General features: G+C 40.1%; 1 protein-coding gene and 2 long non-coding RNA genes across 8 annotated transcripts; 2 read left to right on the forward strand and 1 right to left on the reverse strand.

Annotated features, from left to right (window-relative positions):
- Positions 1-18,025: 18,025 nt before the first annotated feature.
- DAZL (deleted in azoospermia like) lies at positions 18,026-31,384 on the reverse strand. Of its 6 annotated transcripts, none has more exons than XR_001878158.1 (12): positions 30,964-31,384; positions 28,565-28,699; positions 28,153-28,244; positions 26,801-26,852; positions 25,594-25,660; positions 25,130-25,269; positions 23,747-23,827; positions 22,894-22,950; positions 21,710-21,811; positions 20,868-20,966; positions 19,037-20,285; positions 18,026-18,131 (listed from the first exon to the last, which is right to left on the reverse strand). XR_001878158.1 is itself a non-coding variant. In XM_017835479.1 (11 exons), the coding sequence occupies exons 1-11, from the start codon at positions 31,060-31,062 to the stop codon at positions 20,232-20,234; spliced, it is 978 nt and encodes a 325-aa protein (XP_017690968.1). In that variant the 5' UTR covers positions 31,063-31,384; the 3' UTR covers positions 18,809-20,231. The 6 variants fall into 6 exon arrangements, 1 of the variants encoding a protein (XP_017690968.1); XR_001878159.1 differs by lacking the exon at positions 30,964-31,384 and adding an exon at positions 30,775-30,945; XR_001878161.1 differs by lacking the exon at positions 30,964-31,384 and adding an exon at positions 29,930-30,054.
- Positions 31,385-38,081: 6,697 nt separating this feature from the next.
- On the forward strand, positions 38,082-46,130 carry LOC108507483. The gene is made up of 4 exons (XR_001878163.1): positions 38,082-38,308; positions 39,514-39,662; positions 40,318-40,453; positions 42,067-46,130. It is a non-coding gene; the product is annotated as an uncharacterized LOC108507483 (long non-coding RNA).
- A 1,795-nt stretch (positions 46,131-47,925) lies between these two features.
- Positions 47,926-55,097, forward strand: LOC108507484. The gene is made up of 3 exons (XR_001878164.1): positions 47,926-48,207; positions 48,393-48,512; positions 54,878-55,097. It is a non-coding gene; the product is annotated as an uncharacterized LOC108507484 (long non-coding RNA).
- Positions 55,098-66,242: the final 11,145 nt, after the last annotated feature.

A 66,242-nucleotide genomic window follows, 5' to 3' on the forward strand; every position in this document is an offset into this window, starting at 1 on the left:
AAGCTACAAAGCTGGTCAAAGATCTGGAGAATCTCTCTTACAATGAAAGGCTGAGGGAGCTGGGACTGTTCAGTCTCGAGAAGAGGTGACTGAGAGGGGGCCTCGTTAATGTGTATAAATATCTAAAAGCTGGGTGTGAAGAGGATGGAGCCAGGCTCTTCTCGGTGGTACTAACCCCTAGGACAAGAGGCAATGGGCAGAAACTGATGCACAAAAGTTTCTTTATTGTGCAAGTGGCTGCATGCTGGAACAGACTGCTCAGAGTTTGTGGAGTCTCCCTCACTGAAGATATTCAAGAACTGTCTTGATGCAATCCTGTGCCATGAGCTCTAGGATGACCCTGCTTGAGCAGGGAGGTTGGACCAGATGACCCACTGTGGTGCCTTCCAACCTGGCACAGAGTTGGTACTCTGTGACTCTGTACTACAGCTGTGCTCCTTCCCCTCTGCCCCCAGCCAGCATAGGTTTAGTGCTTTCAGCTTCCACACTGTCGAGCCAGAGCTGGGGTCACCACAGTGGAACAGGTCTTCTTATGCCCAGAGCCTTGCATATCTCTTTTCAACATGCCTGTTCTCTCAGATGGTGGCAAGCCCTCCCAGCTCCAGGTCAAATGAGTTCAGCTCACTCAGCCTCTCCTTGCAGGACACATGCTCCAGCTCCAGCCCTAGCCTTGGTGGCCCTCCACTGAACTTATCCCAGCTTGTCAGCAGGATTCTGAGAGGGGAATGACACATCTGGACACAGCATATGGTCTAGAAGGGCCCTAATGAGTGCCAAATAGGATCATCACTTTTTCCAAGCTACTGGCATGCTGTTACCTTTGTTGGTTATGGTCACAGCTTACTGCCTACTAACAGAGCTGCCACTCAAACAGGCAGTTCCCAGTCTGGATCTGTGCAAGGTATCCTCCCTTTCCAGAGGCTGAATGTTTGTCCTTGTTAAACTTCAAAAAGTTCATGCTGGCCTGTTCTTGAGATTGCCCAGGTCCTTTTGGACAGCAGCCCAGCCCTGAAGCTTGTCAACAGCACCCCCAGTATGCAGTCACGTGCAAACAGTGGATCCTGTCATCTCCTCCAGGTCCTTGAAAAAGATGTAAAAATACAACAGGCCTCCCCTTGGTATTGCCCTCCAGGCAAAGTGCAACCCATTAAACTGCAACTGTCTGACCCCAGCCATGCAACAAGGTTTTTACCCACCTAGCTGTCCACCCATCCAGACTGCAGAATCCTAAGCACATTCAAAAATAGCATGGGAACCAGTGCCAAGCACCTCACTAAAGTTGCCATGGCATCCACTACTATCCCCATGTCTGCAAATGCCTACATTTTATCAAAGAAGGCAAGCAGTTGGCTTACCAACTGCATGATGGCACCCTTTCTAGACACGACGTATACAAAAGCAGGTCTGTTCCAAGGGGACTCAATGATTTTAGCAGGGACTGATTTCCTCACGGTTCCCCAAAGTTGTCCTTCTTGCCTTTTCTGGAAATGGCCTTGCTTTAGTTAATTGTGGACTATCCTCACCCCATTCTCCTTCACTCATACACACCACAAAATACAGCCACTCTCGAGGCATCAATCAGCTCTTCTCAGCACCCTCAGATGCAGCCCAGAAAGCCATCCCAGCCCATGCAGATTTGTACAGGTCAAGTTCTCAGAAGAATCCCTCTCTTGATCCTCATCCATTGCTGGCAGCTTTTTGCTTGCTTGAATCTTCCCTCTAAGCACATGGGTCAGGTCACTGAGGCAAAAGCAGCTCTGAGTACATCAGCCTTACCTGTATCCAGATTCAACGGGCCTACATGTTCCTTGTTCAGCCTCTTACTGTTCACAGAGGTTTTTTGAGAGCAACATGAGATTCCACAAGCCCTTTTGTGTGTCAACACCGTCCCTATGTGCTTTGACAACATTTCTGTAACTCCTTCACTATAACCTGTTCTTGCTTCCACCATGATAGTTTTGCAAGGAAGTCCAATCAGGTGTTCCCTGCTTGGCCTAGCTGGTATCCCAATTCATCAAGATGGCTTCCTATTTGGACGTGTCACTCTTGCATCGGAAAAAGGCTCCCATTAAAAATCTGCCTGCTTTCCTATGCTCCCTTCACTTTTCAAAGCTGCCTCCCATTTACCAGTTCTCCAAATAAGCCGAAGTTTGCTCTCTGAAGTCCAAGGACTTGCCATCCTCGCTCCCTTCAGGATCTTGAGCTCCACTGTAAGACCATGACTACAGCCAGAGTTTCTATTACTGCATTTCTAAACAATTTTTCCTTGTTAATGGACATCCATGGCCCTGGCTGGCTCATTCAGTGTATTTACCACAATGGTTTCCTGAAATCTGCAAGGTTGTTTCCATCCCATCCAGCTGTCAGGAAGACTAACCCCTCTCCAAGAATCAGGATTTGTGACCCAGAGATGTCATTGAGTTGCTATTTTAATCAACCTTCATCATGAGTAGCTGATCTGTAATCCACCGTCACCCTCAGTAGTCACTCCCTTGAGCCTTAGTGTTCCGGACCAGCCTGTTGTCCACCCAAGAGCTCCATACACTTCAGCTACTCTTTTTACAGAGTGAGCAACCCTCCATCCTCATCTTTCCAGTAGCTCCAGAAAAACATGTATCCATCCCAAATGTTGTGCTCGTGGACCAAGTCTGGAACTTTGCGTACCACTGTCATTGTACTTTCCCTTATTAGGACAAAAGCCTGTTCAGCAACTCCTAAAACACCCCTGATAAACACAGAAACTGCTTGAAGTCCTCCTGCTCAGCAGGCACGACTACATTTGCTATAGTGGTCCACTTAAGAATCTCTCTCCCTACTGTGCAGGTGCATAAACAAAATTAATTTATGTAAAAATATATAAGCAAACGCTATACTGGCACCTCAATTCCTTCCTAACTGCAGAACATTTCTGTATTAAGTGCTGCTATTGTGATGGATGAAATCTATTTGAAAGCACTGCCCCCACTTTTCCCTCAAGTGCTATCAGGGAACAAAAAGATCTCTCCAGTGGCCTTAAGTCCTCCTAAAGCACAACTATCACCATTAGCGAGCAGTCAGTAGCCAAAAGCATAACATCAAAACATTTGGAAATGAGGAAATCAAGTTACTTCACCGGCACTGAACTAGGAAGCAAACACCACCAATGCATTTTGTCTGGGAACTTTACCCATCTCCTTTTTCTATTTCCTTCTGTGTACTTTGGTTTTATCCTCTCCATTTCTTTTAATTATACACGCAGTTTTTCCTCTTTCCTTGTCCCTTGTCATTTTTCCTCCACTCATTAGTTTCTCTGTCTTTCTGACCATGTGAGAAAGCAGCATGCAGTCCCATCAGGGTGCCATGTAATTGAGCTGTTTTTCTAATACTACTGTTAAAGCATATGGGGAAGGATTGCTAAGCGTATAGGAAGATGTGAAAGTGCAGCCTTCCCTGTACTGTAAACACATCAGGTCATAGATGGCTCCAGAAGGAGCATCCTAGGCATCAGAGCTTGCTGACACCATGGGAAATGCAGATCTACACCTTGGGGGTTGAACTGAAAGGATGTCTGACAACATTGAAGACTCTTACTGGTGCAGTCTTCTCACATAAAGGAACATCAACACTAGAAAAACAACATTCCTAGATGTCTGTAGATTGTTATGAAGTAGCAGTCCTGTACACATGAAAAGTGTTTCAAATTAGTGTTTACAGCGGGTCACATAGCACAAACCCAGGCACTACAAAACATCTTTCCATTGCCCACTTCAAAGTCATGCATCAGACATGTCTGCAAACTTAACAGGGATCAGATACGAGGTGTTTTGATGCACCAGTTTCAACTTGGAACTCTTCTATTCCAGCATTAAATACATAACCCATTATGTCATTCCTGCACTTTTTATTAGAGGCAAATTTGAATTAAAAGTTGGTTCCGTAGGATTTTTGTCATTAAGACATTTTCCTTTGACTACAAGAGTATATTTGAGAAGCAGCAGATTGATTACCAGGATAGACACATCTACTATCACCTATTTCGGTGTGCCAACACTGAAATTCAACAAAACAAAGATGGTTCAAGTACCTGGTATCAAGGCATATAAGTTGAAGCATAGCACAAAATCTAAACTGATGCTGTACATCTAAACTATTGTTTCTAGACTACCACTGTAAGAACTTCAGAATTCAATTCTGGCTCACTAGTATTCATATATTCTTTTTAATATGCACTTTTGCCATATTTTGAAATTGTTTGCCTCTTTCAGACCATGTTGGTACAGATTTGATAAGATATGATCTAGAATTTATTTTATCAGTAATAGCTATTTCACATGGTACTCCAAGAACAGGCAACACTATTTCCATAAGAAATCTGATCAACTTGAAAAAAACCTAAACAAGCATCCTAGACATGTCAGAGTTGTGGTATGTATATCTATACATATATATATATACACACAGTCACACACAAATACCTATCTGCAGAACAACAAACTACTGCAAAGCACAAGTGACTTGGTAATTAAATAGTAAAATACTGCTCTAACAACTATTTAACTATAAACAACTGAAGTACCTGCTTTAATCAACTGTAAGATGTTGCCCCGAGACATTCCATTAGGGAATATTAGTTTACGTTAGGAGTTAAAAAGGGCTTTGATACATTTTATATCTGTGTCTAGCCAGCGTAATCTCTTTTGTAAATCCCCACATTTAGCAGTGCAGAGCTCCACAACCTCCTGTATCACAAGCAGGAGTGATCATGTTTTCCATTTGCACTTTGTAGTCTTAGGTGCAGGTGGGTAAGGCAAGTTCAATGTAGGTGTAAATTGCTACTGGTAGGGCACTGAATAATTCAGCTTGACCAAATATCTGTACTTACTTTGGCCTAGGCAGAGATTATTACATATTGTGAAAAGCAGCATGAAATCACATCACAGCATTTCTCTCTTGTGCAAGGTGTTTCTAGTTATGCAACTAAATAACCCCTTGCTTGGCTATTCCAAGCATTATTTGAGCAGCTAATTGGAAAGATACACACAGGTGCAAAGCAAAGACATTCATTTATTGTTTTGCATGACACTCAGTGCAATGCCAGTTGCTGTTATTTTCACTACAAAGTTAGACTCCAGCGTCCAAGTTAACCACATCCCATTTTTCTGGTTTTTGCAGCTGTGTGAAAAATATTTAAAGATCATTGAGAATAAAATTTGTTTCCTCTGTCAAAAAGCAAGAGATACCTGCAACATCACACTGAACAGGATTTGGCAAAACCTAAGTTACTTCTGACTAACTCCTGTTAATCAATAACAGATACCAAAATATCAGTAAAGAAAATCAGTTTTGTTACTTACCTACCATTCTGCAAAAGCATGTTTAGGATCTAATGATTTTTTTATTAACAAGACAAAATAAGAAAGAAAATACAAAATGAGAAAAACTAGGCTCCATTTGAGGTAGACAACTCATTTAGCATATTTTCCTCATTTACTGTTAGTTAGTTTCAGATCACCAGTGCAAACTGCTGTGAAACATCTTAATTACCCAAGGATCAGACCTTTTTCTTACTTGTTGAGATACCTCATTTTTGATGTCTAGTTTTTATTTTGGGCTCTGTAGTAGAAAGTACCTCTGTCTTACCAATGTCAAACACATCATCCCCCCTGTACTCATTTCCATTTCCACCTCAGTTGGTACAAAATGGTATGACTGCTAGGGAAAACAATTCCTTTAGTTTTGCACAATTCCTTAGTGCCAAGCAACCTGCTGCTGTGGCAGCTCCAAGAAAGAATCTGCAATTGTCTGACCCATGTCTGGTTCCGATTTGTTTTTCCAAGACTCTTGCACTCTCAAGGTCTTGTATGTCTTGTAGTTTTCAACATTTGAGTCTTCAACAGGCTGAAGGACTCAAGACACAGAGGTGATGATAAGCTTGAGTGGAAATAAAAAGTTTCAATTTTTGATGAACTCTTATTGCAAAGTAATTACGTCATCAGGTGTTATTCAGAACTAAGCCATAGCTTCTCCGTAATACCAGGAAAACTGCCTCCAAATCTGAAGGAACTCAGACAGACTAGAAAGCTCTGGAAAAGTTGGATCTATATTGCTGCTAAAGAGAGAATCAGACCAGTCTCTGGCTGCTAATGGTGATGGTGATATAACCCTTTCTGCCCAAGCAGCAGCAGCAGCAGCACACAACCCAACCTTTGCTCAGAAGCTACTTATGCCTTTCCAGGGTTCCAGAAGATGGAGGCAGCCTGTGCCTCTGACTAGCTCAAAATTTTAGCCCAATTAGATATTTAAAATAGCTCATATTTTATTTCCCAAGAAGAGTGACTTCAACAGGAGTTCTACCACTAGAGCATTTTAATGGCACAGGACAATATCTTTAAATTTCTTATTATTAAAGTGCTTCTATTGCTCATTTGTCGGCAACTACTAGGGAGCTGCAGAGGCTGGGTATAATTACGGACCAGTTTCCTGTTTGGAAGCTCTTTCTGAAAGGTGCTTTCTGTAGTCTTGAAACTTAAAATACACTTATGGCCATAAATTTCTGAAGACTACACATAGTTATATAACAATATGTGGATGTAATTTTGATGTGATCAGTATCTGACAAGATATGCCTCTGTAGAGCAAGAGGAAAGCTGTGGCTACATTTAAGAATTACTGACAGTATATTTAATTCATCCCTATTTATTTCACCTTTCTTGAATGTTTCAGTACACACCTGACAGATAACACAGATTTCACATTCTCATCTCATTAATAATTTTGGTTAAATCCAAGCTGTAGAAGAACCTTCAGAAACAAGAGAGATATGCCCCCAAATGGCTGCATATAGAAGACCATTGTCCAGAGACTGAGATTTACTGCTGTATCAAGTTGGCACTAAAGCTGCTCTTGCTCTATGTCATGAGAACAGTGGCCAGATTTTCCTTGTCATAAGGGCCGGTCTAGCAAGCATTAGAGAAGCTATGACCTGTTTCAGATTACATTCCATGACCTGTTTCTCTTGCACAGGTGCTTCAAAAACCTGCAAGTGAAAGCTCTATAAAAGGTCAGCTAGTTATAAGCCAGTGCAGAAGGCAAAGACTTCATGTTAACAAGAAACACTAAATTACTGAAGGAGCTGGAATATATGCCTTTCCCTACATTAAGATATCCAGACTAAGCACTGCTTAGCACCATCAGTAAGGAATTAGATATGTACTCATATATATTTCTGTTTCTTGAACGTTCCGGACTATAAACCAATCAATGCATCTTTCCATTTCTCCATTGCATTAAGCTAAATCACATATAAAGGAAAGTAATTCCTGGAACTTTTGAAGTTTTAGATTTCCACCTACCAGATACTTGGTGCCCAAATGTGTTAGTGAGGTCAGCTGAGATTCTCATTTGAACAGATTTCACTAATATAAAAAAGGACTAGACAACCAGGCTTTAAATAATGCAAAAATCAATGAAATTTTTACAAAGTGTTAAACAGTCTATTATCTTTGTAGTAGATGGATAGGTAAAATACACCCCAGAAAAATACTATTCCACAAATTTCACAGAATCATAGAATATCCTGAGTTGGAAGGAAACCACAAGGATCATCAAAATCCAACTCCTGGCCCTGCACAGGACAGCCCAAAGAGTCACATCATGTGCCACAGAGCACTGTCCAAACGTTTCTTGAACTCTGACAGGTTTAGTGCTGTGACCACTTCCCTGGGAAGCCTGTTCCAGTGCCCAACCACCCTTTGGGTAAAAAACCTTTTCCTAACATCCAACCTAAACCTCCCATGACACAGCTTCATGCCATTCCCTTGGGTCATGTCAATGATCACCACAGAGAAGAGATCACTGTGTGTCCTTCCACTTCCCCTCCTGAGGAAGTTATAGACTGCTATGTTCCAATGGCAAAACAGGGACTAGATTAGACAAAAGACTAATGGGTCACTATCTTAAAGTTATGAACACCTGAGTCTAGCCTTGTTTGTAATAACTTGTGGAAAGAGTTTGCTCATTACCATCTGAATAGATACAGTCCTAGGAATTTCAGTACTTAATGCAAAGATCTGAAAATCAATGAAAAAGTAAGTTGTAATGAATTCATCCTTTCTGCAAACTTAGGATCTCACACAAGTTGCACATGAACTGTGTATTCCAAGTGCGTTGTTTTATACACCAGAAGTATCACTGTGGCCTGAACTACCCTACTCTAAGTTTTCTTTAAACTTCTCAGACCTAGAAGTATTCAAACAGTGCTTCACCCTCCCCAGTAAAAAGTGTAAGGCCCTTTTCAGATATCTTTGTTGTGTAACTGGATCAAGTATAGCTAATAAGATGAAGTTTGACAAAAGAGAAAGTGAACAAGAACCACAATCTAACCCAGACTCCTAAGAAGCAGTATAAAGAATGAGTATCAAAGAGCACTTTCTACTCTAGATCCAACTAGAAGTAACAGGGCAGGACAAGAATAGCGTGCTCTGAAGAGACTCAGTTATCAAGAGAAACACATGAGTGGAGTAGCTACAGAATAGTTTCAGATTTTGAAAGCTGTAAAACCATACCGTTCTAGGTAGTTCCGTTATAGAAGTGATTTTGAAAGTGATTTCAGCATTCAGAACCTTGGGACACCAGAGACAGAAAGCCAATGGTGTTGAAGAGAAGGTGCTTGAGCACATGATGAATTAACAAATCAAGCAGCATTCGAACAAGATAAATGTGGACTCTATACTCATCAGCGTTTCCATATGGACACAAAACATGAACTTGTCTGATGTTATCTGTGCACTTGTACTAATAAATAAATATTTTAAGTTGACCAACCTTCTGTAACTGCAAAGGTTGGTATTTTCTGCACTATTTTACTTTTCTGGGATGGTAAGGTGAAAAACCTGCTACAAGTCTTTAGAAACCTCACTCTGCCATGCAAAGCACCTGGGAAACAGTATTTGAAAAATAAAACCATTAAGTTTCATCCTTGACCTTACAATTAAGTATGTGTATTTAAAGTATACCCTTGTCAAAAGCAACAAATAGAGTAAGAAAACTAATGGCATTTGTAACTAATTACAGCATTTCATTTTCCCCACTAGCTCCACCTCTTTGTTACTACATATGAAGTGCAACAAACAGGTTAAAAGAGCAGATAACAAGACTCCTAAAATTTAGTATCATAAAAATGTAGTTTGCAAACTTCAGTTTACTAACATGTTAAAGAGTCTGAAGTTTAAATCTCCATGTTATTTAATTCAGGTGAAAGTAAATCAAACTTTGTTCTCGAGTAAGGCAAGACAGAGATTCTCTGTTTCCCACAGAGCCTTGCCAGGGGCACTTAATGGGCATCTCGGCCAATCCCCTTAACTGCTCCTGTCCTTAAACTAAGACAGAATTCTGTTTCTAATTAGGTTTGAGACATTTGCTTTCCAAGTTGAAAAGCATTCTTTTCAAAATAACTAACAGTACTATAATACAATTCTGTGTCATCCTTAGCTTGTACATATGTGAGGGAACAGACACAGAAACATGAATTTCATAGTTTCTGAAGCTGCATGTTACAAGTCAAGCAGGCTGGTTTGAGATAATACGTCATCTGCTGCCAAAACACAGACCCCTGCCACTTGGATTAAGAGACCATTCTAGTAGCTTGTAACAGACCTGTTGCCAAAACTCAAAGCTTCAAGATGGCGTCAGGAATCATCACTGGCTACGTATGTCCCCTACATTTTTTATAACAATCTTATTCAGACGATATCTCATCATATACATGAGAAGTTTCTGACTTAGGGTTGTCCTGTGGCCTCAGGAGCTGCTTCTAGTTCTGCATACAGGAATATTTTTGGCTGCTTAGGCAGCATGTACACTGCACTTGAAACTACTATATTCACAACAGACAGTGAGTACTTATGGAAAACTCTAGGTATAAATACATAGTACTATCTATTACTGCTTTCTTTTTAGGCAGTTCCATCCCCAACCCAGGGCTGGGTTTTTTATACAGAATTTAAATTCTTTTCAGAACATTGAGTATGGCAAAAAATCCGTTAAAGAATCCCAATCATCCATGAAAGAATTTTGCTTTATAATTTCATTTTTAATTGTTTTTTTTTTTTTTAAGTAACAGCTTTGTTGCAAGTTAATGGATTGCTATTTAGGTTAAAGCATTACTAAGTCTGTAAAGCAAGGATCAAAACATATTGGAGTCATACAACAAATGTTGTGCATTTTATGACATTGTGGCAAAATACTCTAGTACAGCCTGCCTTTGTATTCTCTTCAATGTATACCAAAAGGAAGAATAAAAGATCAAAACCTGAGCAAAACAACCTACTAGAAGCTGAGTGTGTTCTCAAGGATCTATTTTCTTGCCCTTTTACTCTTCCATTTAGAGACAGGTTTCCAATAATGATGTACAATAATGAATTAGACAAAATTAAATTTGATCTGGGCATGTACAGAAGCTCTTAACTAAGATTGTTCATTTTTAATATGTTTATATGTTTATTAACTAAGATTGTTAAATGTAGAAACTCAGCAAAAATACTACTTTTTTTTTTTACTTCTTTAGTGGTGTTTCTACAATAACAAGATAAGTGAATATGTAAGTGAACCTTTTTTTTTTAGTCTTTTCACTGTTGGCTTCATAATACTGTCATAAAATGTCATTTATATTGGAAAATGTCACCCAAGAAAGCAAACATTTCATAGAGATCACAATTCCCTAGGGAAAGCAGACACAGCAACAGAAAATTAAATTATCTACAATTTCTGCTGGATAACCAACTCCCCTCCTCCAACCAACCTAGAGGGATCTGGTCCTAGGAAACACTGAAAACAGTAGGTAACACTGACCACTGGTAGCACTGAGTTCCCATCCATTGCCAGTGACTGTGTTCCATTTACAAGAACAGAGAGACCAGGAATGAGTACCCAGTTTAAAGAAGTGGTCCATGTTCTTACTCATTTCAACCCCACCTCTGTAAAAAAGGGAACAAAGAAGGTAGCTAAATGAGTACCTTCTGAATATACTGAGTTTTGAATATCTCTTAACGGGCTTTTTTTAACTGTTGTGTATTTATCAAATTCTTGGGATTGCAGAATAAACTAGACTTACCTGAAAGCAGAACAGGGGACCAAAGCCTTTTCTGACTCATATCCTTTTGAAATACTGTCAAGTTCATTTAAGGATTTATTTGTAAGCACTGTACAAATAAAGAGAGGAACTGAAAAGAGTTACGAATAAGCTGACAAAAATTTTTCAGCTATGGAATACATCAGTGGTTTAAACTTTCCAGTCCTGTTTCCCTATGAGTGCCCAGTTCTATCCTGTTGACACACTCGGAACCAGTGTCAAAACTGCTCACAAACCCTGCCTTTTTGCCAAACCCACTACAACTCATAACACAACCTTTGGCAATCTTACTAAGTGTTCTCATTGCATTTCTTACAGCTGTACTTTTTAACCCAGAAAATAACTAGTTTACAATAAGAACTGCTATATTCTGCGATGGACAGCTTTTATTGTAAAAAGGCAGACCGTAGTGTTGCCCAAGAGAAAGGTTTTTTTAAATTAACAGTATTTGGCTTCTGTTAGCTTCATGCCCCACCTGCTGGCTCACGACTAAATGACAGTGTGACACTTTCTAAAGAAGTCACATGCCTATTATTCTGTCACCAGTAGGTAGCTCTCTGCTGTCATGGCAACTGGTACCATTCTGCTAGAAGATGGACTGCACAGCTGGGTCCACCACAGCATGAAGATTAACATGCAGAAATAGAACCGAGACGGTTATAAACCAGATACTAGCCAGACTTATCTCACTGAAGTATTACAAAGCATAATGTGAATAAGAAATGCTACAAAAACAATGAACTCCTCATGTATCTTTAGCCTGTAAGAATTCCTACACCTTCATCTGCACCCAGCTCAGTCACCATACTGTGTTATGTTCAGGTATGGTTTCTCAAAAACGCATCAAATAGTCTAGAAGAGACAGAAGTCAAGGCTTATAATGCAAAAATATTTCAGTCTCGTTTATCTGAAAATGCTCTTCGGAAGAATAGTTTTAAAGCTTATTTTAAAGAATAAGTAACCAAACCTCATTCGGATGAAGGAGCTCTGCTTGCAGTTAGTGCTGACGTGACTGACGTTAGGACCTGCTTAATAATTTGAAAAAACATGAATAAGGGCCATTTTAGAAGCAGATGTGCTTCATCATGTTCATACCTCCAAAGCTGAGGGAAACGGAATCAGTAGACAACTGCTCAGTAGTGCTGAGACATAAAATGTTTCTGTAGTGGCCCTGAGTTTACACAGGAGCCTAGAAAATGTTCTTTCCCTGGACATAGAAGAATTCGCTGAAGTGTCAGTTCCAGGATTATCTTTTATTTCAATCTACTGACTCAACAGCTCAAGACTTCTGAACCTCTTGCAGATATTCCTGCATGGAATTAACTGCCTAAAACGCTGTTTTTAAAAGCTGAACAATCAAGTCACATGTAGTAGGAGAAGTAAAAAATCCCTTTTCAAGCTTTCTTCACCCCAGTAGCAATGTTTGGTACTGTGTCAGTGTAAGAAAGCAGGCTTTGGTGTGAGCTATCACACAGCACAGCAGCTCCCCATCTTCTAGCAGACTGGTGTTCAGAAGTGCTGTGCATCTTACTAAGTTCCCCAGAAACCACAGGAGAAGAAAGCTCATCAGCCCAGACTTCACAGTCTACTAACAGGCAACATAGCACTAAAATATAATTTCTGAAACTCCACTACTATTGATTCTATCTTACTTTGAAAAATCTGCTTTTAAAACCTGTTAACTTTGCGCTTTTAATTAATTAAACTACTCAAGACCACCTAAGAAAACAAGTAATTTCAGAGTCTGTCCGTCTTCTAAGTCAGGGGATATCTAATGCAACAGTGAGATAAGCACAACTGACAATTCAGGTTTTATAAATACTGTAACATTCAAAGAAAAAGACCAGACAGACTTATTTCACTGTCAAAAACAGATGAAGTCTAGCACTTACAAGAAGCGTCTTATCAATAAAGATCTGTGTCCTGGTGTGGGCTGAGGTAGTTGTTTTCTTTGCAGTGGCTACCATGGGGATATGTTTTGGATTTGTGCTGAACACGATGTTGATAATATAGAGATGTTTTTGTTATTGCTGAGCAGGGCTTACACAGAGCCAAGGCCTTTTATGCTTCTCATACTGCCACGCTAGGAAAGAGACTGAGGGTGCATGTGAGGTTGGAAGGAGACACAGCTGTGACCCCAACTGACCAAGGGCATATTCCATACCATTTGACATCATGCTCAGTATAAAAAGTGGAGAGGGAAGGAGAAGGAAGGGGGGAACATTTGGAGTGATGGTGTTTGCCTGCCCAAATAACCATTATGCACTGGAGATGGCTGAACACCTGCCTGCCCATGGGGAGCAGTGAATTCCTTCCTTGTTCTGCTTTGCCTGTGTGCATGGCTTTTGCTTTTCTTTATCTCAACCCATGAGTTTTCTAGCTGAAACCCTAATCCTCTCCCCAATCTTGCTGGTGGGACAGCAAGTGGCTGCGTGGTACTTGATTGTTGGCTGGGGTTAAACCCAAATGTCCTATTGTTGCAACCCATTTCCTTAGAAGAAATTCAGTAAACGAGCTGCTTAACTATGTATAAAGATATCTATTCTAGTGCAAGTAGAATCAGGAGTACCAAACAAGCAATCTCATTTAGCTGGGTAAAAATCGTCAAGATGGCTGAGCCCAGAAAATGTTGGTGAATGGAGTTACGTCCAGTTGGTCAGCTAGTGGGGCTCCCGAGAGCTCAGTATTGAGGCCAGTCCTGTCTAATATCTTTACCAATGATCTAGATGAGATCAGTGCACCCTCAGTGGGTTGCAAAAGACATGAAGTAGGGCAGAAGCGCTGACCTGCTGGAGGGCAGGAAGACCCTGCAGACGGATCTGGAAAGGCTGATGTCCAGTTTTAGGAGGTTCAACAAGGCCAAGTGCTGGATCCTGCAACTGGGTCACAAGAAACTGCATGAAACACTACAGGCTTAAGGAAGAGTGGATGGAAAGCTGCATGGCAGAAAAGGACCATCTGGGCCATCCATCATGCTGGGCACCTCAGCCCCAAGCCATCATTAGGGTTCAGAGAGCCCATGGAGCCTATAGTTGCAGGGACACTGGGGCTGCAAAGGACATGCCAACGGGGAAGTTCGTCCACAGCTAGAAGTGAGAGCCTCCTTCAGGACTCAACCCCCTCCGGGCTCACACCCCCACTCCACCCCAAAGGTAAGTGAAACATAGTAACAATAGTGGTAATTCACCAATAGCCATGACTCCAGAGGGCCAGTCACCCCACATTGCCAAACACATGCCTGGCGTCTCACTTATTCAACATCTCTTGTCTTTCTTTACAGTGCCAGACTAGAGTCAAGCTCAACAGGCTCCTTTCCCCACTGATTCCAAGCCCGTTCCTTTGGCTGTGGTTTTCCTGGATAGCAGATAGGTACAGTGCATGCATGTCACCAATTAATGACGAAGCACTTGGCTAGGTATCAAACATACTTGTGTGTGCCCCTTTTCCAGGTTAAGGTAGCCCATCCACCCTGGTCAAAATTGGTAAAATCTTGTCCAAAACTGATGGTATGTGTTATGTGACATGTCATGATACAACCCCAAACTGACATTATGTGACAATGCCTGCAATTCACCTAGATAGTACTGACATCATCACAATGGTCACTGGCATGGTTCCCACTGTGCAGCAGGTTATAGCTGGCAGTTTGCCATCTATGAAATTCACTGTGGACGGGGCTACGGCCAACCAGCACCTGCATCAGGGTCTGGTATTGACATGTCTGACCTGGCTCTACACCCCCTGGGTTGCAACCAGCGTGGAGCCTGATGGCAGCAGCTCACAGAGGTCAACTCTGGCTTGCCTGACCAGCAAGAAGGCGTAAGCCCATCCTGTGGGGGTCTCATCAGTTTTAGCAGCACTATCCTCCAAGCTGCTCACTCTACCCAGCTTTTCCATCCCATGGGTCAGGGCGTGGTGGCTTGTGACATGATCACCATTTGTTTCACCTGAGATACTATCTAGTGAGCAGCGAATGCCAAATGCCCCTGATAGGGAAGGAGCAGCTGTAATTCCCACACAGCAAAGATCAACTCAGTTACCCCTAAGGGCATCTACTGTAACCACAGGAAGATACAACCTCTGTACCTCAGCCCAGTTAGCAATCATAGTCCCTTCTTAACAGAGTAGTAGATTACTCCTACCCTTTTCCTGTGCTTTATTGAATTTCTTTGCCTTGACACTTAGAGCACTGGGCAGAAATCACATTGCATCAGCACCTGCCCCAGGCCTTTGTGATGCTTTAACAGTTGGATTCCCCTGCTCCGCATCAGTTCTTAGCTGGCTGCTAGGCTGCAGCTGAGGCAGGGCTGAACATGAGCCAGCAGTGTTCTCAGGTGGGAAGAGCATCCTGGTTTGTATCACAAAGATAAGGGAAGCAACTGTGTCCCTGTACTGGGCTCTGGTGAGGCCACATATTGATAGTGTTGTTTTGGATTCCTCACGACAAGAGAAACAATGAGTCACCACAGCATGTCTAGAGAAGGGCAAGGAAGCAGGTGAGGGTCTGAGCAGGTGAGAGCACAAGTGTGATGAGGAGCAGCTGAGAAAGCTGGAGTTCTTTAGCCTGGAGAAAAGGAGGCTCAGGGGAGATCTTATTGCTCTCTACAACCACCTGAAACGAGGCTGGGGGTCAGTCTCTTCTCCAAGGTAACAAGCAACAGGACAACAAGAAATGGCCTCAGGTTGTGCCAGGGGAGATTTAGTTTTGACATTCGCAAAAATTTCTTCACACACAAGAGTTTTCAAGCATTGGAACAGGAGGCCCAGAAAAGTGATGGAGTCACTCTCCCTGGAGCTATTTAGAAGATATGTAGATATGGCACTTAAGAGATTGTTTATGGTAGATGTGGCAGTGTTAGGTTAATGCTGGTTGGACTCAATGATCTTAAAGGTCTTTTCCAACCAAAATGATCTTAAAGGTCTTTTCCAACCAAAATGATTCAGATTTAGGTAATGTCCTCTGACCAATGCATATTTCTATTACCTACCTCACTGTTCCCTTGAAAGAAAAAGACTGAAGTGTGTGCTCATAACACATTTCTAAATGATTACTCCACCATGTGTATAGAGGCTCCCCTTGGCATATTTTAAAAAAGGCATAATTTATCTTATTATGACATACAGAAGCCATTAATCCCATTTTAGTAATTTAACTGCTGCGTACATCCAGTTTAAAGTCAGCTGACATGGCAAGAACTGGATGGCTGCACAGTTGTTCTACAGGCCAAAACACTGGGTTGTTTGCCCCCTTCCCTCCCAAGGGAAGCAATTCTGCCTCTCTGGTGAGACCCCACCTGGAGTACTGCATTCACCTGGAATACCAACCACAGGAAAGACATAGACCTGCTGGGCCCTCCAAAGGAGGGCCATGAGGGCTGGAGCACCTCTCCCATGAAGACAGCCTGAGAGCACTGCAATTGTTCAGCCTGGAGAAGACAAGACTCCAGGGAGACCTTACTGTGGCCTTCCAACACTAAAGGGAACCTGTAAGAAAGATTGAGACATTTTAATAGGCCCTGTTTCAGTAGGACAAGTAATGGTTTTAAACTAAGAAGGTAGATGTATATTGGACAGAAGAAAGAAATGTTCTTCCATGAGGTCAGCGAGACACCTGAATAAGTTGCCCAGGAGTGGTGGATGCCCCATCCCTAGACACATTTATGGTCAGGCTGGACAGAGTTCTGAACAACCTGATCTAGTAATATATCCGTGCTCATTACAGAGGGGTTCACTAGATGGCCTTTAGAGGTCCCTTCCAACCTAAGCCATTCTATGAAATGAACTATGTATGAATCTGCAGTTTTAAGCACAAATTCTTCCCCAGGGAAAGAAGACTTCTATTGAAATTGGTGGGTTTAATTGTTTTAATTGTTCTAGGAAGACCTTAAAAGAAGCTTAAGCATTTGTTGAACACTCACTCATAGTGTAATAAAGGAACAAGTACAAATTAAGGGGGGAGAAAGAACTTGGTTAGGTTTGTTCTGGCCAAAAAAAGAAAGCAGACTCCCCTTAAGACAATCATAGAGCAGCTGGGGTTGGAAAGGACCTTTAAAGGTCATCTAGTCCAAACACCAAATAGTTCAAATACAATGAAATTTGAACACCTGACCTAAAGAACTACCTACAAGAACAGGTTAAGTTAAAAGCTTAGAGGGCATGATTACACACACCCCAAACACAGCAGGTTTACTGCAGACACATAGGCACTGTCTTACAAGCAGCACCTCTAATACCCCCACTACATGAGAAATATATTAACTACAGCATGCATCTTTATTTGACTACATATTCAGAAGCTCTGAGATTCCATACGGTAATTGTTTTAGGACTAGCAGCATGAATAGCCTTATTTTCAGCTCTGACACTGTATTTTACAGCAGTATGTTTTTAAATATAAATCCTGCCCTCATTACTGTACTTGCTACAGTCTCCCAACCTTAAGGTAAATGAGCAGAAAACTCCCTTTCATGTTTGTCTTGAGCACCAAGTACATATAAGTTCATATTACTGGAAAAAAACCTCCCTTTGAATTTATTCACAGAAGTTAAAGCCAGAAGAATCACTGGGGCAATACAAAGGCCTAGTTTGTATAAACTCAGCTGGGGCCTTCTTTTTTAAAACAAGTTACAGGTAAAGTATGTGTACTTGTGTCCCCTGGAGAAGCCTGAATTTTAGGAGTAGGAATAAAAAAGTACAAAGCAAATATCCATCTGGTTGTAAAGCTACTTTAGGATTTTCTTGAGATGCCATATTTCATCTGAAGAAACCCCATTGTCTTGATAGCCTGGATCACTTTTTTAAAAAAGTTTACTTTGTTAGCAACATTGAAAGTGGCAGACACTAAAGCTCTTAAAATATTCATCTATCCTGAAACACTGGTCTACCAAGTCATTCCTGCAAGGAATACAGACCGTATACCTGTTAGAGGACTTTTAGGAAAAACCATTTTGTTTCTTTGTAGCAATCGAGGATCAGATCACCTTCATGTTAAGACACGATTCATCTTGGTTTAGCACACAAATACCTAGAAGGAAAAAAATATTTCCATTTCCGACAGGGAATTAGTGTCTGTGCCAGACAACCATTCTAATGGAGATCCAAGAATGCAAACAACCATTCTAATGGAGATCCAAGAATGCCATCTGTCTGGCTGTCTCATTCCAAGAATAATTCTGTCAGTGGGCAAAGCTTGTAAAGAAAGTATGAAAAGGCCAACAAGCAGCAAACTGGAGCACTTCAGCCAAGAACCGTAATACAAACCAAGTGTCATAGCTCTAGAACAGAAAAATACAATGCTTGCATTTACTTGGTATCTTGTCTAAACAACTGCTTCTTTTGACAAAGAGTTATCTTAATATTTAAAGGAGACTCAATGCTTTTGAGTCTCACAGAGAACATACATACTGTGCACAAGCCAAGGCAGATCCACCAAGCCTCACTACTGCCTGCTGGCTCACAATTAAAACAGTCCACTTGATTTGAGAATACAAGAGGTACAAATTTGCAAGAAGCTTCAACCATGCACCCGTTTTAGAAATGCCTTCAGCCACACACAAATTAAATAGATGTTTCAACTTTCAGAATGCAACACAAAAGAGACTTACCTACTGTTTTTGTGCTATGTTTACAGGGTACTTCAAAACAACATTATAAATGCATGTTCTCAGTTATAGCTTGTTAGTTTTACTGGCATATGCTCCAAAAGATACAACTCCAAGACGGGAATTTAAAAAAAATAAAAAAAATTCAATTCCCTAAGGATGTGGCTAACAAAACCAGCACAACATGACGTAATGGAAGAGAAAATAAATGGCACTTGTAAGGCCTTGGCTATGTATTTCCCTGCAATAAACCTTCTCAGCATTCCTGTAAGAATAGTTCCTATCTAGCACCACCATTTCACACACACCGAACCATCAACTCACTCACCAGATGGTCCTGGGAGTAAAACTTGGTCAAATAAACAGAAAATGGGCACTCTGTGTAGGTATCTTGAGGTTTATGTCTTCTTTTGGTGTTGAGATTCTTCAATGAGAGCTACACATACGCATTTCTGTGTTTTCTTATAGCTCCACAATAAGGCTTTAAACACAGCCCAGGGCAACCAAATCAACTAGAACATCAAGTCAAAATGACATCTGCATTTGCAAAGAAACAATTATCTTTACCAGTAAACTGACATTGTCCCCCATCTCCCCTTAATTAAATTTATCCAGAACACTCCTGAGAAGCAGTCCTTGGACATTCGTAGTAACTGGAATTCTTGTACAGGGTATTAAGGTTTTAATAGTTTTACCAAATTATTAGTTAGATTTGTCACTAGAAATTTAAGTAGCCAAGGCAAAATAAAAATTTATTTCATTGTTTCAAAATACACAACTAAAATATACATGATTATTAAAATAGTCTTACAGCTAGTCTTTGATTAACAGTTTCCATCACACAACAAAAGCATATTTTAAATGCAGTATTTTCTCAGAATTTTAACATACAGATATTTTTAGGATTTTTTAATTAAAAAAATCATACTCTACTGAGTAGCCAATACAGATAATTACGTTCTTGCATTTTAAGTTACATACAGAAATGTCAGGATTCTCTTCATTACTTACCCAAAACCAATAGTGATGCTCAAGACTGCAGGTACATAAAGTGTCAGTAATGAACATAATCACATTGACTATGTTGTCTAAAGGCAACTAGGACTTAAGAAGGGCTTCAGCTCAGTTACATCTTCTTTTGCCCTGATTTAAGAACTCAGTTTTAAAATACAATCTCTTGGGTAAATAACTATTTCCATTTTTAAACTGCAAAAATTAACTGGTCAGGGTGAGTCAAATTGTGGTTAAAGCAAACCTGTGTAATATGCAAAGTGTACGTTAAAACTCAGAAGAAAATCCACATGCAGCAAACAAACTGGGGAAGCATGCAAACAATGTAACTGAAGTTTGTCAACTCTTACAACTTTAAACTTCAAATTACCCAAACAGGAACTATATCAAAACAGGCTGAACATGAACACAAACTTAACTTGAAGCAACTTTGAGAAATGTTATGCTGAATGTATTGCTGAACTGTAGTAACATCGACTTAATTAATTTAGATACTCCAAAGTCTTCATTCATCAAACACTTTTGAATCCTGTCCTTCCTTTTCGGAAGTGATATACTTTGCTCTCCTGGGATCACATAGAAGACAGGACAGGGGGAAAAAAAAAAAAATCAGATAATCAGAATAAGGTAACTGAGGTTTCATGAAAACTATATTGAGATACTCTGTAGTTTATTCCCCCTCTACAAAACTGATAAATACAGCCTCTGTATTCCCGTTTCAGAAGACCAGCTACCAACCTGAACTACAATTTATTCCTTAAAGCAGAGACAAAGCACAACTAGCCACCACCTACAGTGGGCAGGTAACTAACAAGACTATCAAGGCTTGTAACGCAACATCCTCTGTCCAAACTACATAGTAACCCACTGCTTTCAGCCACTTCTCACTGAGAAATTACTACCCAGACTTATGCTCTTAATTATCCATTAGCAATGTTCAGCAATTCATGCCATCTTGATTAAAGCCATTGAATCCAATTTCAGCACTTCTTTCCAGCATTAAGCAATTGAGAGCCAAACACGTACAAGGAAGGAAAAAAATTCAAACGGCATTCCGGATATAAATCCCTTCATCTTTATTGTATCCTGTAGGCAAACAATCGAAGGTCAGCTGTATTTTAAGATTTCTTTTTGCTTTCACTACATACCTTTATGTTGTCGTCTTGTGACAGAGAGTCATTCCTCAGCTGGTTCTCAGGATTAGACAGACAGGACACTACTGTTTGCATGCCCCTGTCCACAGACTTCTGAAATACAGTTACAGGTGCATCAATACTGATTTTCTTAGTTAGGGCACTACTACCTAGCAATGTGCTGGCGTGTCATAGGGTTCACCTGGCATTCAGGATTGTTCTCAAATGCCTTATGTTCCCTGAAGTATTTGTCATTTTTTCCTCCTCCCTAACTTTTCATACTGGTAACTCATTATCCCCCCCTTAGTGTTACATTATCTCCCCTCAGTGGAATAGGCTGGCTGGCAGCTGAAAAACAAAGTCTGTTTTAGAAAACTGAATTCAGAGCCAACTATTGGCTATACTGGGGTCAACTTCCACAAAACAGTGAAAAAGGGAGTAACCACTACCAACAGATGCTTGAAGCTTAAAATAAATCTAAAACAGCAGGTAGTGCTACCTAATATGCTTTTTTAGTACCTGTAATTTTCCCTAAAATTATTACAGATTAAAGTAAAGGTGACAGGTAAAGTTCTGNTTAAAAACATTAGTATACTTAATCAAGTAGATCACACATTTTATACAGCCCTCAGCATTGCAGACAAGCACTAATAGTTTAAAGGAAACATAAGACTTCTGAAGTTGTACACATCAATCAGATACACAGGACTGAGCAACTGGCTAAAAGTGGCAGCTATAACCTAAATTCCTAGGATACCTGTCAGAGGCCCTTGACCCAAGCCACGTAATCTTAACGTGCAAATTTCTGGGAATAGGATTTATGGTAACGAACATCCAAGTTTTGAGAAAGACCTTACCTTTTGTGGGCTGTTAGCAGGCAAGTGCATGGGCTCAGGAACAGCACATTCCGTCTGTATAAATCCTGGATCCTCAGAGTGATGGTTTACAGATGCATAAACCTGTATAGTTTTGTAAGTATTGTAATACTTCAGTAACACTGCATGCACAGTTATATTCTCACTGACCCTCATCTATCTATCTGTAAAGCCGTGCCAACTATATCTTCAAACTTTTACCAGAAGTGTCCTGAGTGGGGAAAATGCTGTATCCTGATCTGTTTTATTAAGGCAGTTACTAACGGTACTTTCAGTTGCGTAACAGAGACAGTTCAAGAAGAGTTGTCGCTCATATAATCAAGCTTAAAAAATCTAATAATGAAAGCCTTACGCAGTCCTACTCTAAAGACTCTTTGACCTGCTACCATTTAATTGTTAAGTGACATACTGTGGCTGTATCATACTCATGGATGTTATTGAACAAAAATTACTTCAAGCCAACAGGGTAATCAGTATTTCAGCGACTTCTGAAAACTTTCAGAAAAAGAGAGTATCATTCAGAACAAAATTATGTATTACAGTTTTTAAACACTTAATTGAAACTGCACTCAATAACCACAAGATTATACCTAAAGAACATAAAAATGCCCCAAGAAGCAACTTTAAGTTCCAACACTGCTAAAGAAAAATACACAGTATTTTTCCTCTCTCCATAGATGTCACTTGTATAAAGTCATAGAGCACAAGTCATTTCTTAGAAGCCAGCAGCACCATCTACAGTTTTGTAGCAGCCTGGGAAACTAGTTTTAAAAGCTGTTGAAAGGAGCCAAAAATAAATCAGTATTTGCAAAGAACACTGAAACTTTTTAAATTTAAAAAAACATTGTCCATCAGGTCATCACTTCTTTTTCCTCTGACTTTTCCTGAAAAGACCAATTCCATTCATGTTAAAATTCCAGAGTTCTGTGACCAGAATGTATAGAGTAATGCCATAAAACAGGTAGGTCTGTTCCATCTGGTAACTCAAAAAGGCACCACTTCAGTAGAAATCTTAAACAATTACATGCTCTTGTCAGCAAGATTTTTATAGATCTGATTACATACAGATCCAGACAACAAATACTTTGATTTTTTTAAGTATCAAACAGTAAAAACCACGTGCTAATTGAGAAGACGGTTTCAGAAGTTTAACTTTGTAGACTCACCAGACCAGGAGGCATAACATAACTTCTTTGCTCCCCAGCAACCCACTGTGGTTGACCCTTAAACAAATATTGGACAAGAACCAGCTTTAATCCATTAATTTCCAACACAGACAAGTAACTGCTCTGCAAGAGCCACCATTTATACCATTTCATGTTTGGATTTTTCACTAAACAACAGTCTATACCTTTACGTCCAACAAAATTGCTTATGTTATTCAACTGTCTCCTTCCTCTTCTCATTCCAAATTAAAAAAAAAGAAATAGGACTTCTAAATATTAGGGAAAAATAAGGGAAATCACAGCAGCCACACTGAAAACAATCTCAAACCTCTAGCTGCTTCCAGTTACTAAACTTCTAGTTTAATTTTAGTAACAGGACTTACCCACGTCTCACTTCTGAGTTCAAAACCCACTATCAGTAAGTGCCTTCTCTGATGTTTTTAGAGTGCCAGAGTGCATCCCCCCTATATACACCCCACATTTGTATAGTCTGCTAAGACTCTTATGTAATCTAACACCAGCTACCCTTGCTACACCATGTACTAACACAAAGCTCCTTCCCACAAGAAAAAGTACTGCTAATCCATGTACTTTTTTCCTAATTTGGAAATTGTTTTATCACTGTATATTTAAGGAAACAAAAACTATATTCTATTAAAAAAAACCAAAGCATATACTAAGGTATTCAACAGTTTCCACCTCATTAAAATAAAAATATCACTAGGTTTTAATATCTGCAAAGGAAGAGCTGAAGGAAAACAGAATTCACAGTAAGATCAGACTTTGGTTAACATTTCCTTACTGTTTTGTCAGGTATCAAATAGCCTTCTGCTGCTACTAAAGCTTTACATACCTGATAGTTATAAGCCGGTTGATATCCTATGGGAACTTGCTGCTTTAGCAGTACAGTTGGTGATGAACTGTATGGATATGGCTGCAAATAAAGCTTTGTGTTTAAAACTGCAAGTCTGAAGCAAGATAAAAGTACTTTTATTTGTAGAGGTATTAGCTAGAAGCACGTTTTCAGAAGTATGTGGCTATACTGTTACTTCAGTTCCTGTTCAGACTAGGCTCACTACTTAAAAGAGACCCTTGCAGATTTCCCATGGGGCTTGGCTTCAGCACTTCAGGCACTAATAATCTCTAGTAAGTGGGATTCTAAAGTGTCTTATACGTCTAAAAATCCCATTATCTGCTTGTAGCTGATCTTTTAAGTCATTTCAGAAGAATAAGTTATGCCATAAACTTTCTGTAGTAGACCTGAAGCAGACTAACTACTATACAGCCTGAAGATCAGTTTCTAGGAGCCAAAGGAAAGCTAAATACTCCAGTTAAGACATTTTACAGTATTTCTTCCCTGTAACTACTCTGACACAACATTAACCTGGAACCTTTCTTCAGAAAATAGTTAAAGGCACATTCCAGCATTTAAGTGAGTATTTTTCTTCCTACGCTATTCTACTTTCCCAATAAACTTAGGAGGATCAGCAAGAATACTGTTATCAAGCTCTCTGCCTTATTTCTGTGAGTCACTGCAGTTTGCTCTTCTTCACTTGCTTCAAATATAGAAAGCAGAATCAGTTGGTAATTAATACTCTCCTGTTGCATTGCCACAACACGCAGGCTAATGCAGCAAGAGTGTAATCTGGTCTGTTCACAGTACAGGACTCATTCTACCTACACCTTATCCGAAGTATCAATACAGTGATGCCCTGCAGGCAATACTGTACTGGCCACGGCTATGAGCAGCAGATGCAGTAAAACAGCATCTGCTGTTCTTAAGACACAACAGCAGTTTAAAACCAAGAATCTGCTTGGCTAGGAGGAGAGAAGAGTACCAGAGACAACTTCTGGCTCCATACTTGTTTACAAACATACATTTTGAAGCTTGTAGTTTATTCTGAGGCAGGACAGCAATACATTAAAAATCTGGACAGATTTGATTTGTTAAGTACATCAACAAGAAACAAGATCACTTAAGAACTGTTAAATAATTCAATCTTAGCTCCACCTTCAACAGTTCTCATTCTTAGAAGGTATTTTCCTCTTTATAAAGAGATCGCAACACAAGCAATTTTTCAAGGTTGCTGGCATTCTTTCGAAGTGGTTTGAAGTTGTGTGCTTCTTACTCGGGAAGATAATATGAAAACAAGGAGGCAAATCAGATTGGAATCTGATCTGATTGCACCTTCAAAAATATTTAATGATTCAAAATCAGTGACATGAACAGCCTTACCTGAACATACGGTGTTACTGGGCTCATTATAGGTGGAGGCTGAAAATACGTCTCTGTATTCTGACTACTCCATACATTAGAGAACTGTGGCGGAGAAGGACCAAGGACAAACGGTCTGGGATGTATGGAAGAAGCTTGTTCTGAAGCAAAGAAAAAATAGTATTAAGGCCTTTTCACATGTATTTCATTAAGAATCTGAAAGTAAGCTGAAAAAAATCTTGACTTTTGACTTTTAAATTTAACTCAACATTAACTGTATTATATTGTGCTACCAACACAAGTTTTATTATCACAGCTGTACATCATTTATACAAGTGAGGTCATAGAAGTCAGAACCAAGGCTTAATTGTAACATACATACTGCATCAGATAAAGAGTATCTGCAAGAATATTGATGTATAATTAAGAAAAAAACCTGTTAATACATATTTGTTATATGAACAGTTTTATTTAGATATACTCACTCAGGTTTTGTTGCTTCCTAATCGCTGGTCCCAGTTTCAGCTTTTTGCCGTGGAAGTTGATTTGTGTCTGAAAGACAGTTAATCCTCTGTAAGGAATCAATGAGGTGACTGGTCTGTGGGATTTTAAGGAGACTGGACTCTGCTTCTATACCACAGTACCATCAACTGACAAACGGGTGCAATTCTCCTCTCCTTCTTAACACTGTATGTCTTATCTTTAATTTCCTGCAGTGCCCTCAGCACTCTCATTTGCCTACTCACTGTCTCCACACTTGTTTCTTATCACTTGCCTTAATAGCAACATGCGCTACTAGTAGCTTGCAACCACATATTAGTGACTGCCAGCCCTGTGGTTTTATACATACAAGTTTTAACTATTCTTGCCTCAGTGAGAATATTAATACAGAGTGACCACAGCTTAGGTTCCCTTGAAACTCTATTTACATTTGCACTTCCCTTCATTCCCACCAACTTCCTGACAGGCTTCACGTAACATATTACAAACTGTGCACCTACACTAAAGGAAACGACTGCTTCAGAGAGGGAAGTATTTCAATACATTTATTTTCACAGTTACTGTACTCAGTTTGGGAAGAAAGAGGGAAAACAAAAAGCTCTGTCCATGGTTTGAGACCTACTGAAGTCCATCAGAACCAAGCAGCTGATTTGGCTGTAAACACTGAGATTTAAAATTTCCCTGATAATGAACTGTAAGAGCAGAAGGGCTATAACAGTTCTAACCCTCATCTCCTGTGTTAACTACGGGAAATTTATAACACGTGAACAGCTGCAGCACCGTCCAAGAAGCTTAAAAAATACTTGCACTCCAAGAAGCACAAAAATGCACAAATACTGCAAGAGAAACATACTGCATCTGCTGAGATGTCAAGTAAAAAACTGTCTTCCATGATAATGTTATCTCCAATAATAAAAGGTCTGTGTATCTGACATAAGGACAAGGATTCTATGACAATCATCCACTACAAAAAGCAAGCATCCAAACACACCAAGGCTAACACTAATTTTGTTTCTTACTTAAGTAAATACATAAAGATCCTACCACTGGCAGATAGTTTATCAAGTTTACTTTTTCGGCTGCCCTAGACTTTCCTAGTTCTAACTTACTCTACGTTAGGAAGTTGGCTTCCCTTGAACCTGTCTCTAGCCTTCATAAATCAACTTCGAATAATTTAGCAAAAGAGCTTACTTCTACTATTTTTTGAACATCCACATTCTCCAGGAAAGACACAAATCCATATCTAAAAAGGAAAAACAGGCTATTCAGTGATCAGAGTTTGATCTGATTGTTAGAACAAGACCAGTTAACAACATATATGCCAGGTATGTTATACTGCACATCAAGTAGGACATTAGTTTATGATTCAGCCTGAGAAAGTATTTACTGCTAACTAGTAGCATCTACTACTAGGCCAGGTGAATGACAGATTCTAGACTAATATGAAACAAAGATTATTTTTCCATTTCAACTTCTTAAAATGAGTACTGCTGTTGGTATTAATAACTCAGAAAGGTAAAAAAATTAAGATCTGAACTATCATCACATTTTGTATTTACTATAGAGGTCTGGACAAAAGCAGGAATTACAGGAATAGTGACACCAGTGGGGGAAGCAATCCTTGAAGAGATTTTTCTCTTTATTTCACTGCCTCCCTAGTTTACTATATTAAAAACTGTGTCCAGTTAATCAAGTCAGTCAATTCATTATCAATACTCAGAACATGCACTGGTTAATTGCACATCAGGATTCACTGTAAGGACTAGCAATGGATATGAGCAAATAAAACTCATTTCCAGCTCATGCATTACTACATATGCCTAAAAAAATGTGACTTCTTTGAATCTATGCATAGAATCTTAGAAAAAATTGGGCTGGAGAAAACCCCAGAGAGCACATTCTCCTCCTCGAAGCAGAGATAACCTCAAAACTGGGATAGCTTCCCCAGAATTCAACAGGCTAAGGTCCTACATTTCCTTATTTAAGGGTTTCACCACAATAATCCAGATTTTTTTCTATATACCCAACAGGAATTTCCCTTGTTTGAACTTTGTTCACATACTCAGTTTTACTCTTTACCCAAGTGAGTTTGGGTGGTTTTAATCTAGAACTTATTGCCAAGTGTCAGAAGAGTGCAGTCCCATTGCTCTGCATAATCCATCTTGATTCTCTTAACCATCCTGAACTCTCTCTAGATTTTTAACTACTCTCACCATCAGAAAAGCTCTGCAGAAGAACTGTCTGCATAAGCATGACACAAGTTTAAAGCTCTGCTTCCACTGGTTAAGGGACAATAACCCTCTTTTCCTTGAACGGATAGACTGAAGCCAGAAAAATCAGGCTGTTCTTTGTAAGATTACACAGACTTAGTTAGGGGCAATACAGATTTACTGGTTTAACAGTGTTAATTCACCAAAACAGAAAACTACAGCTAGCACTACGGCTTAAGCATGTCAAGTGTGTTGCTAAGTATCTGCTCATATTACCTATGACAGAATTATGCATAAGCAGCAATTTAAAACAACCACTCATGTTGTACTCACCCTTTCGAAACACCAGTTCTGTCAGTGATTACTTTCACCTCTTTCACAGCACCATATTGTTCAAAGACAGTCCGAATTTCTGCCTCTTTCATCTAAAAGAAAACGAAGTCTTGAACTTCTTCAAACACATTCGACTGCTTAGAACTGACTTGAAGCAAACAGTACCATCTTTTTAAGCCCATCTCCTACTAGCTTAAGAGCTAAAGGTTTGTTTTGGCACACCTGTTCCAAAATTCTCCCATGGCTTTTCAATACCTTAAGACTAACAAAACGCACACATGAAAAAAAAAAACAAACAAACCCCACCACCACTATGCAAAAAAGCCCCCCACAAACCCAGAGTTAAATTTCCATTTTCTTCCCACTGAAGTACATATCTTAAACAATTAAAAGTGTATGAATATATAAATACCCTTAAATCAATTCCACCAACGAAGACTGTGTTTGGCATGATTTTTCCTTCTGGTAAAACATAACCTTGACTGACTGTTGATGAATAGGTGTTACTCTCTGAGGCACTCGCACATTGGGTCTCCACATTTACAGACTGAAAAATATCAACAAAAACACTTATTAGTCGACCTATTACACTTTAAGATATCAGAATGCCTGCAGCTTCCTGTAGATATCACATAGACATCAACGACAAAAATGAAGCAAAAAGTGAGAAGACCACTTCTTTGGCTGCCTACCCAGCTAAAAGGGCATTTGAACTGCAACCTCAAACTGACATAACTGTTGGCTTCTTTCTTTCTAAATCTGTTCCAGCAAACCACGACAGAAGTAGTATTCACTTTGCTGTGCAAATTCTCTGGCAGCCTAGAACGGGAAACAGCTCTCAGCAGAAGTACCCACCCAGCAAGAAGCAGAACCAGCACAAGGAAGCAGGCTGGTGCACAGATACTGCTGGTACACCTGTCATACACACCCTCGGCTGCCGTGGAAGAGGAGCATTCCTGTCTCACTAACGATGCAGAACAGAACCTTCAAGGATAATACACTTATTTAACCCTTTTACACATTAAATAGCTGAAAGAAAGAATGAATAGGCTACTTAGACATTCTGGCAATTTGGTAAGCATAAAAAATAAGCTTTAATAGTTAATACAAGTGTTTCTTAGAACTCGAAGAGATGAAAAATGCACAGGGGTGAGAGCCTCACAGTACGAACACAAGAAACACAATCTTCCTTTAAAGCTAATTTTCAAGACTTCAGTACTCTGATGCAGAACTTTTGCCAATTCAAAAATAAATTTCAGCTTACTGGAATTAACAAATCTTTTTCCTTTTCTCATCACAAGGTAAAATTAGTCAGTTTGCTCTCTCCATTATTCCAGCAAGCATGAAGTTTAAGTTGATGTCTGGAAATTGGACTTATGTCCTCATTAGTCTTTTGGCGAAAGGTGAAAATGGACTATTGTTAGAACCAGGTGGCTGCTCAAATGGGTTGCAAACATCGCTCAATTTAACGCTGATCTAGGAGAGGAAAACCTTTTCTTCTGGCCACAAATGCACAAGCCCCCAGTCCCTCAGGCTTCCCGCCGGCCTCAACACGCTCTTTGTTTAAAGTAAGCATTACACTTCCTGCCCTTTTTTTTTTAACATTTGAACCCTACGATTCACGTCCCGCTGCGCAGTTTCCATGACAGCGCTCCCACCGCCGCCTTCCCGATGGGCAACAAGAGGAGCTCTCGGCCCAGCACTGCACGCTAACAGCTGATACTAAAGAGGCTAAAAAAAAAAAAAAAAAAAAAAACAAACCAAAAGAACACTTTACTCGTATACTGTTTGAAGCGTCTACGCTTCAGTCGCAAGTCTCGGTTTTCAAATTAAAAAAAAAACCAAAACACTAAGAACAAATAGGAAGTGAGCTGTCGGTGCGCGGACGGCAGCTGCTCCCGCTCCCCGCACGGCGCCCGCAGCGCACTGGGCGAGGGCGGAGTTTGTTTCTGGCGGGTGAGGGAAGCCGAAACGGGGAACCTCGGGCGAGAAACGGGGAACCTCGGGCGAGCGGGGCCCGTGGTGCCGCCGCCATTTTACGCCCTCGCACCTCAGATGCCCAGCGCCGACGTGGCGCGGAGAAAGAGGTTTCGCACTCCTCAGATCCTCTCTGAGGACAATGGAAGCTGTTCAGAAGCCCCCGACAAGGGTTCCCGCCGACCCTAAGCGCGGCGGGGTACGCCGCCCGGGGACAGGCGAAGCGCCGTGCGCAGGGCAGCAGCACCGCGGCAGCGAGCAGCTGAGTCCATATGGCGGCGCTGCCGCCATAAAATGGCCGCTCATGGGTGTGAAGGCCGGTCCGTCGCCAAGCCCTCGCCAGACCGTAAGGCCGACCCCCAGCTTCCCTCGCACAACTCTGTGGCTTTTCACTCGCGGCACTCCCTCCATAACCTTAACCCCTCATCTCGTTAGATTTTAAAACCTTCAAGGTGTTTTAAATGCTAGTAGCCCTCAGGGGCTCCGCCCCGTCACAGCGCTATAAGGCAACATAACCCCGCCTGATTACCCTCTCTGTAAAAAATTTCTTCCCGGCGGCTCCGCGTTCATGCTCCTCGCATTACCTCCCAGCACCCCAGTACCCTCTGTCCCGGGACGGCGCCCATTTCTCTTCCCTCCACCTACCATCATTCACCGATGCCGAGGCTGCGCCCACACACCAAAAAATGAAGCTTTTAAAACAAAAGCAAAATGATATTTTTTGAGAAAAATTAGGGACAGTATAGACAGGTCCTGAGTGTCACCGAGACCCCCTGCGGCCGCCTTCTTAAGTAGCCCCAAGTGGAAAGGGGCGGGGAAGAGGCTTATACCAACCCGAGTGGGTTTCTCACATTCGTTCTCTCCGCCCCTCATGTAGCTCCCGGTGCTCTCCGGCCCCGTCCCGGTCTGGGTCCTCCGCTTGGTGTTGCACATGTTTGAAACACCTGGAGGCAAAGCGACGGCTGGCCTGTCATTTGCGGCATTGTTGCGCGGGATGTTGCTGCTGAGTGCGTGTGATGGCAGCAGCTCTTGGCATTTTTTACGAGAACTCGCTCTAAACTTGGTTTGTGGCACTGGTGTGTTGTTGAAGAACCTTTGAGACAAAGCTTTTCAGACAGAAGCTGTAGCTTTCTCATCGCTGTTTCATGAACCAATGTTATATAGCTATTCTAGAGCAATCTGTTTCCATGGTGTGACGGCCTGTACTGAAAAGCAGCTTGCTGTTTCATCACCAGTGGCTGAAGACCTTTCTAGAAGGAAACTCTCTGGTTCTACAATAAAACGACAGGGTTTGGAAATAAGTTTTAAATAGTTTTTTGCCACTGGTGTCAGATGTTTAGAACAGATTCTGATTTTTGAAAGTTCCAGAGAGAGGGGAAACTTATGGATGTCTTGACAAAATTAACCCAACCTCTAACCGAGCTAGGTTAGTAAAATGTTTTATTTATGCGGGGTTTTTTAATGGCAAAAGCATAAGAATGATCCTTTTTTAGGATGAAAAATGAAAGTAGAAGGCCAAATTGACAAACTGGAATGTATCTAACACGTAAGATGTTTTTTTCCGATGAAATTTTGTTTCTTGTATTGCTTAGGGGTTTTTTTTAACAGTGCACCAAGTGACATGAGTAATCACATATTAAAAGTAAACTGCTGCACTAGATATACCTGGCCCCAGAGTTGGTTTAGGTAATAGCAGTAACAAAGCCCTGATCACAAAAGTTGTATTTATGTTAAAGAGATTTTGTTATGTTAAAGCTGCTGGGATTGCAGTATTATCTAAAGGTAAGTGTTGGCTTTCCTGCACCTAATGCCTCCTTACTTAAATAAAAGACATATTCTACAATACTTTATAAGATCTATATTTTTATTTGCAATGGCTGAGATTTTGAAAATGGACTCCCAACAATGAGGGGAAAATAATACATAGTATTTACTTTTAAAAAATGGAATAATATTTGACCTTAGGAGTGACAACAAGTTAGTATCACTATTTCTTAAGTGCAAAGGGAGTATTTCTCCTTTTAATAAATCCTGAAACTAAACCTAGTCTTAATTGTCCAAAATAGAGCAGAAGCCAGATTGGGGGTGGATTGAATGTGTACTTTACTCCTCTTTTATGGCCCTAACTGCAAGTATTCAGAAGGATTTCTTGTTTGCTATTAAATGGAAGATAGCTGTCCTGAAAGTGATAATATGAATGCTGGTCCAAGATAAAGAATTCTTTACCTTTGGCTGTGGAAATTATGGTGAATGTTGTCCTCTTTTAGCAAATCTAATGTGATTCCAACGCAGAAGCAGAACACTGTAGTTGCTATAGAAAAGCAACCCTTAACAAGGCATTATAGATTCTAGTTCTAGGAAGCTGTCCTTCTGAGCTTCTGTGGGGTGAGTTTGGGTCAGGTTTGTGTCCTGTTTTTCCTTAACTTGGTATTAGCTTTTAAAATTATAGAACATCTGTTACTTAAAATAAAGGAGAGGGTAGTTTATCTTCTGCTGCCAATTCATTTTCATGGCTAGGCTTCCGGAAGGAAGATTTGGGAAGGCTCTATCCACATTTGCTACAGGCACCCTGGTGGCTTGTGAGGCCAATACGTGACAGACATATCCGATTGCCAATACACAAATCTCAAAAGAGGTGGGGGGAGCGGAGTAGGAAATTATTGTCTTTGTTTTATCAGTATTGCTGTTGGAAGAGTTATTGCTCAGTAGATTTTTTATTTTTTAGATTTAGTTTGTTAAATGCACTGAGTAGCAGAAAAAGAAACAAATTTTATATTTTGCTACACCATATAGTAATTACCACTTCAATACAAGGTTTTATTTTGCCTTTTTTTTCATTAACTAGTAAATTGGTACATCAATTAATTTGCTAAATCAGAATAATGCAGGGAGAGCCTCCGTTTTCAGATCTGATAGGCTGCAGTGGATGAGGATTCTACAAAAAATGTGATGAAAAATTGCCAATCTGATAGAAATATTAGTGGTTACATCTTGAAATTTAATAGTCAGAAGTACAGAACTACATACCTTAAAACTCAGATTAGATTTAGTCTTCTTAGAAGTAGAACTAAATCTGGATAGCAAGAGTATCATACAGCATTTGAATTTTTCCAGCATTTCTCCTGACTCTACAATTTTGGGACCTTTTCTTGAGAATCATGTTGAGTCTTTCTGTAAAGCTAAAGCAGCTAACTATTCTGAGAGGATATGTGAATGTGAAAAGAAGGGTATAAAAATATATTCAAGCTATTAGGTTAAGAAAAAGAGAAGAAGTTTTAGACAAGCGTGCCAGAGAAAAAGATGCTGAGTTACCAAATAGAATTTGAATGTCTCTTTTCTGAGTTTCCTATTTTGTGCTGAAGAGAAAATGCCACATATGTTTCACAGCAGTCAGTTTTAAAGGGTTATTCTATATCTAGTCAAGCTTTGGACATTTCTTTTATGGTTGTTTGCATCGGGATAGCTATTTAAGGGCATATATTATAATGTTGTGATGAATATTTGCCTTCAAAAAAAAATTCCATGCTGTTATAATTTGCATTGAAACCCCTAAGAGTTTCTACTGGCCTCAGTAAGCAAACCCGAATCCATATTCTTACTGGCATGCTAAAATCCTTTGAAATGTAGTGGATCGTTTGCAGACTGATTTTTCTTGTATTTTTCCCCCCTGACTCTAAGAAGTAAGGGAACACTAATAGCTTATATTAAAAAAAACCCACAATTAGTTTCTGCATTGATAACATTCCAACAAAATCACTTTTTTTCCCCTTTGATTCAGATGAAAACCAGACGATTATTTTCAACATTAATCCATTTACTTAATTTTCAGTAGTGGAATTCTTTTTGGAGCTCATTTTTCTAGAAATCGCATTATTTTAGAACACTTTAATTAGTCTGATAATAAGTTTAACTCATACAGGCAATAATTAAGTGAAAACTTAAGACCTAAACCATATATACTTGAGTTATCCATAATCTAAGTCAGGACAATGCTGAAATCATTGTACGAAGTTGTTCTGTGGTCAAGTGTATATTTAACATTACCAATTAATTAGGATTAGCATTTAGGCATTTAAATTATGACAGGTTTTTTAAATTTTAACCCGAATAACTTCAATCACTGTAGGAAAGCTGATACACACTTTATTTTGTACTGTGGCTTTGAAAATACTCCATGATTTTTTCCTATAAATTTCTCTGGTCACTTCTTGAACTCAGGCCTGCAAAACACAGTTTGGCGCCAGGGACCACAAGGCAAATCGGCATTCCATGGAAAAAGTACTTGATTGCTTAAGCTTTTCTCCTGACAATTAGAGCCATTTCATTCAGGACTTAACAGACAGTGTTGGTGCTTTTGTCAAATTTTTATGCCATGCACGATTTTACAAACTTTTGTCGTACCTATCTTTCAGCCGCTTTCAGATCACAGCGTTAGCTCAGATTTGCTTAGCCTCCCGCAGGGGTTTGCCTTCCACGTTGGTACAGTTATGAGGCTGCTTCGGTTTATTTATGGATGCCATGAGGCTAACATTGTCCAGACTGAAGTGAGAAGGAAGAGGTACTTATCACCTCATGAGATCGGTAGCAGAATTAAAAATTTACAGTAAATACTACGTTTCTGCTTTGTGTTCTCCTTTCTTGCACAAAGCGTTAAACAGTCAAGAGTGGAATAATAATAGTTTTAGCTAGCTGTCGGAGAGTTACAGAGAGTTAACAGCATGTTGAGCTGGAGACAGACGGACTCCAGACAGACGGCGCTTTCCTTGATGGTCGAGGATTATTTGCATATGACTGTCCACAATTGGCGGGTTTGCTGATAAAGTTACAGGTACTGGTTATGTCATACAAAGTCTAACGACTTAAACACAGTTAATGTCTCCATGTCAAATAGCTGAAATAGGTATTATTATTATGCAAATGTGATAAACTAAGAAAATGATTCGAGCTAATTAAGAGAAAAGAGTGTAAGGTCACTATGACCTGGAGAGAAAAGAAAAACAAGTCGTAAAACTTAATTGGGCCCCTATAAAGAGAAAAAACAAGTTACCTCCCTTTTACCTTGTGTAGGATGTATGGTGAGAGAATTTTGTTTAGTTAGCTAGGTAATAGCACCTTTCTTAAAATTTATAACTTTGTATAGATAACAAGCGAACATTTGCTGAAAGTCTGACCTAACAATGTGTAATGTTTATACTTATGTATAATGAATATTCATGTAGTAGCTGGAAATAAATGTAGAACAAATGTCTTCATTGGGTGTGACAGGCGTTGGGAGTTGTTGGACCCCTTCCCTGATCACCCAGCGCTGAATTTGCTTTTATCATATAATAAAATTCTGATTGGAAATTGCCCGATTGGGTTTCCATTTCTCACACAAATGTTTTGCTTAGTGTAACTGCATTTGTGGTGGAACTCAGAGCTAAGATGAATATACCGCCAAAAAAAAAAAGTTACATTCAGTCTGTATCACAGGCATATTAAAATTTTTGTTGTGTAAGTAAATCCTACAAAATCTTTTGCAAACTTCATATCTAAGGCTCTTTTCTAAAGCAGTTAGAATCCTGTAGGAAGGACAATAGCTTCCTAAACATTCTTTTGCCAGAGGAAGCCAACAAATATGTTCAGATAGTTTCTGGTATTATACCATGGTTTTTTCTGTTGCAGTGTTTGTACTCATTAAGCCTGAAGTCATTAACTCCCTGCTAGGTGCACTTGATTTGAGAGCAATGTGATTTTACAAATCCTTCTCAAATCGAGTTTTTTATGAAGTCAGAGGACGGAGGCATTTACAAGGCCTGAAAACTAAAAGCCATTTTTCAGAAACTTGAGACTTGTGTCTTTTCACAATGATGTATTTTCTTTGATTTTTTTCTGTACCTGTTTTAAAAAGTCAAAATATTGCTAATTAATATTTTTATCACATTTTTAATTTAAGGTGCTTTTACAGGGAGATCCCTACAGATAGACCTCTAAATCTAGGAATTAAAGCCTACTGGTTAGGTGTTTTTAATCCTGTTTTGTCACAGGTAATTAAAATAGTCTACAAATTATTTTGATTAATTCTATTTATGGGCAACTCATTTCTGAACAAACCAGTTTGTTTTAACTAAAATGGAATGAGGCACTTCTGTATTAAGGAATGGCCTCATATGGAATTAATTAGAAACAGTTCCATGTGCATAAAAGCCTTAATTAACTTTTGAGTGAGTTTCATTTGCAGTGTCTTTGCTGGAATGTGCTGGATCTAGATGTATCCATATGAGTAACTAGAGTCCCAGGTGGGCTTCTATGACACGCACTGAAATAAGTTCTCTGGCAGTGTTCCTGGTATATCAGCTTGTTACTTCTTTGACAGTACAGGTCCATTTGCACATTTCACATGATGTTTGCCCCTTTCACTGTAGTGCTGTGGAGTGGGACTACAAATATAGCATTAGTTTGGGAGAGTTATGTATTCCATATTAAGTATTCTAGATGATAGTTGTTATACAGGCAAGCAAGAGAAAACCAGCTTGTTACCTAATACATTATTTATTTCTGTTTTAAAAAGTAATATGCATTTGTCTGAAAAGACTTGAAGTGGACAGGTTTGGCCTTATCTCAATCTTCCTTCATTTACAGTATCACCGATTGTAAGCAATGTGAAGGTGAACTGTGATAAACAGTGCTGGTACTGGTATTGTGGTAGTTTTATGATGTGACAATGATTGTAAAGGGATGCCCAGATCTGCACAACCTGATTGGGCAGTTGTGGCTCAGTCTTTGCCATCTTTCTCCCAAGTGTGTCTTCCAAAGATTAGGACAGGTAGCTGTTGGCCTCTTCGCTCTGCAAAGTGAGAAGGTGGAGAGATAAAAGTTAGGCTGTACTGTCCCTCATTTGTCAAGTGAGAGGGCTTTCATTTCGTATAGTGGGCAGAACATCTGTGTCAGAGAAATGGATTTGAAAGAGCTGTGGTCCCAACAGGAAAGGTGGTTTTGAAAAAAAACCGCCACAACACATCAAGGAAGACATAGAATCATAGAATCAGCTGGGTTGGAAGAGACCTCCAAGATCATCAAGTCCAACCCTTGATCCACTACTGCTGCGGTTATTAGACCGTGGCACTAAGTGCCACATCCAGTCTTATCTTAAAATCCTCCAGGGACGGAGAATCCACAGCTTAAGACCATGCCCTCCTGTCTTGCTGATAGTTGCCTGGGAAAAGAGACCAACCCCCACCTGGCTACAACCTCCTTTCAAGTAGTTGTAGAGAATGATGAGGTCTCCCCTGAGCTTCCTCTTCTCCAGGCTAAACAACCCCAGCTCCCTCAGCCTCTCCTCATAGGACTTGTGCTCGAATCCCTTCACCAGCCTCGTTGCTCTTCTCTGGACCTGCTCCAGGACCTCAATGTCCTTCCTGAACTGAGGGGCCCAGAACTGGACACAGTACTCCAGGTGTGGCCTCACCAGCGCTGAGTCCGGGGGAAGAATCACTTCCTTGGACCTGCTGCCACACTGTTCCTGATACAGGCCAGGATGCCATTGGCCTTCTTGGCCACCTGGACACACTGCTGGCTTCTTGTCAATCCAAACTCCCAGGTCCCTCTCTACCTGGCTGCTCTCCAGCCACTCTGTCCCCAGCCTGTAGCACTGCATGGGGTTGTTGTGGCTAAAGTAGGGGACCCGGCACTTGGCCTTGTTGAACCTCATCCCACTGGAATCAGCCCAACTCTCCAACCTATTCAAGTCCCTCTGCAGAGCCCTCCTGCCTTCAAGCTGATCGACACTCCCCCCCAGCTTAGTGTCACCTGCAAATTTGCTGATGGTGGACTCAATCCCCTCATCTAAATCATCAGTAAAGATATTAAACAGGACTGGGCCCAACACTGATCCCTGGGGGACACCACTAGTGACCAGCCACCAACTGGATGCAGCCCCGTTCACCACCACTCTGGGCCCAGCCCTCCAGCCAGTTCCTAACCCAGCACTGAGTGCCCCTGTCCAAGCCATGGGCTGCCAGCTTTTCCAGGAGAATGCTGTGGGAGACGGTTTCAAAGGCTTTGCTTTTTTTCCCCATGGGACACCTCTCAGAGAATGACTGAGAGAGAGAAACCTGCTCATCTCAGTGAGGTATTCTGCCTTCGGGACTCCTTCATTGCTGGCTGTGAAACCATCACCTGCTGTGCTGGCTACAACAAGGTAGTGAAACAAATTATTCTGGTATGCTCAACACTGGTGACACCTCAGCTGGAACTCTGTATCTGCTTTTTCCACAATTCTAAAAAGATGTAGACAAACTATAGGAGATGCAGAAGAAGTGAACAGAAATGAGAGGTTCAGTCAGTGTGGTTTCTCAAGGTCTTACGTAGTCCTACATTTCTGTGAAATAATCTTTGAAAGTTTTATCATTATAAAACTACTGGGACGAAACATATATAAACATAAGCATTGTAAAACAATCAGTGTAACAAAACAATACCAATTTTTATAAAGGCAACAGAAATATAATATCTATAACTATAGTATTGTCTGGTAATTTGACAGTATTATTCAAACTATACTGGCAATTCATTCTTTTAAAGTTATTCTAGTTTGGATATGATATAGAATTTTGAATTTGTTTTCAAATTCCAGCTAAATTTATAATACAAATTTAATCACATTATAACTTTCTATACTGGAGACAAATGCAAGTTTTGATTTTAACTCTGATTCTTGCTTGCTAGCAATATAACACTACATACAGAAAGAATAAGTTAAAACACATTGTTGGTGACAGAGACTTTCTTAACTTTGGAATAGTAGATTCAGGGATCTATTAGGGCAAGAGGCCTGCTATACAATAAAGAATAAAAACCAATGCATTTTGTTCTTCAAGATGCATGGCCTGCATTGAATGGCTAATGCATGGCTGTAGTTATTGTTCTGATTAATACAAAGATGACAAAAGCAACTAGAACAGTTTCTCTGATTTACTGTTTTCTGCATCATCTTCTCAGTCTCGGGCTAGGCTCACTGGAGCCACAGATTGGCTCCTCTTATTCGTGAGAATTACTAATGATAGATTGAGAGTGAATACTTTTTGATTTGTGATATAACTAAACGAATAAGGGTTACTTGAAGGCATATTAAAGGTATTGTTAGTCATACTAATTACAACATCAGGTGCATTTCAGGTCTTTTCAATACAGACCATACATTTCTTGCACTTGGGATAAAATTAAAGATTTTGTTTTGTTTTCTCTCTTTTTCCAAAATTATAATCAATATTATTGCAGTAGGAAATTAACTTATTTGCAAAGTTGACATTTTTGTTTTTTGTCGTTTCTGAGAAACTGCTGGACGTGGTTTAAGTCAATCGGGAGTTAGGCAACAAATTATCTCTATTATGTTACCACTCCTAGTTTTAAGTTATGTACAAGTGATTAGAAGGACTAAACGAGAGAGAGATTCTGCTTTCTTTTCTCAACCACTTAACGTGTTTGGCACGACAATCCGCCGGCAGAGCTAAGGAGTTAAAGATGTTAAAGATGGAAACGAGAACTATGGAAAGGTGTGTACTTGTTTGTTTTAAATACTTATTCCCCAAGAGTAACAGAAAAGGGAAAGAAGACTTTTTTGTTTCTCTTTCTCACTGCATTAGTAGTACGAATACATAGTAAAACTAAGGTCTTTTGCCAAAAGAGATCAAAATCTCAGCATTGATTCAGCTATGGCTGTCAAACTATAAAAATTTTAAAATACAGTATGAAAATATATCTGTAGGCAGCCAGGTTACAGTGTACAGTAATATCAGACAATATAGCCAAAATGCACCACACCTGAAAATGTAAATAATTCTTGTCAATCTCCTGTAGTACTGAAAATTCATAATGTTAATCATACCATAAATAGATATTCGCTATATCCCAGCTGACCTGTTGCTCTCTTTTGCTTCGGCAATCAAAGACTGATCTCTGCTTTGCTCAAGGAAATGTAATTTATAGAACTATAACTCTTGGCATAACCAGATAATCTTAAATTCTGTCATAATTTTCTGATCCTAATGGGTATGTCCTGAAAGGAACTGAATTGCAATTCTGTACTTCAGCCTAATCTTATAATAACTTGTATGAGTTTTAATTTTGCTCAAGGGAATATTCGAATCTGAAAGTTCCTTCTGCAATATTTAAGCAGATTGTAGCACCTGTCAACCTTTATTTTTACAGACTAAATCATACTGCACATGTCAGAGAGGGGTTCTGTGTGCTCATCCAAGTAGCTGCAGTCCAAAGTGAATTCATCTCTCCTGAAGAGTACACAGACGGCATTTGAGATGAGAATTCAGAATTATTCAATATTCAGGTATCTTTACCAGAAACACCTCTCCTTTGCATTCTTTGTGATACTTACCTTTTTCACAGCTATTGCCCTTTTTGCCTCATAGTTTGAGTGGCTCATAGTGCCCCACAGTGGCTGACAGTTTTCTCTCAGTTTTCTGTGACTCTTATCTTGTATTTCCAGCTCTCAGCTCATTGTGAAGACTCTTCTTGTTGCTCCCCAGCAGCACGACAGAGCATTTACACTACCACACTTTATTCCATTTTATTATTCTTCTCATTAAGGGCATTCAGATTTTCCTAGTCTGTACCCTGGTGTGTCTCTGGGTTCAGTACCCCATGTATGCAGGAGCAAATTCATAAGGGAAGGAACATTCATCTTCTCCAGCATCCCACAGGTGTCACTCATACATGCAATTTAGTGCGGCAAATTCGTTAAAGCTCCTCAACTGTATTTGCCAGGGTTAGGGGGGCAATCTGGTGTATACAAGCTCTGATAGCAAGGAGAGTTATATTTGCTAGTTCTTTAGCTACAGTACACATTTTTACCAATTGCTGTCTTTAATATTTTTAAAGAATGTTTCCACATTGTAGAAATTTTCTCTGTAAATGTAAGGATAGAATTACTGATTCTAAAATTCTGATTATTTTGAAGTCTTTTTTTTAGCTGCTTCTCTGAAGACAAATTGTGCAAAAGAAAGTAGATTTAATGTAAATGCTTAAATTCCCATAATTGTGGAAAACACAGGGATCTTTTATCCACCAGATAAATCTATATCTAACTGCATGATTAGGTGGCTGTAATAAAATGAAAAATTGCAGGATCAAAAGAGATACACCCTGTTTTATACCCCATCCAAGTAAATATTCTTCTGGTCTAAAATTACACAGGATATGACAATGAAGTATGGTAAAAATTCAGTGAGGTCAGTGCTTAGTTATGCATTTGTATGGCAGTGCATCTCTTATTGATACAGGCAGTGTGTCTCTTATTACCTTCAAATATATTATGAAATCTTGAATTCATAAAACCTGTAAAGTATTTTGCTGTGACCATGTGTCACAGGTTTCCTTGTTCTAAAAAAAAACGGGGGAATTTTTTTCTTTCCCCTGCATTGCTGTAAGAGAAAGATGTTGAACAAGGGAGGGAGAAGGTTTCTTTTGTTTCAATTAAATAAATACATACCTGTGGGGATGGATATGAACTGGGACAGACACTGCCTCCCTAAAACTTTGACAAAACCAAGTGAAACAACCTCTTTCTGAAGCAGACATGGCAACAATTCCTAGTCCTGGATTGTTGTAATGAAAGCTTGGAATTTGAGACAATCCACCCAGAAAAAAACAGTAAGCTTCTTACATTTACTCGGCAAGGATAGCTCTTCAGAGAATTATGCAGTGAATAACATTCATCGTACTCCTTATAACTGAGGTGCCTGCATTTCTGCTGGAAAAACAGTTCTATCAATCCTACCCATTGTAAATTTTCCTGCTTTCCATGTAATATTTTAATTTTCCTTTACACCTGTTGTCTTCATTAACATATGCAGAACAGTCTTCTATCTATCATGGAGCAGGCTGGATCATGGTATTACTAATCTCACAGAGAAACTTCAGTACTGCAATTTTCATTTACAGAATCAAGAAACATCTGTGAAAATTACTGTGGTGCTGCAGTTTGGGTGCTGGACAGAAGAGGGTGCCCTTCAGATAGCCTGAGAGAAAAAAGAAGACCTTGGCTGTGGACACCGAAAACAGCCAGAGGTCGTCAAACTCCCAGTTCAGCGAGGCTGTGGAAGCCCATGCAACCTGCACTGTGTGGCCTGGAGAAGGGCTCACTTGCATACTCCGAGCTGCTTGGACACTTTAAAGACTGCATGAACAGCAGGAGTAGTGTTTTGATGTAGCTGGAAATCCCGAGTACAGCATGCTGGGAGTGAGCGATGCTGTTATTGTTTCTGCTGCATTCAGAAGGTGGCTGTAAGCTGATACATTTAATGTTGGCTATGTGCACCGGAGTATCTGTAGTGTTCAAATCAATGCTTTAGAAGATGGTCACTTAATCAAGACTGTATCTCATAAACCAGCTGAGGAAACAAATCCTGTGCTTGCCTGGCTGCATGTAAATATAATTTTTGACTCATACGCTGGAGTTCCTGATGCGTATACTCCTACAGGGGGTAAGTTTGTTGGCTGCATTGAACAAGCAAAAATGCTTCCACATTGTAAAACGCTCCCGTAACATTGATTCAAGTTTAATCGATTACATGAGGTAGTTCAGAGAGCAGTTACAGCTGTGCAAAGCATTAGTCATTGTTAGAATTTGACTTGGTGTGATAACCAGGCAATAAACTCAGTCAGCTGTCAATCTCTGTAGGAATGAGCCATTGTGAGAACTTAAATATCTGCTGTGAACATTTCTATCAAATAAATCATATCTCCTGAGCGGATACTTCCACTGTTTTGACAAGGAAGAAAGAAAATGTTTCCTTTGGTTAGATCTAGAAAGGCTAAATAGAGTTGTAGTGATTGCAAGCCCACTCTGTCTATACACAGGATTAATGCAAGTGTTCAGGGTGCAAAGATGTTTTTAAATCTTGATTTAAAGTGTGTTTTTCAAATTAACAGAGCACTCACAGCCCTCAAATGATACTCAGTGGGTCATGTTTGTTTCTCAAACATATGCCTTATATTTGAAACTGAATCTAATGCTTTTAAATGAACTAATGATTAGTGTTTTTAATAAACAGCCTGAAGTCCAGTGTTAGCTGATGAACTGTGAAACAAGAAGAACATTTACAGGACATACTACAGTATATCAGCTTAGCAGAATTGAAATTTCACTTTTTCAAATGCTGGTTCAGATAGAATTGTCTTTTCAGGGCAACTTGCGTTCTCCAGTGGAATTGAACCAGGGTGCAGAATAAGCTGCTATAATTATGCAAGCCCCACCACTAAGATAATTACAAGTATTTTAATCATCCTTAATTCTTATATCACAATAAGAAAACTTCGGTCCAAACTATCATCCATAAAACTGTTTAAAGCATGAAATCTAAAGTGTGTCCCGAACAAATGAAGCACAGCTTCATCTTGAATTGTTGAAAACCATAGTTACAGGTGACCAGAGTTTATAATGTAATGCTACTTTATCTTTGCTGAATGATGTAAAAATACCTGGAGACAGTGTTTTGTAGCCACATTTACACAAATACATGACATCAACTCTGAGAAGACCATTATGGGCTCTTCAAGAACAGTTACAGAAGCCAAGAGAAAAGTACTTCACCCTTGGAGAAGAAATACCGGCATGCACAGGTGTAATAGGAAGAGCGACACCCTGTCTTTTGGCCATAAACTCAGCTTCTGCTGGATCACGTTCCTTTGCCTGTTACTGTACAGTCAATACTGAAAAGACTCAGAGAAGTGTGAAGTAGTGTGATTTTCTTTGTATGTATCATAGAAAACAAATCAGGAGATGAAAATGTGCTGTTTGACTGCTTGTTTTGGTCATTTTTTTCTTTCCTAAATACTCTGAATACTGTCTTCTACTATGGAAGCAGTTGAACAAATTGGGTAAGTTTTTGCTGCTGTTTCAGAAGAATAATATAAAGCTACTTGTTTAGTCTGTGTTGTTGAGCAGAAATTACATGGCATACTGACAGCAAAATAGACTAATAATAATAACAAATATAATTTATCTCTGCTATACTTTGAGCTGGACTGAACTTTCTCTGCAAGACAGGAGAATAACTCATAAATGTATTATTCTGGAGGAATTAGAGACAAAATCAATACACTTTGCTCGTGGTACACATCAACGAGTTGTCATAACAGTGATTATAAGTTCTCCAATGGTAGTCGGGGTTGGATGCTCAGGCTGCTCCAAAAGTTTCTCTTGCTTGACAAAACAAGCATGAGTTGGTACAGGCTGATGCCAGACTAGCTTTTTATTTGAAAAGCTGACAGTCAACACTATAGACTTTGTTACTCGTTTGCCATTGTTGTTGTATTAATGGATTTCTTCAGTAAATGGCCAGAAGTAGCCTCTATCACAGGTCCATCTGCTTTGGTCATGACTTTCCATTTACTCCTTTCAGCAGAGTAAGAAGCTCAGAAAACTAATGTTCACATTGTCAGAGATTCGGAGGTATGGTGGAGATGGGGAGGTAATGTGGGTTGGGAGTTCAGGCTTTTAGTATAAGTGAGCTCTTGTAGACACAGTGAGAGCAGCCCTGCTGTTTTTTTGAGTGAAGGATGTAAGGGGTGGAGGAGAGTAATTGTAGTGTATGTGAATCCATAATAGACCAGGATTCACTGATTCCACTGCTTGTTGAATGACAAAGTACAAAATTACACAGGAGCGGCTGTAATGATGAGACAGGCATGAGCCCAAGCCGCAAATTCAAATCAGAAAGCAATCACAGGATCAGCAAAGGATATAGCCAGGCACAGCCATATCTGTAATGCAACTCAGGCAAGGACTGATAGCAAGGACCTGAGCTCAAATGCAACTCCTGAGCCAAGTGCAGAGGCCCCTGATAAGATGTCTTACAGCTCTTTCTCATACTACACTTTTCAAAGCAGTCTGGTTGTATTAAAGCTGACATCAAAGAGTGTTAGCCAGACCCCTGGGTGACAGGTGAAGGGAAAAGAGACTGCAGTGTTTTTGTGAATGTGCGGCCTGACAATACACAGTGGAGTAGCTTTAAGGATGGGGTTGTTGATTTGGGGTTTTTTTAGTAGTGGACTTCGGTTCATAAATATGTTGTTTCTGTAGAAAAAAATGTACAAAGGGCTGAATTCTGTTATTCAAGCAACCAGTGATCCAGCTGTGGTTTCTCATATGCAGATAAAATTGGCTCGTATCATAGTAAGACTTTGAGCTTGTCTAGTAATTACCCGCCATACCTCGCTTTGTGTCTGCAGCTCCTCAGTTGGTGACCTGCTCTTTGTTAGACAAAGACCACCTGGTTATCAGAAAATCTAGCTAAAGCCACAGCAGAAAAAGCAGAATTAGAAGGTGGGTGGGTTGCCTTACTCACCAAAAGCAAACTGTTGAGGGACACCTTGAAGGAGTTGTTTGAAGTAAATGTGCTGGCTGAACCCTATGGTACTTGGTGCAGATGCTTGGACAGAAGCAGAGGTGTATGAGTGCCCTTGTGTAGACAAGCTGGGTGTTATATATTCATAGAAGTGTTCATCATTGAATGTTACTGGAGAGAAGGGTCATTATGTAGAAAACTGGGGTTTAACACATGTGGGCTTCAAGCATTTTAATTAGACAAAGAACTAGTTTGCTACCTAAATATTTCTTTTCTGAGCTTTGTGCTTTGATCCTGCAGTACTGTAGGGAAGGAAGATCTTGGCAATAGGGGACAGCTCGTTGCATTCCATACTGGATAAAAGGCTATTACTGCTCAAGCGAGCACTAGAAGACATACAAGGAGGTCTCACAGGATTTGAATTGTTCTGGAAAAGGATTTAATATTTGAAAGATTTTACAAAAATCTTATTTTTTCTGACCTCTAGTAACCCAACCTAATTGAAAGCTGTAATAAAGTGATTAAAAGATGGAGTCTGCTTTGCCGTTGTCTCGAGCATGGAGCTAAAAAGCCTTGATGCCACAGCTAGGCTGCTGCGGGAGCTGAGCTACTTGCAAAAGCTCCTGGAGGCACCTAGCAAGCCATCAGAGGCAGGTAGATGAGCAAAAAAGATAAAAAGTTGTTACAATCAAGAACACGGCGAGGACTTACTCTCCCGTATAAGGTAAGCCAGGCAGATCTTGCTTGGAGACTGGGGAACCAGCCAATGGATACTCAGGGCCCATCTTGGTACCAGGCGAACTTTGCTAGGATACTGGTGAACTGGCCGATGGACATCCAGGGGCTAGCACGGCGAGGGTATTTAAGGCTGTGCTCGGTGACTCCGGGGGGGTGTTTGAGGACTGCTGCAGGAGCTGCTGCCACTCCGTTACCCTGCCAGTTCAGCTTGTTTCTCGGAGGCTACAAGGCAACCATGGTAGAAGCCCAATGGAGATCTACCAGCTTGCAAGCCAGTGGCACTTCATGGTGGTGGTAACTCCTGTCCTGTGCTTTTAACAGTTCCCCTTAGCTTGTCCCACTGTCCTATCTCCCTTCTTTCTCTCTGCTCCTTTGTGTTACAAAATAAAGTTGTCATTTTGGGATCCAGCATCTGGGCTCATTTGGGCCTTAATCTCACTTATGGGAATGTTTTAGAACCTGATTCCCGTATGCATCCAAGTGGATTGGAACATTAGCTTGTTTGAAGGTTGGAAAGAAATGTTATTTTAAAAAAATAATAAATAATTATCTGCAACCTTACATTGGCTCACCAACCACAAACATTTTTATTTATTACTCTGAATGTATTCAAGCTGCTCAAAGAAATGAAGAAAGTGCTGGATAGTTATATTACCGTCAGTAGGAGTCTTCAGTTTCATTGTCATTATGATTTAAACTGTCAGTAAAACAGAGCAGTTATACTGAATGTGAAATGAGGCTTATGAGAATGCATGTCTGTGCCTTGTGTTATACTCACTGGTTCATGTTTCTCTCATTGTATTAGGTTACTCCACCCCCTCACCTCTCGTGGATCAGCAGTAATATGATTATCATGTTGGCAGAGGGGATTTTCAGAGAAAAACAGAATGTCCTTTTTTTGAATGGTGATAGATTAGAATTTCTCTCAAATGTGGAGGCATTCTTAAGTTATTTAGTGTCACATAAAGCTAATAAAATTTTATAGAAGACAGATGCAAACCTCTGTAGTTAAATAATTGTTTTTTAGGGCTGCTTCAGTGGCAGGTGTTTACCTTAGTTCTGTCACAAACTGTTATCCTGTGCCCATCACTCCACTGCGTTACTCTTAGAAGGAGCTCAATAATATTGAACCAGTTACAGTGACAATGAATATATCATTTCCCATGAGTAATTAATTCTGCCCTTACCGTGTTTCTCTTGCTTTGGTTTGAATTTTTCCAGGTTCAGTTTCCATTACATTGCTGTCTTCAAGTTTGTCCCCCCACTATGGATTTGTGGGGGTCTACAATCGGGTGCATCTGCCTTAGATTTCTGCTTCATTCCTGTGTCTGTGCCCAGTCGTGCACGCTGCACACATGTTGCTTCAGTCCCAGCTTGTCTTTTGGATCAAAGCAGCTGGTTCTCTGTAGGAGAAAACTTGGATGTGTCTGGAGGCTCTACCTCAGTTGCTGTTCCAGATGGCAGTAGAGACTGCACTCGATTTGACTCCTTGCTCTCTCTCACTTCCCAGCCCTCCACTGCTATCCCAACATCATCTCAACCCCTACATGCCCTCATTGTGTACAGCACATGCCCTCAGCATCATGTTACAATAACACTGTCCTTACCTTTTTTTTTTTTTTTTTGGCACTTGGAATGGAAAAAGATGGGGTTAAAAAAAAAAAGACGGTTTAGGATGGCAAGGACAACAGGGGAGACCTGAAATCGGGCCTGTGTGCATGAGACACTGCCATTGTTTGGACCAAGCATTCTGCGCGAGTGGCTCTGCACCCCTAGCTGGGAGGCTGCCGGGGACTGCGCACTTGGAGGAGTGGATGTTGCCTTTGCATCAAATGCCCTTCCATGACAACCAAACATTTCTACTGATATAAATGGGCTGCTTTAAATGCATTTAGAAGTTGATGTGGCCACAACGTAGTCAGTGGAGGAAAGGGTTTTTTGCAGTTATGTTGTCACAATGAGCTGGAACATGCACAGGGCAGTGAGGGCTGTGCAGGTGAGGGCAGAACTTGCCCCTACCTTCTGTCTGGCTGTTTTTGTGTGATGCTCTTTGGATCAGTAAAAATGAAGAGTTTTTCATCCTATATTTCATCTAGATGTGTTTAGCAGTGAACAAAGAATTTTTTTAAAAGAGAAAATTGCGATTTCCTGTCTATCATTTCTTCTCCCTCTTAATGAAAGGTGCCCTTGAGTGAACAGAAGTGTGACAAGGATGTACCTTGACAAACATTGAGCTGATGGCAGGATGGACTGTTCTGTGTTTCTAATTAGTGACTTTCCTCTTCTTACAAGTTCTGGAAAGTATGTATTTCCTGAACTGATTTTTTTACAATTGTGTTTAAATTTGTGAACAGTGACTCCATTATTGAAAAATTATAGCTATGATCGTCATCTGTAAGGCTGTTTAAGTAGAAAAGCATGCTGCATCAGGTAGAGATGAATGCCGTGATTACTTTTATAAGATAATGGAGCCCTGAGTTTTTTGAGCTGTGTTTGTACATTAACCTGAAATGAACTTTCTTGCTCAGTGGTTTCATTTGTATCATCATTTTCAGTCACTAAACCATAAAAAAACACATACTCCAATTCCCTGATCAGTTTTAAGCACTTCCTGAATTAGAAAAAGATTTCATGACTGCTGCTTAACTGAGTAATATCTGCCTTCATTTAAAGTATTGGCATGTTTTATGTATTAACTATTAAGACCTGAGTCAATCGTGATGCTTTTTGATATATTTTCAGTTTTTTTCTTCCATGACTGTTTTGCTTTTCTCTGTTATCTGCACGGTCACTCTCAGCCCTGGCGAATTGCTGTCCCTCTTAAGTCTTGATCAACACATAGCTATACCAACATGAGAAGAATGGGAGGTGGTAGGGTTACAATTTCTTTTCCAGTAGAGCTACATGGTGCAATTCCTCGCACACCATTTATGGACAGACTAACTGCTACAGCTTATTCTGCTGTGAGGGGATAAACTATTACAAGGTGAGCACCTTTTAAATCATGCACCAGGGATAGCACAAGCTACTCATACTCTTCTGACTTCTGCAGAATAAAATTGTCTAATTTTGGTGTGTAAACACGTTCTCCTAAGCCAAAAGCTTAAAATCTGATCCCTTGGGTTACTGTGTTTCTCTACTGCTTTCCTTCACCCCTATTTCAGGCCACATATACGAAGTATGTAGATCACGGCATGCCGCGTATCGGGTGTCTCTGACAGCTGGCAACACATTTGCAGTACATGCATAGCACCAATATTTCCAAATGCAAAAGGGAGCACAAAGATTTCAAAGGTTTCATAACGCTTGCTCACAAATTATGCTTTTTCCCCAGGTGGTTTTCTGTGTGTTTTAAAGTTTTAAAAAAATATTCCTTGTTTTCCAGCTGAACACAAGATACTGCACTGACCACATACCAGTGCTTTCTGAAGTCCCGAAGGGCACTCTGGGAACAACAGTTTTTGTTCCCAACAGCTATACATATATATATATACATGTGTATGTATATATTTATATAGTTTTTACTTTAATATTATATATAATTTGTTGTGCTATTATGCAGATTTGGGTGGATTTTGTGGGTTTTGTGGTTTTTTGGTTGGTTGGTGGAATGGGTTTTTTTTTTGCTTTGTTCAGAAGAGGTAGCTAGAGCCAAAGCAAGTAAACCTGACATGATAAAATGTGGAAACTATATAGCTAAGGTACTTCCAGTTCCTTTTATTGAAAACAGTGCCTGTGCTTCCTTATATTTCACTATTGTGTAGTAACGTATTTCGTCATATTGCAAGTTATTTTTCAATGTTTTCAACTATTGCTTTGTGTACCTTTTTAAAGTGACATCATTTCAGCTATTTATATGATGTTTTCTCTTATGGCATGTGGTGGTTTGGGCTAGGCCTTCCTTGGTGACCAGTTTGTAACCAAGGAAGGGTCCAGATTTACCCAGTATTCCCTACAATTTTTACGTAAGCCAAATTATAAGAAGAGAGGAGGAGAGGCCTTCGCTCTCTTTCCTTCCGGCGGCTTGGAGGTGCAGGTTCCCTGCTGTTGAGTCTGCCGTGCTGGGGAGCGAGGCCTGGTTAGGCCTTGCCGACCTTGGGAGACAGAGGTTGCCAGCGATCGGTCCAGAGTGACTCTCGGTTGTCCCAGGAGAGTAGTGAGCTATTTTCTTTGCTAACTTTTTTAGTTGTTAGATATTGGGTCACTAATTGGGATATATGTATATATTTTATTTTAGTTTTGTTCCCTTTCCCTTCCCTTTCCCCTGTGAAATTGTATATTTTAATTGTATATAAGTGTAAATATATTTATATATCTCACTTTGGTTGTCTCTCTCATTTTGGGTTTTCTTAGTTTTTTTTTCTCCCTCTTCTCCCTGAGGTTTTTTTTTGCGGGGGGGACTTCTGGTGGTAAGGTTTGGAGACTTGGCAGGGAGCCAGCTTCAAACCATATCATGGCAGTAAATGGAAATCTCAGCTGAGTTTCTGTCTTCAATATGCTAATTGGGATGCAGGGACAACCTCAATACACAGTGTCAGGATTGTGGTCCAGATAAATGGTCCCTGGCCAGGCACAGGTGTAGCTGGGACACAGGCAGGAACCGAGGGCAAGAGCTTCAGCTTAAAAGCAGCATCCTGTGAAGCAGGATAGCCCTTGCTGACCTCTGTTCTCTTTCTCTCAAGGCCACCAGCAGCCTTTCTCAAATCTGGCCCTGAGCCTGTGAGGCTGAACACACAGGAGCTCTTGGGTACTCTGCAGACCTTGTTTCATCTGTTTGATCAGGCACATTGGCTATCTGCCACTGCCCCTTATTTTCATTCCCTCCTCCTTTTTGTGGTCTGCGGAGGTCAATAAGCTATCACGATCCCAGGGGAGGCAGAAAACTGGAATCCTTTATTGGGTTCACAACTTCATATTTAAAGGGTTCATTGTGGCTGTTGAAGATGATGAATGGGAAAGATTCAGAAAATGGCATGAACTGTATGAAAGTTACTGAGGGAGCAACAAGGACATCAGTGGCCTTGAGTTTTGCTACCTATATCCTCATTGGAAACAGACTCTATTATTACAGACTACAGATTTTGTTAATGCATGTTATATATTACCTTGTACCCCAGTTATAGTAATTTTCAACATGTTCAGACTTGTTTTTCCCCTCGTGTTCTTGTCCCTTGCTCTGATTGGCCGCAGTTTGCCACAGTGCTCAAAGCCCTTTGATTGTGCTAACATCGTTTTCCCTCCTACCTTCCCTCCTTGGTTCATTCCCTTGTATGTCCCATGTTTCACTCATGGTCCAGTGCCTTCCACCCCGAACCCTATAAAAGCCAGTGTAGTCCCTTAATAAAGGCAATAGCTCCAGACCTTCCACCTTGTCTGAACCCCTGTATGCTGTCATGTTCCTACTTCCACCCAGGGCCGTGGGAGTCTATGGTTTACATATTCAACAGGGGGCTTGCATATTCATTCTATTACAGTTGAGGACTTTCCAGAGGTGAGGTAAGGGAAAAAACAGGTTTGACAAATCCTGGGGTCTTAGGAATTGCCTCATGGGAAAAACCCGCTTTAACTTGGGGGATTTTACAGGGGGGACAGGTAACACAGAAGGAGAGATAAAACACAATGGGTCTTCTGTATAGGTTAATCAAATTGGGGTATGGTCTCTTTGGCTTGGGCAGGGCATGTGATAACATCATGCAAGGAGTCTCCTCCATCGTGCTGGAAGAGGCAGGAAGAATCCACAGTGATGAAGTTACTAAAAAGGGTTTTTCCCCAGCTTCTGCGACTCAAGGTCTTCTGTTTAGCAGTTTCTTTTCTCATATCTAAAATTTGGAATCCAACAGTGGTCTTCAGAACTGCCACATCTACACTAAATTGGGTTCAAGGCAAGTAACACTTTCTTGGCTACAAGGTCAGCTTTTCCCTAGGCCTTTGCTTGATAGCTTGTGTGGCAGGTGGTTCTTTGAGCTTCCAGTACTATACGAATAACAATGCTTTCTGCTGAAAATACAGCATGTATTTACAACGTAGACTGCTGATAAATCTTTGAGGAAATTCTGGCTACAAATTAGGCACATTCTGCTTTGCCACAGGCTACACTTTATTGGACATGAATTTAAGTAGTTTGCAGATGAGTACAGCTGAACTGTACGAATACTGGTTGACTAACCATCTTACAGTTTGGTGGGATTGTCAAAATAAGAAACAAACTATTAAAGACTTGTGAACTTAAACTCTGAATCATATTTAGGGTTGCCAAATTAGAGAACAGAACAAGTTTTTCAGTAGATACAATTTTCAGTACATACAATTCATTCAACCTTTGGATTCATAAACCCAATATGATCATATAATTGGAAATTGATATCATAAGTGTTGGGGACTCACAGAAAGATGAAGAGACAGGTAGATGGAGCAAACGACCACTGTGATTACGCTCTTGGATTGTGCCATTTCCTTGTGAAAAATGACACTCTGCACATGTCTCCTGTAGAAAATTATATTTGAAAAAGCAGTCCAACCACAAGAATTAGCCAATGTTACATGATTGCTTTTTCTTTTTACATCAGAAGGATGCAGATTGTGGAAGAAGACTGCTTTATTTAAATACCAGGAAAGTGGGAGACAAGGGCTTTGATTCAAGTATTTTGTATGAGAAGGTCTCAGGCAACCGGCACAGGATGGAGCAGCCTTAACAGCAAGACATAACTGTTCCTGAATGCAGCAGCAGTGGAATTATTGCCACCTGACAAAGCTGGTGTTGATGCTTAAAGGCAGCATCTGTAGGCTCAGGCAGCATTTCAAAGCAGCTCAAATACCATCAGCTAATACATCCACCAGCATGTGAAAGTCTGAATTATGTTAATGTTGTTGGCTAGCATTTCTGTGTTTGGGAAAGGAATTTATGAGTAACTGTCTCCCCAAGGGGTTTTCTCATAAACCCTGGGGCTTTGCTATAAACCCCTTTGCTGTAAACCTTTTGGGAACACATTTTATTCAGAATTTCACATGAAGGACTAGAACTTAAACTACGAAAAAACAGATCTCTTTCATTTGCTCTTTCTTTAAAACATCATAACAGATTCTGTACAAAGACAAGTCTAGGCAAGATGGGATTTAGAGTCTTACACTCTCAATGTAATTTAAATGCTTTTGAAAATCCTACTTATTGTGAAATTTATTTATTAAGGGGTATCAGAAAGCTTGATAGAATGAACAGGGCTTAAACTAACTGCTTTGGGGAGTATCACAGTAACTTTCATTTTGCACAGTAGCAGGTATTTGTTGAGTCAGAGAGAACAACACTGCCGAGGAGACAGCCTCCACGGCAGGTGGAAGGTCACGTTCCCGTGTCCACCCTCTTCCACCATGGATATACATGAATCTTCAGAGAAGATCAACATCTGTCTACAGGCTGAGAATAGATACTTATTTCCAACTTCTTTTGGTAGTTTTTAAAACAGGCTTTCCTCCAGATAACTAGGCTACTACACTTACTATGGCATGTCTACTACACATACTATGACATGTACACATTTTCACCAGTACTATTTGTGAGTACCATTGGGAATACTGGATTACTTGGAATTTCAGCGCTGCGCAGGATGAGAGATTAGGTGTATAGGTGGTAGATGATGCAGTTCTTTATATCTATTAAAGATGACTTACCCCTCATGTATTTTGCACTATAAAAATACTACTGGGCACAGATAAAAACATGATTAGCAATTTCAAATAACATTTTCAAGATCAAATAACCCCCTCATCTATTAAATCAATAAGCAGTCATTTGATTCATTTGATTCTGAGGATTAATTCTGTAAGCCAGCTTACTGTTCTGATCTGATCTGTAGAGAAAAAGGAAACTCGAATGCTATATTAAGATATGTTCCACTCTGAGCAATAAAGTTGAGTGCATCAGAAAATCAAGTTTGACCTGAGGTTGATCTATTAGGTTATACTGATTTCAAAAAATTACAATTTAATTTAGGAAGCAAATTCTACAGATTCTAATAATTCTTTAATTGAAATTTAAATTAATACAAAATATCTGAGAAGCAGGAAAATTAACCAAAAGTCTTCTTGGCATATAAGGGGAAACAGCCTTGTTCAGTAAAGATCTTTCCTTTAAATTATGGGATAACATTTGCAATTACTATAAGAGTTTTGGCCAGACATTTGTTTTTAAAAGGGCTATTTGTCCTTAAACTGAGACGTGAGAGCAGCTCTGTTTTCAGAAAATATCCTCTGAATGAATGAGGTGAGTTATTCCAGCAGACAGAGAGCAGATGCGCTGCAGATGAAATCATTGCCCTGCAGAAAAACTAAGGAATGTTAAATGGTACATAATGCATTGTCCTGGGACTTGTACAGTGTGAGTGGGCTCTTGCATTACTCATAATTTCTCAGGATTTGTCCACTCTGGTTGTGGACATTGATGGTGTCCTGCTAGGAAGACTTAAATGCAAAAAGCTTCAGGTGAGTGAGCATCTAACTTTGGATAAGTATTTATATTACTGAAATCAAACATGTAAATATTAAAAAACTTTTTCCAAAATACATTTGCATTTTTTTTTTGGTTATAGTATTTAGAGGTGAAAATATAATGCAAATTCTATATTCCTTTCAAGTGCTTAGTGAGTCCTTAGCTGTGAAGTATTGTATTCTAGGAGTGACTTCTGCCCAGTGAAAGCTGTTTCCTGTTGTCTTTCTGGCACTGTGATGGCTCTTCTATGTGCTGCCAAGGCTTTGTGTTCAGTCAAGATATGTGAGTATTGAAAATTGTCTTGGTATTTTTCGATTCAAAAAATAACTGTAGGTAAGTCAATAATAGGTTGATTAGCTTTCTCTGGAGATGTACCTTTTTAGTGTCTACTTACTGATTTCTTCTTCTAGCTACATCACAATAAAATAAAATGACAGAAACAATATACCTAATTTGGTGATTCTCACTTAGGCAGCAGGAATTAATTTTTCCTTTCCGTCATGAAAATCAGATTGTACAAGATGGTACAAGAAGGATGTTCAAATTTTAGAATTACCCCTTATGTCTGTCCTGAAGCCTTTCACTTTCATTTGTCTGCGTATTCATTTTATCACTGGGCAACATAGGGGGGAAAAAATCAATCCACTTAGAATCTTTTTTTCATACAGTCCCGTTACTTCAGCTTTATCTTACTGATCATGCCTGCGCTTGGTTGTTGTGTACAGACTTTCTATGTTTCTCCCATTATATTGTCATCTCATTAAAAGTGAAAAAAACCCAAAAGTGAAACTCAGACAAGAAGAGGTGCCTTGCATCCCCTCCAAGTCTTCAGTTAGTCCACCAAGTAACTTCTTTTCCTGCCACCACCTGAAAGACATTTTGATTGCTATGTGGCTCATGCTTTGCTATGTACCACCCTAAGAAATAGCAAAGTAATCCAGAGATGAATTTTTCCTGCAGTCAGTCACTTACACTGACAATCTCAGTTCCTGGCTGTAGGGACCACCTATGAGAAATTGTATTTTCCCCATCCTCGCTTGGGAAGGTGCTTGTGGGCAAAACAGCTGGCTGACTGGGCACTGGTTTCCTGGGAAGAGGGCATGTGAGGCCTGGGAGCCCTTGCTGGGCTTATCCTCCTTCCAGGTAGTGTCTTTCAGGTCTCTCCAACAGCAGTCAGACCTGTGGGGAGGCTTGCTGGGGAACACCATATGGGAAGTGTGGGGAGGAAAACGGGAAGACTCTAACCCTTCTGAGCTGCACCTTTACTGGCCTACCATCATATTTCCTGTTTTATGATATTGTACTAGTTTATTCCTTTTTCCCTTTTCTTCCCAGCTTGATGGACTTTCCAGATGCTATTTTTCCACCAAATTAATTTTTTTCCAATTTTCCAACTGGTTTTGCTTATATGAAGTCCCTTCTGGTCTCATCCAGGTTCACTTCATAGCAAGGGCATCAGTGTGCTTCCTGAATGCATCTCAAATGCTTCCTGAACAAGTGGTAGCATCTTATTTCTCAACCCTGCATCATTTCTTAACTTCACTTTTTCTCTCTTTACGATGTAAAATGCATTTGTGGCTTTTCCTTAGTTCCCAGAAATCCCAGAATTTCCTGTCCTTTTCTCCTGATTGATGCAGCTTTTAAACTGGTTTAAGACTTCTGGTCATTCCAAATTTATTCCAGCATAAGCAATATCAAAGTCAAACCTCGCTGCTCACTTGGCTCTATGATTATTATACTTCTGTTCATGATTTTCTCTTCTTCACCTTTTTTTTTTTAATATAATTTATAAGCAACAGTAGATTCAAGTTCTTTGAAGGAAAAAGCATTTCCTTGTATGTATTTGTACAATTTATAGCATAAAGCTAGGCTTAGGGTCTCTGTGTAGTGCCTACAGTATTATGTAATATGCTGCAAAAACAATAAAAATACAGTAAAAAATAAAACATGATTGGTGTTGAATACAACTGATACACGAGGGCAGAAAAGTTTTTTTTAATTTATGAACAAGGTTTTGGAGAGTCTTGTTTTGATCTCCGTTTGCTGACCTAGGTAAAGATATATATTCAGCTTTAAAACTGGGTCAGCAGACCTACATTTCTACCTGTCACACCTACCTCATCTCCTCCCTTTTGCAACTGAGCATTTCCGTGTCATATACCCTCTATCTCTGCTCAGCACCATCTATCTCTATCCATCTATCTCTCTATCCATCTATCTCTCTATCCATCTATCTCTCTATCCATCTATCTATCTATCTACCTAAGCGCGGAAAACATTTTTCCTATTTTTTCCCCTCTTCTCTTGGAGCATTTAATGTAAAAGTTTGGCAGAGTCTTGCCCATCTTACCTGAAGGCATACAAAACGAACAATTGAAAAGTGGAGAAATATAAATCATAGTTTCAGTTATCTTGCTTATTTATACTGACTGAACTGAGTTGAGGGTAATTCTGCAGTAGATCAGGTTGGGAATTTGACAGTAGAGATTGTGACTGCTGTTACACTGCTCAGAGTTTTGCTTGGTCTTTTGGGTTTGATTTGTCCCATGTAGAGTTTCAAAACTTTTCAAAAGTTATTGTTCTCTTCTACCTTCCTCAGTATGAGTTTAGCTTAGTTCTTTTTTGTAGCACTAGTCATCCACATTGCTGTTTTATTGTTGTTGTTTGGGTTTTTTTGGTTTTGTTGTTTGGGTTTTTTTAAAGCAAACAAAAAAGTGGGTGTAGACTTTTTCACAAAATAAGTGAAATTGGTGTTTGTTTTTTTTTCTCTCAGACAGTTTCTGCCTATGCTAAATCAGATTTTCATCAAAATCAAACTATTAACCTACTGATATTTTTTCAGAGACTTTTCATTTCTAGGGACAAGGCATCGTGTCACTCCTGGGATGTCAAATAAGCTCTGTCCTTCTATTTGAAAATAATTAAATCTTTTCTTCTTTTGTCTGTGCCTGTGGCTTACAGTGAGCATGGCAGTCTGTGCACAGATCCACTCTGTAAACAGCAACCTTCAAGATAAGTTGTCCATATGCACTTTCATCATTTGCTCTTCTTCCTATCTTTCAGGGCTTCTTTAGTCTCTTGGGGTTGTGCAAGTGAGCAAGCATAATGCATGCTGTATACCTGTGCCCAGTGTGGAAGGAGGGAGAATACGGGTACATCCATCCTGAAGCTATTGCTGACTGAGAAGTGTTTGATCTTGAATGTCTATGGCAGTGTACTTGAGGACAGCACGTCTGGAAGAATTTCAGCTATCTTTTTTCTCTTGAATTGCACCACACAAATTTTACTCCTGAAATTTTGCACTAGCCATATATTTTGAAATGTCAAATTTCAGCTATATTTTATCTTTTTTAGCAGACTCACAGATGCAACACAGTGGAACAAGGGGATTTCAGAAACTCCAAACAACCACAAAACCATAATCTTCCCACTTATGCAGACATTTCTGAGGCATTTAGAACAATTATAGACAAACTTACTGCAAGTATTAACCAAGAGCCATTTAACCCTGGAATGTTCTTCATCTCCAGCTGCTGGAAGAACCAGTGGTATTCCCTGCCTTGTAGTTTCAGATTACCATATTCCTAAAAATAGAGCTATAAAAACCAAACTGTAACCAGAGAACCACCCAAGCTAGTAAAAACACTTTTTAATTGAAAGGGCACTTTGAAATCCCTGTCCTGAAAAGACTGAAATTATTTATGGGTGTCTCGGAGGAGAGAGGAGGAGGAAATGTTTCCAAGAAGAGTGGACTGTTCTTCCAATAATAAAATATAATCAAAACTACTTTTTAGCATTTAGAATTTACAAGCTGGCAGCAGCCTGCTACATGCTGTATAGACAATAATGAAAATAATCGGTCATGCTCTTTGATGCTGTACAACCTCTTTGTGCTATAAAATAACGGCAGTAGCTGTCCCCTGACCAAGTAACTGGTGAGTAGAGCAGGGAGGATTGCTTCTTTTGAAGTGTGTCTGTGTGTGTGCTGTAGAGACCATCCAGGAACATTCCTACTTCCCTTTCCTTGTGGTTGGTATATCAAAGCAAAGGAAAAGGGCTGAAGGACAGGAATTTTCTGACCAGGTTTATTTGAAGACCTCGCTGGTTTTTGTGACCTACAAGAAGCTTCCTCTAAGATAAAGAGGGCAATCCTGAGCAACAAGTAGCTGCAGCAATCACGAGTATAGATGATAGACAGGTTTAGTCTTCAGGTTTCTATCCTAAGTGTAGAATTGGCAGCATTGAAAAATAACAGAGGGTTCATCCCTGGATACTGTTACAGACACATTTCTAAGAAGCTGAGATTAATATCTGTCCATAATGACAGCAGTTTGGATAAGATCTCTTCAGCAGTTGTTAGGAGACAATGCAGAATTTACCTTCACTCAGAATTAACAACTTGAACTTTAATATGGTAGATCTGATGTGACTGGACTCTCTAATCACTGTTTTTCTTTTTGATTTTTTTTTAATTTTATTTTAGCCTTCTTGCTGATCATGAATCATAACTTTGTTCTAAGAAAAAGGGAAGATTCCACACTCTTTTCTTTTCAGAGACTTTATCAGTGACTTTCAGACTAAGAGCCCTCAGGACTTACTGTATCTCATAAATACAGTCTCACTTTGAAGTCTAGACTAGAGGAGTTAACTGTAAGCCCAAGTGAAATGCTCTTTTTTCCCCCCTTGCATATGAAAGTTTATACTATATCTAGGAATACTGCTACTTTATTAGAGAATTGAAGCAGGCACTGGTTTAATTAATTCTTCAGAAAGGCAGCAAACAGCCAGGCCACATATGACTTCTGTCATCTCAGAAAAATCTAGCAAAGAATTCCCTTCTTGAGTTAAAGGTTAAATATATAAGCTGTAAAGTAGACATTCCTAGAGGAAAAAAAGAGAAGGTTGACCATGGTTTTAGGGACCTGGGACACTGGAATGAAATTATGATCAAAATTATGTACAAGGCTCTAACAGAACTGACCAAAAGAGCAGTTATCACCTAAAAAATGTTTGGTATTTACAACAGGGAACAAGCATTGACAGACAGTTGAGGAAATGGGGGAAACCGGAGATATTCAGGGAAAATAACTGCTAGTTCTCCAAGGATTTTAACTTGGCCAACATGCTAATGAAAATCTCTTTTGTGATTTAAATGCAAAGCACCACAGAACATGAAACTGTATTGAATGGGATTTTCAGTTGTACCTTTGAGAGGGGAAAATACCATTCCTTATTCTACTATGACACTGGACCTGTAAATAATTTGTGTAGAAAGAACTGTCTCTCAAGAACTGTCTACTCTGGGAGGAATTTGGGATAGGTTGGTTATCTATATTTGACATTGGATTAGTTACAAATAAAAGAGGCAGTGACATATGAGGGATAAATGATGCTGTGATATCTGAACTTCTAAATGGCAGAAAGCAAGACAGAAATTCAAGAACTGCTAGGACTGAGAGGGAAGAGGGGTTGAATATAAAGGACAGAGACATTTGATGGTGAAACAGTATCCAGGAAGTGAGATAGGAAATGGAGATTGTTTCCTTGCCCAGAAATATGAGAACTAAACTGTTTTCTGGCAGCAAAAAGAGCTAGAGTACAGAGGAGAAACTGGATGGGCTTCAAGAGCTTGAATGAATAGCAGGAGGGAAAATAGGAGAAGATTGCAGGGTATGCAGCATGTGCAGAAAGCGTTCTGAGGCACAGGGGACAAGAAGAGGCTCTGAGAAGGAAGTGAGAGATGCAGGCAGACATTTATGGTATTTTGGATATTGTATGGAGGTGGGGAATAATGAACAGTACAGAAGGAATTATTTCATAGATCCTGGGTGGGATGTCAAAAGAAAGAATGAAGAAAACGAAAATAGTGCAAAAAAAGGTGGAAAAGATGGAAGTGGGAGGGAGGGGGAGCATGAGGGCCAGGAAATGTGGGAGGTATTTAAAAATAAGGGAAGGAGTGGGAAAGGCAGATAAGGACAGTAAGGAGAGGGGGAAGAAAAAATTTTATGATGATCTGTAAGTATGCATCCACTGAAAAAAAGTAATTTATTTAAAAATTGAATGCATTATCAATATACAATACTATATACATTTCATTACATCTTTTATCAGATACTCCCTAAGATCTTTGCATGGCTAGAATAAATAGAATTTGAATTCTCTACATAATTTTTTTTAGAGAGGCAACATTCCCAGTCTATTAAGTCAAATTCCAGCTTATGGATTTTGTGAGACACGGTGTCATAGGTTTACTTGTTCTAAAAAAAACAAAGGGGAGTTTTTTTCTTTCCCCTGCATCCTGTGAAAGAAGGATGTTGAAGGAGGGAGGGAGAAGGTGTTTGCCTAGGGTGATTGACACACACAGAGGAACCACATTTCAGACTGATAGCCCTGAGAAGACTCTGTGGGGGGGAGAGGTGAGAAGTTTTTTTTCTTCTCGGAAAGGGGAAGCACTTCACTTTTGCCCTGTTGAGGTGTGTTGGAGGGGTCCGAGGTTCACTTTGTTTTCGGCCTGGTCATCTGGCTGCTTTCTGGCCCCAGGTTTGTCTCCGTTTTTCCTGCGCCCTGTGCTGCCCCCAGCCCAGACCTGCTCGGATTTCGTCAGAGAGGCTTGACCCACCTGCGGAGGAACCTTTTGGGGAGGAGGTCGCCCTTTCCCTCCTCCACTCCCGTGTTTGGCAGCAGCGTGTGCCCATCAACAAAGGGGGGAAAATCCTGTCCACAGCCAGCCGCAGACAGCCTGAGTTTCGTGGGAAGAACCCCTCTTTTTCCCCCTTTCCCCTTTCCCCCTCTCAGTGGGAGGGGAGATCTCCATTTTCGGCTTCTCCCACACACCGGGGCCCCACGTGGCAACCGCCAGAGCCCAACAGCGCCCCCTGCTGGCCAAACACCGAGCAACTGCAGGCTCTGCTCCTCCGGATCCGACAGCGCCCCCTGCTGGCCGTGGTTAGAATTGCTCCAAAAGGCAGAAAGTACTGAACTGTTTCCTTTTTGAAGGGGATTTTTGGGGTACGGGATTATTGTTTGGTTGGTTTTGTGTTCTTTTGTTGTTCTGCCAATACACATGTATCATTTAATAATGGGCTGTTATTTTTTCTTTCTCCATACTTCCTCAGTTGAAGCCTCTTAATTTTGGATTTACAACTGCTTAGAGGGAGGAGTTTGGTCTTCCTCATAACTCATCCTCCTTAGCAAAGCACTTCAGTCTCATTGAACTGAGACATGGTATTTCAGTAGTTACAATATCTGTGCAGATAGACTCCACTCCAATAAAATGCACTACTTCTCTTTGTGGCCTGTGGTAAATTTCAGAATTATGCTACTATTTATTACTATATTTTTAAATTATGTAATAAAGAAAAAGAAATCAAACACAGTCTCTCAGCTGACAGACCCCACAGGCAAGGAAATGCGTCATACGGCTCCTGTGTCTCTGGTGGTATGAATTATTTCAGCCTGCTGGAGGAGAAGAAAAGAGTAAGGAAAAAGCACTAAAACTAAAGAGTGAAAAACAGGCATTTTTGTTGGGTATAACCCAAGTAGATTCTATGGGCTTGATCCATAGATGGCTGTGTTGTGTTCTTTGGTCTGTCATGCCTGTGGTCAGACTAGACAGTCTTTATCAACACATTCAGTAGAAGATAACATGGAAGATAAGAAGGTATCAATGAGAACTGGGATACAAGAAAGACAGTAACAAGGATGAAAACTGAGGTTGGTAATTATCTGTTAAAAATAAAGTGCTTTTCATTAATAGATTTGAATTAACTTTTCCAATAAACTAGTGAAAACTTCCATTATTCCCATTACAAATGGGGAAATTGCACTGAATATTTCATTATGTTATGAATTACTGGGTAATGCTATAACCAATGATACAAGAAACATTCTTCAGCAAGTTATAGAAGCATGAGATGTCACTTGATGACTGTCAGGACAGGTTTTGATAGCTCGATTCTTTCCAGTCTTTCATGGTGACATCTCCAGCCATATGTTTGTTGGCTTTTTTATATATGGATCACATCTATCGGGGATTAAAGAATTATTAACATACTTTCTTGAACAGATTATATTTGTTCTTGGCATCTGTTTGAATACTGGCTGGGATTGTTTCCTGGTTGGCTTTGGAGCACGAGTTGCTTGGGCAGATAGGGGGTAGATTTCTCATGACTGTTTTGTCCTCAGAATGCCTCACAAAGCAAAAATTTCCAAACCATCAGTCATAAATCTCTCTCTTTCTTTAGCAGCAATGTTAATACATTTTGAAATAATAGAGGTTCAAAAGTTCATTAGGAAAATATTGGTTTCATTGCTCATTGAAAAAACTTTTATTCGTATGTAGCTGTAATTCAACATCATGTTAACGTCAGCAGGGTACATAGCACAGTAAATGTTCACGTGTTTTGACTAAAACTCCAGCTAATTCTAGTCTAATTAGTAAAATATATTGATGGTTTCTACAGCATTCTGCATCATGTTCTTGCTAGTTTGCTCAAGCTTCTCCAAGTCATTGTTGTTTGGATCGGGATGCTGGTATTTTTTCTTGAAATACAGCTGTTCAGAGAAATTGCATTAGCTGACGGTTACAGCTAAGATTCTAAGGTTCTTGGCAGCATAATTTCAAAAAATGCACCTGGAAATTTTCATGGTCCTATAATCAAATAAAGAAGAGTTTAAGTAGGCTATTTTTAAAAAGGTTTGGGACTTGCTACGGTGTTTAGCCCTCTGATTGTAAAGCTGAGAGGGAGAATAATAACCTGCTGGACTTAGGGAAAGATTTGGCATATATGTTTGTAAAGATCATATTAGATTTCTCTAATAAAATGCAAATTCTGAGTGGGTTTCCTTCCTCCATGGACACTGTCCCTTCCTAGTGCCTCCTTCTAAGCCGTGATTTTGCTCTCTCACTGGAAATAATCCTTCCCTTATTGGTGTTATCCCCAAGCCTGGATTCTTTCTCTGTCTGCTCTGCTGTTCCACTCTTTCTGCTTCTTTTCTTGTCACAAAGGGGCCAACAGTTGCGACATTTAGGAAAACACAGCTCTTATACACAGCATATTGCTTCAATCCTGTACCTCCAATCCTGCTTCTCACTACAGTGTGGCAGTGCATGATGCCAAGCTCCCCAGCTGCAGTAAGACATCCAGCTCAAGCCTCTTGCTACAGCTGTGTGGAATGGAAGAAGCATCCTGAGACAGCAGGATAGTCTTTGCCATCCTTGGGTTGGTCCGTCTGTGACTGTGACAGTCTTATTGTAGACATGGCTGAAATGCACAGCCAGAGCTTCAGAACTCCTGTGGGCTCCTGGGAATGTGCTCACGGTGAAGATGGAGGTTTTGAGAGAGTGGCAGGGATCTGCTTCTTCCTAAAAATCCTAAAAAGGGGATGAAGGAGTAGAGGAAGAACACTGTACATAGCTAGAAATAGGTTGGGTTTTTTCCCTACCTTCATCTCATGATTTTCTTTCTCTCAGTGTGATATTCTGCAACCCTCCTGCTGCTGCAGCTTTCCTGAGACCTCTCTGTCTCCCTGCTGTTTTGCCTCCAGGGCTTTGGCTTCCCTGCTTGGCACCAGCATCCCATAGTTGGGAAGAAGCCTTTGGGGAAGGCAGCAAGGCCTCCAGGGTGTTTGCTGGCAGAGATCATCCCTGCAGGCTCTGCTAGCCTCCAGCTGACAGCTGTGTGCTCCCAGGAGCCACCATAATACAGATACTGCAGAGCCATCGGGCTGGAAAATTCCCACAGGAGTTGACCACACTGTTGCTCTTTTACCCGGCTAAGCAAACCCGCCCAGGATGCCTAAAATAGTCACTATTGGGAACTTTGCATTTTCCTCAATATAGCAGAAATAACTAGTAGCTGAGAAATTACTGACCTTCGTATGAATACATAGCTCAAACCAACTTCTGTATTAATCCACTAAGAAAATAAATTAGTCTATAAGAAAAGCTCTCAATGTTTTTATGCTTTCCCTGTGCCCCAGTCTCTGCTAAAATGCCCTCTTTCTCCTTCTACCTGGTGTTCAGGGCTATGGACTTTCCTCCCTGAGGCTGAAAAAGGAGTAGGTAAATGCAGAAGGAGCAGTGATGGACAGTGGACAAGATAAGGTGATGAAGCTGGTGGATACATTATAGGCTACAGGTACTAAAGATGGGAGAGACCAGTATGAACTGTAGGACTGATATGTACAGTTGGAACTATCACCATAAAAGACAGTTTGAATCCAAGATAAAGTGTGTCAGCGTGAATCGTGAGGTGCTTTAATTAATGTCAGGCTGAAAGGGCCAGAATAATTTATGAGACTGAGAAGATACAGAGTTGAGAAGCATACAATTAATTAATGTTGAGATGGTAGGCATGCAGGATTGAGAATAAGGGATCCAGATTTAGCCATTTGGAATCTAGGGGGAAAATCAGTCTTTTGTATGACCAAACAGAAGTCTGTGCAAGTATATGTAACTTATGTGAGTTGTAGGATATTTGTCACTGTTGCAAAACATTGCCTGTTTTGAAATGCTAATGGCATCTTGCATCACTGGGCCAAATCCGACTTCAGAGGCACTAGTGTACCGATAAATTCATCAGGACTGCTCAGACAAGACAGTAGAATGCAAGCAATTGACTTTTTAATTTTCAGAGTCATATTCCATATTAGTCTTTGACTGAAATCACTTGCACCCATTTCTCACTGATGTAGAACTAAAGATGCCCGTAAAGTTACTGCAGAATTATATTGATAAAGGGGAACTATTCTCTATAGAATCATATTGTGCAAAATCAAATGCAAAGGAAATTTAGACTCTATTTAATAACCACAGGTAAATCAGGAGGATGTTAGAATCCCTACCTCCCGAATGTAAATGGAAAGAGGTACTATGCACACTTGAAAACAGATGCATCCATGCTTTCCCTAGCAGTGCACGCTATCTCTAGGACCTTGTGCAGCAGCTATTGCAGAAAGAGGAAACAGTGGTGCTGCATGGATTGGGCAATGGCTACTGGCTGCTTCTCTCAGATCAGTCAGGGAGGATCTGTCTAGGACCTGTCTTCTAGGGCAGCATATGGTTTGCTAAACATTTTTTCAACTGTAGGATGACACATATCCAGGTGGCTTTTATTCCCTGATAGAATTTTAAAGAGATGTTAACAATGTTTGCACTTTTTGGTTTTGACAGTCTCTAAAAATTACATATTTAAACCTTCTCTCCCTCTCTGACAACACAAAATCCAGCTCCTCCCTCGGATGTGCCACAGTGTTTTCTCAGTTCTCATTGCATTTCTCAGAGTAGAGAAATCCTGTCAGCAGTGCCACCGCTCTGCCCCACCAGTGGAGCCTTGGTCAGTGCTGCAGCTCTGAGCGCCTCGTGCCCATGCCACTTAAAACTGAGAGATGGGAACATTTCCATGCTCAACAAATTCAGTGCTTCAAATCTGTCTGGGGAAGCAGCAGTGGGATTTTAACAGCTGAGGAGCTTTTGTGCTGTTCAGCCTTTCATTTTAACAAAGGGGTGATTGTTTTTAGGATATACACCTGTGTCAATAACATAGATG

Source organism: Lepidothrix coronata, unplaced genomic scaffold (genome assembly GCF_001604755.1).
Source record: "Lepidothrix coronata isolate B3197 unplaced genomic scaffold, Lepidothrix_coronata-1.0 Scaffold258, whole genome shotgun sequence".
Classification (NCBI taxonomy): Eukaryota; Metazoa; Chordata; class Aves; order Passeriformes; family Pipridae; genus Lepidothrix; species Lepidothrix coronata.

What these genes read in the sequence shown, in the direction of transcription:
- DAZL (XM_017835479.1), bottom strand. Translation starts at nt 31,062, where the DNA reads ATGTGCAACACCAAGCGGAGGACCCAGACCGGGACGGGGCCGGAGAGC. An exon ending in TTGGTGGAATTGATTTAAGG is followed by an intron (nt 28,245 to 28,564) that starts GTATTTATATAT and finishes GTTTTCTTTTAG; the next exon opens with ATGAAAGAGGCAGAAATTCG. An exon ending in TAGGAAGCAACAAAACCTGA is followed by an intron (nt 25,270 to 25,593) that starts GTGAGTATATCT and finishes TCTTTGCTTCAG; the next exon opens with AACAAGCTTCTTCCATACAT.